We start from the raw sequence: 72,089 nt of genomic DNA, 5'->3' as shown, positions 1-72,089 counted from the left end.
AATCAGAACATATTTTAAAATATTTTAACTTAATGAAAAGGAAAATACCACATACCAAAATGTATAGTATTGATCTATAGCAGTGTTATAGGGAAATTTAGAGTCATAAATGCCTATATTAGAAAAGAAGAAAGATATAAAATCAATAACTGAATCTTCCACATTAAGAAACTGGGGCAGGGGGGAGGGGGGAGCAAGCTAAACCAAAAATAACCAGAAGAAAAAAATAGTGACGATTAGGATGAAACTGAAAATGGAAGAACAATGGAGAAAATCAATGAATCCAAAAGTGGATTCTTTGAGAAGAATAATATTGACACCTTTAGTTAGTTTGAAAAAAATAAAAAAGAGAGAAAACTCAAATTACTAAAATGAAGAATAAAAGAAGGATTACTACTGACCTTTGAGAAATAAAAAAGATTATAAAGGGGTACTATATATTTAGCCTAGACTAATTAGAAAAAATCCTAGAAAGATAGTAATTACAGGAACTGACTCAAGAAGAAATGGAACTTCTAAAAGAAAAATAACAAGAAATTGAATTACTAATTTAAAAGTTTCCAGAATAAAAAGCCCAGGCCTGGATGGTTTCCCTGTCATATACTATGACTCATTTATGGAAAAAATAATGGCAGTACTATAAGGTCGCCTTCAAATTTTATAAAGGCAGAGGACAATTCCCAGCTCATAATGACGCCAACATTATCTAATACCAAACCACCAGATGCAGATACAAGAATAGAAAACTACAATGAATATAGTCACAAAGTCCTCAATAAAATACTAGCAAAGCAATTCCAACAACACATAGAAACACCATAAGCAAGTATAAAGGACAAAACCATATCAATAGATACAAAAAAAAGCATTTGACAAATGTAAATCGATTAATGATTAAAAACAAAAAACTTGAAACAAACTAGAATAGAAAGGAGCTTAGCAACCTGATAGAAGAGTATCTATCTATGAAAAACCTACAGCAAATATTATATTAATGCCAAAAGCCTGAACGCACTCTCAATACTCACAAGTTAGAAGACAAACAACTCAATTAAAAACATTAAAAATATTCTCACCAAAGAAGCATATGGATATGTTCATCTGTTTGTGTGTATCTGTGTGTGTGTCTGTCTGAATGGCTAATAAATGCATAACAAGAGGCCCAACATCACTGGTCATTAGAAAAATGCAAATTAAAACCATATGAAACACTATTTCATATCCATTAGAATGTCTATAATCAAAAAGACAATAATAACTGTTGAAATGAATGAGCTTCTAAGTGAAAGAAGCTATACACAAAAGACCACATATCATGTGAATTAATTCATATAAAATATCCAGAAAGAGCAAATCCATATGAACAGAAAATAGATTAGGTTTGCCTGGAGAGAACAGGGATTGATTGCATGGAGGATATTTTAAGAGTTACGGAAATGTTCTAAAACTGGATTGTAATAGTGGTTGTCCAACTCTGTAAAATGTACTAAGTATTACTGAATTGTATATTAAAATAATTGAATATTATGATATGTTATACATTAGTAAAGCGGTTTTAAAAAAACAAACAAAAGCTCACTATTACAGTAAGAACTTTTCAACACTCAAAACCCATTTATTCATATACATATCACAGTAAAAATATTCAACCCTATATGAAATGTGTGAACAATTTTATAATCCCTCAGTACTCATGTAATGAGTATTTGTAGGGAGTATTCTTCTGTTCCATGGACGTATGTCCACTGTATTTTCTGTCTCTCTACCCAAGATTTAGAAGTGAATTACAAACATTAACCCTGTTGCTTAGGACGTTTCCCAGAATAGCAAGCATTAGAACACTGACAAAACACTTATAAGTGGGCGAAACCTTCAAGATTCTTAATGATTATTTTATAGGTGATAGAATGAGTCAGAAACAGAGGAGGAAGTGGCTTCCCCCACTTTCTACAGTACCTGATGGAACTGGACTCGTTTGCTTTGCCAGCTGCTCTTTCCTGCTTTTTTTCTATCTGGGTAAACTCTTGGATAAACAAAGTATTCCAGATATTTTGTGAAACGGCCCTCAGAGACCGGTGCACCGAGTTCCCAACAATGAGAGAGAGAAACTCAGCAGAGTCGTGGTCTCCATGCCAAGCCTGCTGGAAGCAGTTTCCACGTGTCAGGTCAAGGAATTGCCTTTCCAATTCTACAGAGAGGCAGCTATTCTAAGCCTCAGATTTCAGGATCAGATTCATAATTTTCAGCACCCACTGAAAAATAAAAATGCTAAGTTCCTTGATCAAAAATTACTAAGAATTTCAAAACAGCAAGAGCAGAGCATTAATCCAAATACTAGGCCCTTTTGAGGAAGGGGCCTCATGTGACGACACGGGGCACATGTCCATGGAGCCTGCCCTGGTTTCAATCACACTGCAACTCCTTCCTTGGTGGCAGATGTTCCTTTTGCACTCAGATGATAAGGCTTGGCACCCATTTCCCTGATACTGCAGTTTGCAAGCACTGGAAGTCCCGGCTGGAGATGGGTCAGCAATGCCCACCTAATTACTGCCAAGGAGAAAGCTGCCTGTCAAATAAATGGGAGATAAATGAGCCTCTGTCACAACAGTTAAAGGCAAAAAATAAGATCTGAAAGAATGCACGATATTTTCTATTTAAAAGAAACTTGTGCCCAGTACTTAAGGTTATTAAGAGCATAAGACACATTGTGGTGTCTGTTAAGCATTTCTCAGTGCCTTCATATCTTATGACATGGTTCTTGAAGTGACTTTCATATTTTAGACAAATTTTAATTGATAGCATTTCTTATTTTCAAATCCTTCAGCCATTCACACAGGATGAGAACAGGACCAGGATTTTGAAAGCATAGATAGGGACTGCTTTTTAAGTTCATTCACTTTGAGGGAGTGCTGAGGAGCAGTCAGAAGACATGCATATTTGGGTAAGGCAGCCTTAATTTCACAGAGGAGAGATTCCTATTTAGTTCTCTCTAGCCATTTAATTAGCACCAATTTCCCTTGTTTCAGTCCAGCCAAGGCATTCTCTATATTTGCTCTTATGAACACCTTAAATATTTTGAATTTCTTTCTGCTGTTGTTGGCTGTTCTGTGTGGAATATTGATAATGTCTGAAAATTTCCTCAGCATTTGTTAGGTCCTGGGAATTTTCTGATATCTGGGGAATCCCGTTCAGAGGAATAGATTTAGGTTTTGTAAGATTGTACTGGCAAAGTTACCAAGTGCCTACAAACTTTGTACCTGACTTGGTACTTACATGCTCTGATCTAATCCATGATGTCTAGGGCATCAGCTCTCAACTCAGCTTGTGTAATCTGTATTCTATCTGAAAACATTGTTCTTTTTCAAAACCTAACTTGAAGAAACACCTTTACCCTCTATTTTCTGCTTTAGAATTTAACTAGTTTCATATGAACAATTTCTAGAAATTGGACTGTTAGTATGTTTTAAGACCAAGATTTACCTTGTTATTTCATAATTTACTCAAACATATCTTCCTCCCTCAAACTGATGGTGTACCTGTACCTCAAGTCAATTTTTAAATTAAATTTTTTATTTGAATAATTGTAGATTCATGCGAAGTTGGGAGAAACAATAGAGAGAAACCCCACTTATCCTTTTACCCAGTTTCCCCCGGTAGTAACATAGTACATTACACAAGGATTGATATCGATACAATCCACTGAACTTATTCAAATATGCCATTTCATTGTACACATGTGTGTGTTTAACCCTACACAGTTTTGTCATGGTTTGTTTATCCACCACGACAGCCAAGATACAGAATAGTGTCATCACCATATGTATCCTCATGTTGGCCGTTTATAACCACACTGAGCTTCCCACGACACATGTCCACCCCCTCCCACCCTTAACTGCTGACAACCACTAAGCTGTTCTCCATTTCTACTACATTGTCATTTCAAAATGTTATAGAAATAGAATCATGCATTAGGTAACCTTGTGGGATTGGCATAATTCACGCAGCATAATTCCCTAGAGATTCATCCAGGTTGTTGAATGTAACAATAGTTTATTCCTATTCATTGCTGAGTAATATTCCATAGTGTAGGTGTCCCACAGCTCCCTTAACCATTCACTCATTGAGGGACATCTGGGCTATTTAAAGATTTTACGTTATGAATAAAGCTGCTATGAACATTTGGGTACAGGTTGTTGTGTGATCGTAAGTTTTTATTTCTCTGAGATAAATGCCAAAGAATACAATTGCTGGATCATACGATATTTGCATGCTGAGCGTTATAAGAAACTGCCAAATTATTTTCCAGAGTGACCGTACCGTTTTACATTCCCATCAGTAACATAGGAGCAATCCAGTTTCTCCACACCCCTGACAGCACTTGGTGTTGCCTTTATTGTCGATTTTATCCAGTCTGATAGGTGCGTGATGCTATTTCATTGAAAGGATGATTTGATTTCCCTAATCATTACATGACGTTGAACATTTTTCAACGCGCTTATTTGCTATCTGCATATCCTCTGCAATAAAAGTTCTCTTCATGTCTTTGTCCATTTTCTGATTGGATTTTTTGCTGTTGATTTTTGAGTGTATAAATATATATTCTAGACCCTAGTCCTTCGTTGGACATTTAATTTGCAAACATTTTTCTCCCAGTCTGCAGCGGGTATTTTTATTTTCTCTACAGGGTCTTTCACAGAGCAAAAGTTTTCAATCTCTGAAGGCAGTATGTTTCTTCTTTAACTGAGGTCTGTTTGATTTATTGACCAATATTTTACAATTGCCAGCATACTAATTCTGTTTATGGTTGGTTTTTTTAAGAGTATAAGTATTTCCTTTTCATTCGAGCTATGGTGAACGATATTGTGTTTTTACTTTTGGCACCAAGTATTTGTAGCTGTTTGTAGTTAACATATAAAAATGTGATTTATTTTTGTGCGTTCATCTTGTATCCTGCAACCTTGTCGAAGTCACTATTTAGTTCTAGGACCGTTTTGTAGATTCCTTGGAATTTTATATGTAGACAAGATTGCCATGTGCAAATAGGAACAGTCTTATTCCTTCTGCAAGCACTTTGTTTTTCTTGCTTATGTTATCCCCTCCTTCCTGATCTTCAGGGAAAAGCATTCAGTCTTTACACAGTAGGCGTGATAGCAGCCACTGTTTTTTTCTAGATGCTCTTTTACTATGTTTCGACTTGATAATTCTCTTCAATTTTTAACTTACTGAGAACCATGAAGAGGTAGTAAATCTGTCTAATGCTTTTTATATCCCAATTAATATATTCATGTGACTCTGTTTTTTAGTCTGTTGATATGGTAGGTTGCGTTTTTTCCAAAATGTTGAAGCAGCCTTGAATACATAGAACAAATTTCACTTGGTTATGGTATGTAATTATGTTTACACATTATGGATTCTATTTGATGATATTTTGTTGAGGACTTCTGTGTCTACGTTCATGATAACTACTGATTCATTCTGTACTGTTTTGTGTTATCTGTGTCTGCTTTGGATGTGCTAATACTGGCCACTTGAAATGAGCTGACAAGTGTTTTCTCCTGCTGTCTGAAAGGGATTTTTTCTTAATTTATGTTAATTCTATAAATATTTGGTATTATTCTCTGATGAAACCATTAAGGCCTTCAGATTTTTGGGGAGAGGTTTTTAATAACTTATTTAACTTATTTAATGATTATAGGATTATTCAAATAATCTCTTTAATCTTGGCTGAGTTTGGATAGTTTGCAGTTTTCAAGAAATTAGCCCATTTCTTTTAAGTTTTCAAAATTATAATAGTATTACCTTATGAGTATCATTTTAATGGCTACAGAATCTGTTGTGATGCCCTTTTATTCCTGCTATTGGTGATTTGTGTCTTTTGTATTTTTATTCTCATCAGTCTTGCTAGAAATTTATCGATTTTATTGAGTTTTTCAAAGTACCAGGTTTTTATTTAATGATTTTTCTCTGTGGTTTCCCTGTTTTCAATTTTATTGATTTCTGCCCTTAAATTTATTATTTCCTTCCTTCTGCTTGTTTTGCGTTTATTTTGCTTTTATTTTTCTAGGTTCTTGAAAGAGCAACTTAGATTGTTAATGAAACGTTTTCTCTTTTCTAATGTAAGTATTTGATGCTATAAATTGCCTTCTCAATACTGTTTCCCAAATATTTTGATATTTTGTATTTAATTTAGTGCCTGAGTCTTTATGTGCTTTGAGACTTTCTTGTTAAGCCATGGATTATTTGCAAGTGTGTTTTTAACTTCCAAGTATTTAAAGATTTTCCTTTATCTTTATACTATTGATTTCTAGTTTGATTCCAATATAGTTGGAGAAATAGTCTGTATTATTTTAACTCTTTTATATTGTTTTATTTTATAACTCAGAATATGGTCTATCTTGGTGAATGGTTCATAAGTGCTTGGAAAAAAATTATGTATTCTGCTATTTGTGTGTGTGTGTGGTGTTCTATTATATCAATTAGATCCTTTTGATTGTGTTGTTTACCTTTACAGCCTTGTTGATGTTCTTTCTAGTTGCTCCATCAATCATTAAATGAGCGATTGGAAATCTCAAACTATAACTGTGCATTAGTCTATTACTCCTGCATCAGTTTTTGCTTCCTGTATAGTTATTATGCTTTATTTCCCCTCATACCTGAAAGACAGGTTATTATATCTTCTCAGTGAGTTGACCCCATTATTATCCAATGTGCTTTTTGTCTCTAATAGTTTTCTTTATTCTGAAGTCTACTTAACTGATATTAATATAGACAATTCTGCTATTTTTTAATTAATGCTAGCCTTATCTATCTTTTTCAATTCTTATTTTTCAGCAAACCTGTATTATTTAATTTGAAGTGATTTTCTTGCAAACAGCATATAGTTGGGTCCTGTTTCTTTATCCACTGTGCCAATGTCATCCTTTAATTATTTATTTAAACCAATTACATTTCAATAATTATTGATATAGTGTAAATCTGCTATTCTATTACTTGTTTTCTGTTTGTTTCCCACATTTCTTATTCTTCTTTATCTCTTTCCTTGCTTTCCTGTGATGCTTGGACATTTTTTAGGATTTCATCTTGTTTAGTGTTTTTGAGTACATTCTTGTATTACTTTTCAGAGTGGTTGCTCTGAGTATTACACACATATGACATCAACATTTTACCATTTTTGTCTTACTTTTAAATGTCATTGTCTTGAGTATCGGATGGCATTATGATTTTTGTTTTAATCATAAAGACATATAATGTAAATGAGCAAAAGTTAGTCTATTGTATATATCCGTGTTTCTTCTTTTTCTGTTGTTTTTTGTTCCTTTCTGATGTTTCAAGATTTCTTATTTTATCATTTCCTTTCTGTTTGAAAAACTTCCTTTAGCCATTCTTTAAGGGTAAGTCTGCTAGCAACAAATTATTTTAGTTTTTTCTAATTTGTCAATGTCTTTAGTTCCCCTTATTTCTGAAGGATAGTTTCATTGGACATAGAATTTGCAGTTAACAGTTTTTTTCATTTCAGCTCTTGAAAAATACAACATCATATCTATCTGTTCTCCATGTTTTCGAATGAGAAATTTACTGTCAACTGAATTAATATTATCCTGTAGACAGGTAATTTTCCTCTTTTGATATTCTGATGAGACAAATGTTGGATCTTTACTATTGCTCCACAAGTCCTGAGGCTGTGGTACTTATTTTATTTTCTCACTGTTGGTCATATTGAATAAATTTTATTGTTTTTTCCTCAAAATTGATTATGTATTCTGTCATCTCCACTCTACTATCAAGCTCATCAGTAAGTGTTTTTTTCCCTATTATTTTATTTTTCAGTTCTATATTATCTGTTTGGTTTCTTTATTATAACTTCCATTTCTTTACTGGGATTTTTTATTTTCATTTTCTTCAAGATAATTTATAATTGATAGCTGAATCATATATTTATTGGCTGCTGTAAAATACCTGTCAAATAATTCCAACATCTGTTTCATCTTTGTATTACCATTAGTTGATTGTATTTTTTAATCAAGTTGTGAATTTCTTGGTTCTTGGTGTGATGGGGATTTTTTTATTTTATTTTACCCTGAACATTTTAATGTTATGTTAGGAAACTCTGGCTCTTATTTACATATTTAATTTCAGCAGGCAGTCTCCCTATTTAGTACATAGGTTCTGGCCCACATATGTATCTATGGGCAGTGGCTTTAAGAAAATTTCCAGAACCTTTGCTGTCTTCCTTTTCCACTTCATTTGTCTTGTGTCGGGGGGCCTTTCCCTGTCCTTCACCCATGCAACCTAAAGCCGTGGGAGGGATTCCTCAGGCTAGGCCCCCTGACGTTGCTAAGTGGAGAAAGGGGCTCTTTGGCTCTTGGGTTTATAGAGGTTTACGTGGTTGGGTACCTGTTAGAACAGTATTCCCTTTTTCTGTATCCCCCAGCCATTTTGGTGTGTTTTGGTTGGACATGGGAGTTGAAGGCCTGCCTACAGGGAAAGACAGCACTTCCCCTCTCTAGCAATTATTTGTGGGGCTCCAGGTTGATCCACCATAATAGCGATGCCACTTTGCCCAGTGTTGTCACCTGGTGGTGTCTTCAGGTTGCTCTGGAGAAGGAATGAGCTTACCTGGGATACCTTCTTTGGCCAAGTTTGGGATCAGGAAATGCCTGGCCAAGGTCGGCTTCTTCTGTTGGCTGTGGGATGTAATGTGCACCACCTATACGTTGTCCTTCTCTGCTCTGGGTCACCTTTCATCTTCTAGAGTTCAACTAACCTTTGTCTGACTTTGTAAGCATTTGTTTGATTTTTATCATCACAACAAATTTGAGGTAGATATTCTTATTGCCATAAAACACATGAGGAGACCAAATTTTCTCAAAGTTATTTGGCCGGTAAGTGGAAAAAATCCATAACCTAACACCAAAGGCCATAACTATCATCAAAATACTGAATTTGAAACATTAATGAAATGAAATAAACTCTTGATAAAAAGAGAGATAATGTGCATAAATAATTATTTCAAGGTTAAGAAGTGGTGCTAACCATTTCCAGATCCGAGTCAACTATTGCTTACATTTTAAATAAATAAGCAAATGTTTATATTTTTTGAGGAATAGCCAAGAAATTTCTTTTGCTTAAAGAATAGAGGAAAAAGTGGGAGAATGAAGGGAGGTGGGTTTTAAAAAATATATTTTATAATTGTTATTTTTTAACCTGCACTTGCATTTCACAAACATATTTTAATTCTCAAGCAAAAATATGTATTGCCTGAGAGTAAAATTAAATCGTTGTTATTTTGCAGAGGGTAAGATAAGAAGAATTTGATCCAAAGCAGAGTGAGATTTATGCTAATATTTAAGCTTTGATTTATGGAACAATTTCTAAATTTTTTCTCATCATATTGAGGCTGGATTTGTACTACAGAAAGCAAATTATTTTTGTAAGGAAATAAACCAGTGCAAGTAGTTTGTTGTATGCTGCTCTAAATTTTATTTATACGACACTAAAAAAGATATAAATGTAAATATTTAATCAACTGGATATTTTGGTTTAGTTTTAACATATTTATTTGTTTATATTTTGTAGTTAACTATATGTAAGAACTTTCTAGTAATTACATTGGCTGTCAGCTTAAAAATCCTGTTGGGTAGTTATTGTTCAATTTTTTTCAATATCAATGTGACTACATCATCTTCAAAATCATCTCCCATTATTTTCCCACATTTTTTTCTATTCTCTAAGTGAAAGGAACTTCTTGGCCATTCCTTAAAGAGACATTGAAGATGCCACTTCCCCACAACAAAACAGGTGTCTCCTTCTGAAGCTACACGTCTCCTGTCTATCATGCAGATATCTAAGTTTAAATCCTAGTACAATCAGGCTGGGGATATAGTGGACCTAAAAAGGGAGAGAAAAATATTATATATTAACGGGCCTACAGAAACTAGCTAGCATGTTCCGGTAGGAGGCGTAGAAATATTCCTAGAATTGGATTTTAAGAGTGCTTGATAAAGAGAGTTGGAATATAGCACTGAATAAACAAGAATTCATTGACTTGGAGCACTTTGCTGGGATTCAGGTTTAACACCCCAGCAAAGACCCCAGAGGATGAGGCAAACTCAGTGAGTGATAGGAGGCCCTGGGAAGTATAGAGAAATCAATGTCCTGTCCTGAGTCAAGGCGAAATGCCTGAGCTTTCCTGAAATATCGATCAAGAAATATAAAGATTAAGGAAGTGGGGATGCTGAAATGGATATATAACACTGTAAGACACCCTAAGAATATAAGCCAGGGGGAGCCCATAGGAAATACCATTTACCAAGGCTATCAGGAATGAACTGGAGAGAAGGGCATCAAGGTCACTAAGCAGTTTAGTGGTGACTCACCTCTGCAGACCAGAGCGATCAGGCCAGGGCTCATTAATATTCATGAAGTAAAGCAGCTTTGAACTATTAGAGGCCAGGTGGTGGCATTTTACAGCCAGAAACCAGGAGGAGGAAATAATCTTAATAACCATCAAGGTCAGAGCGACATCCAAGAAGTCTTGGCCTACAGAGTACTATGGAAATGGTTAAGAGTGCATGACATCCCCAGGGGGGAAATGGACAGAAAGCAAACAAGGCTACAGCTTAATATCTACAGCCAGGAAAAGACATGCACGGACAATCAGGAGACTGAGAGCTATTGCCCAAACCTGAGCCAATTTTCAGACTCAGAATTTGTCAACTAATGAAGTAGACAAGTCTCTAAGAGGACAACCCTGTAATACTGTGGCAAGTATGAGTGCCCAGTCCTTCCATTAAAGACCCTACAGCCATTTTCTCTATCTAAATATTCTAAAGAAAATAAAATGCAAAAATCTAAGTTTTTAGGCTAATTTCCCACCTACTGGAATACATCGTCTGCAGCATATAAGCTACCTTGTGCCCATTCTACATGATCAACATGATGTAATGATGTTGTATCCCCAAATTCTCCTGTCATCCCCCATAACTATACCAGTAAAGCTTCACCAGATGGCACCTATGGCCATATTGGGAGGGAGAAAGGAGAGAGTCCTGCATAACCAGCTGAATGTATAGGGAAAAGCTCCAAATTCAGTTTCCCATTGAGTTAGCTCAGCATGTGGGATGCAAGATTAAAGTAAATGTTGGCTATATTATAACCACATTCAGGGGTAATCTTGCAAGATAGTGTAAAAGGTAAAATATCTCCAAATAAGCAATACACCTAGCCATTCACCTTTTATGGAAGAAGTAGCCTAAGAGAAGAAGATAGGTCTATAGCAGATACGTACATACATACATACATACATTCATACATACATATTCCTGGGAAGTAACCAATAACCTGGCCTCTGATTAGGTGCCTGAAAGGGAAAAGACTAGATTATATTAAAAAGTCTGGAATAATGTCATGTAGATGCACATATGGGGGTGGGCACAAAATGTGACAATTTTTGTGTCACAATTTAACACCCACCAGAATGTATGCACTAAATGGAAAAATCAATTAGTTAAAAAGACTTGACGGGTTGACATTAGCCATTCTTTACTATTAGTCACCATGGAATTGGCACAATATACACATGAACAGAGTGGCCTTGGTGGAAAAGATGAGAGGTATGCATGGGCCCAGAAGTGTGAACTAGCTAACCAAGGCTGAACTAGCTCCTGCTCTCTCTCTGAATGTTGAAATAGTCAGCAACAGAAATGCTGAGCCCCTCATATGGTACCTTTCCTCATGAAGGCTAACCACAGGCCACTTGGAGAACAAGTCAGCTACACTGGACCTTATATGTTCTGAAAGAGCCAGTAGTTTATCCTCATAGGGATGTATACTATTCTGAGCATATATAGGGTGTCCCAAAAAATGTATGCACTCACTTTGAATAATTATAAAGTCAGTGTTTATTAAATTACATTTCATTTTCAAAACTGAGCTATTGGCTGTTAAAATGTATGTACATCTTTTGGGGACACCTTGTATTTGCCTTTCCTGCCCATAGAAATCAGTAGTACCAATATCTGGTCATTGTAAGGCCAGAATTGCAACAAAAGAACACTAAAATAGGAGATCCACTGGAGAGTAAAATGGGTGTTGGAGTGGTCCCATGACCATGGGACTCACTGATATTATTACATGCTGCACTACTCAGAATTCAGTGGCCTCATATGGTATTGCAACTGCATGAATTCATAGTTTCAAAGGCCACAACAGAAGCTCAAGCTCAGAGACAGTACTCTGAAAGGATGGTATTCCACCCTTGAGAATCCAAAATATGCATTAAATTGAAGACCTCTATATATGGTCTTGTGTTTCCAATAGAATAAATACATGAGTCTAAAAGGAGGAGCTGCCTCTGGTAACCATTTGGGTGCTGTTGGTGCTTCCTTGACATTATATTTGGGAACAGACTTATGCAGCAACTCCATCCTGAGCAAGCTAGAAATACGGCATCTCAGAAATGTCGTTAGGTTACCTGGCAGCCACTAGCACCAGGTGAAGTGACAGCAGGTCAGAGGAATTTAGATTGTAAAGTAGAGGCAGGTGATAAGTCCCAGTTATGACAGCAAGATCAACTATAGCAACAAGAATTGCAGTTCATCCCATTAATGCCTTCTTCTAGGTTTCCCCTTAGGAAGCAAGACTCATGAAGACCACATAGAAATTTCCACATGAAGGTGCATAAAAAAGATTTGTAGATTTGTATGGCACAAGAGGTGGACTGAAGTAGCCATGAAAGCTGCCACTCAAATTTCTTACTGGACAGAGAAACATAGATTGATAGTCCCAGCTGCTGTCTCTCTGAATCCTTCATAATGCTTGGCTGTGCCACACTTCTCTCATGATGCTTTCAGGCAATGACTGAGTACAACGGGGGTGCTAGTTCACGCCCATTCCTGCAAGACACAATCATGTCAACTTCTATTCTCAATCAACACTCCATAATATAGAAGCAATTTTTACCTCTCACTGCAATGAAATGTCATTTGACCAGAGATGATGGATGACACTCAGAGAACTGTTCCCTGAAATATACTTTGGAAATGTCATATGTTAAACTTTTTGTGAGAAATGCTGACCATAGATACAGATTCTTCCTAAATCTTTAAGGGTCAGGAAATAGTAGGGAATCCATATAAAAACATCTTTCATCATTGCTGATGCCTAAAATTTCACCTTAGGAAAATTTCAAGAAGGTATGTCTCAGGTAGCCCCTACGTGAAGAGGGAAAATGGTCTGGTTAAGTGTTTGTGTTAGGATGAAAATATCTTAAATATTTATAATGAAACATAGCCACTAACAATGGGAATTGCACATGGAAAGTGGAGAAAACCCATAAAAGACCCAAAGCCATGGACAAAAGGCAGAGATAAGAGGGGCCAGAGAGGCAGAGGGAAGGATAAGAGAGGGGCTCCTCTAACGTGCCTATTTCAGTGAAAGGTACTTCATGTTCTATCTTCACATCATCACTAGACACTCAGGTGTGACTTTTCCAACTTACAAATGAGGAAACAGACTCATCATGTTTACATAATTTGCCCACTGATGGTGGAATCAATATTAGAATCCATCTCTGACTCTACCGTTTTGCTCTTTCCTGTTAACCATGTTGCTCACAGTATATTTTACACTGGTACACGCTCTATTATTGTCACTGCTATTTTCAGAACAGTAGCTTTATTTTCTTCCAAATAAATACATTTTCCATCTAGAATAAGATATATTAGCCAATTGTTCTCTATTTGATGGTCTAACAAAAATGAACAGGAAAATGGAGGCTATACCTACCATAAGGATATAATGTAATTTAATGAAGAAAGTCCAGGACACTCTATATGTCCATTTCCTCACAGGAAATGAGATCTATTACTAAGACATCATTTGCTTCTTGGGGTGGGGTAGGGCTTTAGAACTTTAAATGACTGCTAGGCAATAAAGAACAATTTGAGTTTCTCATTTACTGAGTCTTCTGAGTTGTCCCAATTTTTTCAGAATTATTAATAAACTACTATTCTAAATGTTCAGTTTAATATCAGAAAAAAATGGTGTATAATAACAGTAGTAACTCTGAGTATGTTTAATATTTAATTGTGATTTTTTTTTTTTTATGTTAGTCTTTTGACTGACATTAACTTTTCTTTACAACACTGTGTCAGACCTAACAGTTTTGAAACACAGGGACTGGTGGCTTCAGAGGCTTACTATCTTAATCATAGCAATAAATTATCTACTTGCAAACAAGAGGATGAAACTTGTTTCCTTAAATTATCAAAATGCCCTTAGAAAATCCTGCCTCCATGGATAAAACATGTGACCAGTGGCTCTATTCCAGTTCTTTCTACAGGGAAATTAGAAGTTTTCAACAGGAGTATCCCTGGAGCTGGGCGCACATGGCCTGAGCCAATGCATGCCAGAAAGATTTCAATAAAGGAAGGGCACAAAGCTGAAATATATTGTCCAACGTTTTATATATTGTTCTCTGTCCTGAGAAATCATGCTTGTTTACTTCTTCTTATTATTTCTATTAGGAATGAAGATACTCATCTCGCAGGGTTCCAAGTGAAAACTGAACAGCTATAATGGAAGACATCATGCTTAATCACCCTTTTGTGAAAGAGGTACTCGAGCCCTCTCACCCCTCCATGAGCTCTGACTCCTGACCATGGAGCTATGCTTCTCTTTATCCAGCATTCTTAAGAACAGAAAAGTGGCCCGGCCGGGCGTGGCTCAGCGGTTGAGCATCGACTGAGGATCCAGGAGATTGTGGTTCGATTCCCAGTCAGAGCACATGCCCGGGTTGCGGGCTCGATCCCCAGTGGGGGGCGTGCAGGAGGCAGCCGATCAGGGACTCTCTCATCATTGATGTTTCTCTCTCTCTCTCCCTTCCTCTCTTTGAAATCAAGAAAGATATACTTAAAAAAAAAAAAATAGAAAAGTGTGGACTGCCTTAAAAGTAGAAACAAAGAGAGGAACTCCTAGCAGATTGCTGACCTTGAAATTTCAAAGCTTTCATTTTCTAGCCATATATATATATATTTATATATATATATTTATATATATATATATATATATATATATATATCTGAGTGAACATAAAGACTATGGAGAAAATAACTTCCCCAATATTAAGCCAAAAATTTATAAAGTACCACTTACTATGACACTTTGAGTTATACAGGCTTTAAATTTTTAGAGCCTGAAACAGCTCTAAAGCCAGGGTAGCAGGCAGTTCATCCAGCCAGTCTGAGAGGTTCTTTAAATGAATTGTACAGAAACTTCAAAAGCTGTTCAAAGTCTAGCACCGAGATGCAGCATGGACTCAACAGGACCAGAGCAGGATGGGAAACCGGTAGGCACACTCCCACCTCCTTCTGCGGCTTCTCTTTTGTCTGTCTTGTTCAATAGAATTTGCTTAAAGAGAACTTACATAAATGTCCAGAGCACTGTGTTTTCCTAACATTTGGGAAAATAAGCCAAGTGGATAGACTGAAATGTGACATTGAAATTTCCTTTTCAGAATTAATTGAGTTTCCAGTGGCCTGAGGATTGCCGCACCACCTAATGTATTTTATAGAGTTATTTTTACCTTCATGAGCTCAGTTATGCTGCAGATTAATCCAGTTTTCAAGTATTTTCTTCTTTGAAACCTCAGGAAAAAAATGTGCTTCTTCTTATTCCCGTGTTACTCCCTGGTTTCATTAATATGCACCGTATTTCACTATGTTTTAATTTATTGTAGTCTTCATTCATTTAATTAGTCATCCAATTATTCAACAAATATTTAAAGAGCTTACTAGGCACTGAGGTTGCCACAGTAGAAAGAAGAATAGAGTCTGGATCTTTGGTATTTTGATTAAGTCACTGTATCAATTCAAAAGCTGCTTGCTTTCAAATCTCCAGTGAGAAAATAAAGCCCCTTCTTCTTTAAGCCAGTTTTTTGCTATTTGCTGGCAAAAGCATTCTAATGTTCTTGCCACGATTTCCTTCACCTGGCACAGATCAGATGCTTAACATTTTCATAGATTGATTATAATTATATTGCTCTTCATGTTATATTTGTGTTAGCTGGTAAAGCAGCCAACATTCTTATTCATTTTGTGAGACAAAGAAATCAGCTCTTAGAACACTAAAGAAACATTCTCAAGGTTATAAAAAAAATATGTTTAACTGAATTTCACAGTTTCAAAACCTGAAGTAAACAAGATTCAAATTAGAAGAGATGCTTTAAGCAAGAAAAAAAGGCTGATATAAAAATTTTAAATATGCTCCAGAGCAGCGTTTTGCAAGCTTTGCACACCAACAAACTTTTTATAGCCTTATGCCTAACACTTCTGTGTTCCCTGATTGTGGTTAAAACTCACACTTTCTCTAATCTATATTTTTCCCAGCCTGACATCCTTTACCTGTAGTGTCAACACTATCGAATGTGCGGAAATTCTGGCCCAAAGTGAATTTAAATTCAGAAACACCGACTTAATATATGTTCAGGAATACTCAGGGAAATGCTTTTTTGGAGATAAGTCCTTAGACAATCTCAGTTTTATTATTATAATCTAAGTTACCTAAATCACTTTATCATGAGGGTTTCAGAACTTGTTTTTCAGGCTGTGATCATGATATAAATTGCATCAGATAAAATTTACCAGGTGAGCAATAAAAAATGCTGAAGTATTGCTTTCCAATCATATCCTAGCCAGTAATTTGGCTCTCAGCAAGAAGAAACAATGTTTCCTGAATGACTGATGAATTCTCTTTTCAAATGATTGCAAGATGTTGGATGCATTGCTGGCAGGAAAGCTGGCTGATCCTTTAGGGGGCTAAAATGGTTTTATGACTCATGGAATGGATTAGGAACATAACGGTGCCCACAGCAGCTGGCTAAGCTGAAGTCGGCCCATTTGCAGTCACAGCTGGAGATGCTGGATGCCATCTTCCAGATGTCAGGGCAGAGAAACCTGCTTTGAGTCACTCCAGCTGAAGTGACAAGTGGAATCGCAGGCACGCCAGGCACCTGCTGCATTGGCCTTGTCTCTTCTCTTACCACTACCAACTTCAGAGGTATCGTCACTTAGGCCGGAGGCTCCTAACGACCCACACTCTCCTTGAAATTGTATTTCAAAGGATCTGCTGCATCTCTTTAATATAATCAGTCTCAATTTGATTTGTGCATAAAAATTGTCGTTGGTGCTCTTTGAGATGCAGGTTGCTGGGATTGATTCAGTCTCAGAATTCCAACAGTCTGGGGTATAATTTTTAACAATCACTGCTCCACACAATTCCTGATAGGTGGTCTAGACCTCTCTGTGAAAGGCATACTTGAGTAAGGAAGGTAGGCTCTACAGAGAAGTCAGTGTGACTAGGGCTCTGGTTAACAACTTAGGGATACACTGTAGGTTTACACCTACATTTTAAAGGTGGAACAAATTATAAGGAAAGTTTTCAGTATAAGGCTGTAAGATTTAGCAAATAAAATTAAAGGACACCCAGTTAAATTTGAATTTCAGAAGAACAATGACTTTTTTAAGTATAAGTATGTCTCATGTAATATTTGGTTCATACTCATTAAAAACAGTATGCACTGTTTACCTAAAATTCCGATTCAACTGGGGGTCCTGTATTTTATCCAGAAACCCTCTCTAGGTAGGAAAACTAGCCATGGCATAAAATAAATTTGGACCATCAAGTAGCTTCTAAGAATAAAGTTATACAAGGCTATGGCTAATGATACAGGGATCTATGGTCCAGTAAAATCATCTAAATCAAGTTGAATCCCAGTTTTTCTAAACCTGTAGAAAGTTGCTAAGTCATAGAAATTTAGATATTTAGGACATATTTCTCAAATCTTGACAGTTATATCCCAAGAGGTGAGTAAGCAAATTTAATACCCCTCTGATGAGTTCCTTAATTCACATCTTTCTCCCCACCCTGCAAATGCAGTGGTAAAAATAAATTAATTAGAATTAAGGGAAGAAGGTTTATATGCGGTTAATTTCCAATAATTTACCTCTTGTCTCTTGAGTCTGTTTACTTCTCCCCATTTCCATCACCACTTCTAAATGCCAACTACCTTTCACCTGAACCACCCATACAGCACTGGGAAGGGAAGAAGTGAGTGGACAGCTGACCCTAACCTTTTTCTTCCCAGTGGCTTACATGACAGTCTTTGTTGCATGTCTTCCTTCACCTCTCTACCTTCTCCAAAACCATCTCTCCCTAGCAACTGGTCCACTTCAACAGCATTTAATTTCTCGTAGTCCTTATATAACTTTGTAGAAGAGTGTTTTGCACATGATATTCTACCTACCTGGAATACTCTCCTCCCCGCCTTCTTCACCTGGCTAACTCCTGCTCTTCCAAAAGATCTTAGTTAATATCACACTTCTGGGAACCTTCCCTGACCTCTGAAGCTCGGTTAAAATTCACTGTTAGCATTTCTCGTGGAACTAGATGCTCTACTTCCAGCTTTATCACAATAATTATTTTGTGTAGTCCTTTGATTTAATCTGTCTCTCTCACCTTATTGGCATCATGAGGACAAGGACTACGTCTATAATTTACCTGACACACAATATATGCTCAATAAGTATTTGTTGAAAGAATGAATAAAACCATGACCAACTACTAGCATTTAACCTTTCTTTGACACACTTTTATTTCACAACATTTCGATGTTAAGGTACATTAAAAATGTTTAGAATAATTAAAATTGTGATGGAGAGCTGCAAAGTAAATATTCTATAAAAGATGAAATACATAAAAATAATTAACCTTAGTCATCCACCTATCACGTTCAATGATTGTTAATATTTGTTGAATTGATATTATGTAGCACTTAATGGTGGTGATTTTACCTAGCATACTGATTTTATATGTAGCTAAAAAGTAAAATCCGTATTTACACAATGGAAGCTGATATATCTATAAATCTCACAAGTGCTAGGTTAACTTGCACAATAATCCAAGGAACCTGAAAATCACTTAGATATGATAAATGACTTTTTCCTTGCTTTTACTATGCCTTAGCACTTAAATAAATAGACATTTTAATAAAATTAAGTGATACAGCTTAGTTCAACATATAATGAATCGATCTATATAGATTATCTATTAAACTAATATAGATGGTAATAACTTATTCTGATATCCATATTTAATTCAAAATAGTAAAACATTACATCTCTCTTTTTATTGATTTTAGAGAGGGAGGGAAGGAGAAAGGGAGAGAGAGAGAAATATCGATGTGAGGGACATACATCAATTGGTTACCTCCCGTTTGCACCCTGACCAGGGACCGACCTAGGTATGTGCCCTGATCGGAAATTGAACCCGGGACCTTCAGATGCATGGGACAACATTCCAACCAACTGAGCCACACCAGCCAGTGTAAAACATTATTTTTTGTATCATCAGTGCTACAACATTTTTCAAGTTTCTGTTTGCTAGTGCCTACCCTATAAAGACATGTACGCAAACTACGTCAATTGTGACATTTGCTAAGTCAACTTACCTCTCCTTCTCTCCATTTCTTTTTTTTTAACATGTCCCAACTTCCTCTCTTCCATCTCCTCCCCCTGCCCCTCACAGATGGATATCTGATGCCACACAGCAAAACTACTGGGTGGACAGGTGCATATGACGTATGTGGCCTGGCTTCAAGTAATGCTCTAGATTTTTGGTTTGTCACCCTGACTGAACATTAAAATCACCAGGGACATTTTTTTAAAATTTACCAATGCCTAAGCACTTCCCATAAAGGGAATGAGATATGTGGGATGAGATACGTATTTTTAATGCCCTCCCTCTTCCCAGTCATCCTGCCCCCCCCCCCAGTTTTACTGAGATAGAATTGACATATAACACCGTATTACTTTAAAATGTAAAACATAATGATTTGATATGTGAATATATTATGAAATGATCACTACAATAAGTTTAGTTAACACCCATCACCTCACATGGTTACAATTCTTTTTCTTGTGATGAGAACTTCCAAGATCTATTTTCTTAGCAACTTTCAAATGCACAATACAGTATTGTTAACTATAGTCACCATGCTGTACATTACATCCTCAGAACTTGTTAATCTTATAACTTAAAGTTTTAAATTCCACATATAACTGAGATCATACAGTATTGGTCTTTATCTCTTATTTCACTTAACATAATACCCTCATCATTAATGTTGTCACAAATGGTAGAGTTCCCTTCCTTTTTATGGCTGAGTATATTCCATTGTATGTATACACTACATTTTATTTATCTATTCAACCATCAATGGTATACAAACTATCTCAATTGTGATGCTTAGTTAAGTCAACTTACCTCTCATTCCCTCCATTTCTTTATTTTCAAAATAAGAAATGTGGTGATTTAGATCAGTATAGATCTCACACTTAATTTTACAATTAATTGCTATTGAGGATTGATCTGATATAGAGGGGGAAATAGTTGTTCTTTTTGTTAATCTGAATCAGTGCTTTTTGAAATAATTATTTATGGTAGACCAGTTAAATGGATCAAAGGGTTCTGAGCATACTAATTGCTGAAAAAGATTATTGATATGTTTCCTCTTATGAGGCACAGAGCCAACTGTGATAACCAGTGTTCAGAAAAGTCCTACAATTAAACAACCTGGTTAAGTTTGTTTAAACCAGTGTTTTCTGCTTTGACCAGTGTGGCTCAGTAGGTTGGAGCATCCTCCCATACACCAAAAGGTCATGGATTTGATTCCCCATCAGGCAACAGACAATTGATGGATGTATTACTCTCACATTGATGTTTTGCTCTCTAAAAAATAAAAATAAAAATCAATAAACATATCCTTGGTTGAGGATTTAAAAAAAATTTAAACCACTGTTTTCTAAAAGTATTTGCTCTAATGGTCCACTTAGTGTACCATAGCACATATTATATAAACTGACATATTACATAACACATTTTATATAACACATACCACTAGGTGGGAAATGACAGCTTTGTTTTGGAACTGAAGCTCTTTGGTCTTCAAGCAGTTGAATTATATATAACTTTCCTCACACCTTCATAAGCTGGGTTGTTTCAACAAGTCTAACCTGTGTGTACAGGGCTGAGTATGAGCAGTTTCACAGCATGGCCATCTGTTCCACATTCTTAATATAAAATTTCCATTAATCTACCTCAGAAGCCTTTTTCTTACAGCACATTAACAGACTAGAAGTTCATGGTGAGTAAATTCAGGGTCACTGTGCTCCCAAATAGCTTTGTTTCCAGGGATCCAGAGAGGGATACACTCTATAGTCTCCAAGTCATCTCTACCTTAATTACGCACTGAGATGTCTAGAGGTCAAAGACTGATATCATTAGTGCTGTTTCTTGCAATTACAAACAGTACTAAGCATGATTTTGATCCCCAAAACCTGCTTCTGCACAGTTCAGGGACTAGCACTGAATTAAAAGCCTTCAGAAAAATAAAACTTTTTTTTAATGCTTCATAGAGTTAGTAGTAATTCCTCAACTTTTACCAGGTATTTTCTGCACTATAACTTTGATTTTAATGTATTTGAAAAGTTCGACTATAGTATAGCATTTTTATTTAAAATAAATTTAAATTTTTTTTGTATTCACAAGTACCCAATAGCACATTAAGTTACATAGAGTGTGATTTTAAATGTAGAGAATTTTAAATCAGTGCTACCAATCTATTCTAATATCTACAATAGTAAAGTTTATTGCCCAGAGCTATAATTGTATGGTTTGTTTCTCAAAGTATCAACCTTTTGAATTTTGTGGAAGCCACTATTAATTTTCTTTTCAGTGTATGACTGGCCCACAGTGTGTGGTGCCATCAGCATCATAAATATAGTCACCTTCCAATGGCTTCTAGATAATGGCTCTTCTTTATTCTTCATATTAGATAATTTTATTTGTGGTTTTATTTAATATGCATACACTAAGATGGCTAATAATTGCTGAAAACCTCTCAATAAGTCTTTTGGCTGCAACTTTGGCTAAGGTGATTTAAGAAAAGGGAGGCTAGTAGTTTCTTTCATGTAGGAGAAATGACAAAAGGGTGATGAAAATATCCCATTTTTTAATAATTAAGGAAGCCAGAATCTAAAAAGTTAGCATATTAGACTGCAAATTTCTCTGATAGGCTTTGAACTACTAAAGGGCCTCATTCCATCTCCATTTTCCATCACAATGCCTGACATTTTCTAGATGTTCAATAAATATGTGTTGAATGAATGAATGAATGAATGAATGAATGAATGAATGAATGAATGGCTGTATATTATGTGGGAAGATTCATCACCCTTAGGAATCCTATGAAACATCATCAAGGTAATTAAGCATAAAGAGGGAACTGAGGAAGGAACCCGTTACTGAAAATTAGGAACTAATATCAAAGCTCAAGTCCAAAGGGACTAAAATTAAAAGGCTAGAAAGACTTCTAAACACAAAGATGGTATAAAATCCTAAAACATCCTCTTTTCTCTGAAAGAAATCTGGCATTAAGTTAATATTTAGCATGTAATTTTTAAAAAGTTTCTTCCTAAATTCTGATAAGATCACAGTTCACTGGGGAGCTGTTGAGTATTCTATACTCAAGAGATGCAAGTGTCCACACTTGTCAGCCTTCTACTGGTGCTCAGGTTGTAGGCTCGATTGCCAGTAGGGGGCGTGCAGTCAATGACTCTCTCTCATCACTGATGTTTCTCTCTCTTTCCCTCTCCCTTCCTCTCTCTGAAATCCATAAAAATATATACATTTTTAAAAACCTGCCTATATTATGATTTTGCAAAGAATTCAACTGAATTTTAAGAGAAACGACTCTCTTTCTTCCGTAATACATATTAAAATCATAAGTACTTCTAGCCCTAAACAGGAAAGGTGGAATACAGCACTGAGGGGGCAGCTGATCAATGACTCTCTCATCACTGATGTTTCTCTCTCTCTCCCTCTCCCTTCCTCTCTCTGAAATCAATAAAGACATAGTTTTTAAAAAGAGGTTATTTATTGTATTTCCCTCTAGGGAGTGGACAAATAGAATACTCCGGTGTGTTGAAACCACAGCCTGACTTTTCACTTTTCTGAGTCATCCTATGTTTATTGCTGTGCTCTGTTCCGGGTTATTTAGTTGTAAGAGAAAAAAACTGGGAGTAATTTGGTTATTCCTACTTGGTAGAACTAGATGCCATTATCAATCTTTTCAATTTTATCAGAAAACTCAAGATGAGAAGCAGGTTTATGGAATAAAATATAGAATAAAACTAATAGGGTAAATTTGGAATATGTTAGAACCAAGGTATAAGACAATAAGGAGTGTAACAAACTGAAGAATGCATAGCAAATCTCAGGGAATTTAAATATGTTTTTATTGATTTCAGAGACAAAAAAAGGAAAGGGAAACACAGATAGAAACATCAGTGATGAGAGAGAATCATCAATCGGCTGCCTCCTGCATGCCCCCTAGTGAGGATAGAGCCCAAAACCCAGGCATGTGCCCTGACTGGGGATCAAACCATGACCTCCAGGTTCGTGGGTCAACACTCAACGACTGAGCAACATCAGCCGGGCAAATCTCAGGGAACTTAGACTCAAACTTTGTAAAACCACCAGGCTGGTCAAATATGATTCAATCTGGCATGAGAATCTTAAGTTGTAATTCTAAAGGAATATGAAGTTCTTGGGCCCAGTTTCTGTTGTGGTGTTCCACCACCACCCCTCTCAATTTTACCTTGATTCTATCCTCAAAGATGAACTTCCTTGTTCTAAACTAAAAAGGTAAATTATTTCATCCTAATCTTGGAAACCAAGAACAAAGTTGGAATAATATAAAATAAAACATTGGATAAAATGTATAATATGGTTTCTACAGGGTGGGACAAAAGTACGTTTACAGTTGTTTCTATGGAATATAATACAATAATTAGTAAGTAATAATATAACAATAAACTCTGTTTCCCATGCTCACAACTGTAAATGTACTTTTGCCCCACCCTGTATTTTCAAGCATAATATATGCTTGTTTCAGTATCTTAGCTAGGAAAAGACATTTTTATACTTCACATAAACTGGATTCCTAGCCCCTTCCCACATCTCAACTAAGTTTTAGTTATTTTCCTAAGAAAAGAAAAATAAACAAATTTTAAACTTTTCAGATAAGTAACATTAGCCTTATGAGTTGAATGAGTTTATAAATTTTAATTTTGTTCTAAAATTATAGCTCATTTAAAAAGAAAACCTTCTTTCTAAAGAAATATCTTCCTGGCCTGAACACTTTCTCCTCAGTCCTTTCTAAATCTAATTAGGTTGGTGAATCGTGATAGATCTCATAGCTATGAGCCTGATGAAAAAAGCTAATTACAAAATTAAAATTCTTTCTGGCTTATATCTATTGTTTACATTTTAATTGCACCAAATGTTTCCACTGTGGTGTCTACACAGGAAGCTGACAAGTATGGGCTGCATTAATAGTCTGCTCCTTTGCTTTCTGATTCCATTTAGATTCAGCCATTGAAGTGATGGCAGAAGGTCAGAAGTCAGGAGACTAGGATCAGAGCGTTAATTCGTTCCTCCAGCTCCTTCCCTACTAGGACGCAGTCCGAGAGTGGCTGCATTCCCGTATCAAAAGCCAGAGCTCCTGGTAGGCGATTCTCTTACCGTTGTCTCTCTCATCTCTGGGGTTTGGATAACGGCTCCTTCACCCACCTCCTATAGTCATGGAGGTGGTAACTCTTCTGCTACATCAGGGGTGCTTCTTTATCCCTTTAAATTATTTTGATCTTAACTCTACCAAAACCTTTATTAACATTTAGTTGCCCCATTTGAATGTGTCGTCTATTTCCTGAAAGGCCCATGCTTGATACAATACTTACCCTAAATAACTTCTAAGTCAGGACTAATCTACATCTCACAAAATGAAGATTGTCCAAATTTAGCTACTAACAAGCCTTTAGACTAATAAGTATTTTGTTACAATTCGAGCCAAGTAAACTCCAGGCAAAATTATAAAGTAAGCTGACTTGGATGGGAGTGCCATCTGGGATGTCAGCATGAGCTGTAATACTTTCAACAATAAAGATAAACTTAAAAAAAAAAAAAAGTGACAGTAGGAAGCAAAAAAAAAAGAGAGAGAGAGAGAGAGAGAAGAATGTTTTTACATTATCTTAACAGATAGCTAAATAATACAACTTCTCATTCTTACTATTTTTGGTTTTATGCATTGTGATTACACATACAATTTATTACTATCTCATTTTACCTTTCATGTCTCCCTATATCGATTTAATATTTTCCATCCTGTTTCTTTTATTCTGAATTTTGAAAGTTTCTTTGGCTCTATATTGCAGTTTACTTAAGTATCTTACAATTTCTGTTGTCTTATAATTGTTGGTAGCCAGGTGGCAGTCATGATGCAGTTTTCATCATCTGACCACTTAGTATGACCAAATGAGCAGCAGCAGAAAATTTGTAGGATGGATGTCAGTAGATTGGGAAGGAACCCCAATGACAATGGTAGAGCAGCCTTTTTAGAAATACCAGATTAAAAATTCTTAAGATGATACTCCAGAGATAATAGTGGAACACTCTGGATGATTCAGAATAGAAAGTATAAAAACCAATGGCTCTGAATTGAAAGTGGTTCAGAAGAACTGAATTCTAAATGGGAATACATTTTTGGAATTTGCAAACCAACTTATTTCATCTATATCTTACTTTTTATATATGCATAATATTGATGTATGATGAAAACTTACATCTAAATACATCTAAAATACTCTTTAGATGAGTAAAATTTTATTTCTTAATTGTACATAATATAATGGTGCATTTATGATGAAAGGCATTTCAAATATGAGGTCATATGGTATCTGATAGAGATATTGATATCAATAGGTATCTCGTAGGATCTGATAGGACTAATAGAATCCCTCCAGACCTGATACCTCTTCATTAGGAAGTGTTGTATACATTACAGTAGTTTTATTATCTGATATCCATGTTGAAGCACTGACTCTTTAAATATGTTAAATACACTGATCCTACCATGGTTGAGTTACTTTCCTTGTGAGTTTGAAAGACAGGGTTTGTCTTCCCATTTTGTGCTGATTCAATTGGTAATATTCTCAGAATATGAGCAGAACATATCATTTTACTTATTATTAGTCACTTTACCATGGCTGCAAACTGAAGTCTATAGAAAAGAAAGTTGAGGACACACCTTAATAGTCAATGTGTCAGAGAGAGAGAGTGTGTCTTACTGATAAAGTGAGATATGGATCCCAGACCCAGACCCATATATTAATTTCCCTAGACAAAGGAAGAAGTGATGAAGTTAAATTATTGAAATGTTAGCAATAAAGGAACAATAGGATTGTCTATTTCATCTTTCATGATAGCAAAAGTTGCTCCTGAATATGGGACGAGGGCTTCCCAATCCTCATTGTCATTCAGAGGATCTTAAAATATATTTATTGGGTTTACAGAGAATTGACCTAGATGAAGAAGAAATGGTCCTTATCGCTTAAATTCTTTAGTTGAGTGAAGGTAGGGCCTTTTGGACTCTAGATTTATTTTCCACAAGGGTAAACATACCCATGTATCAAGCGATTTCAGCTCCCAAGATATAAGAAAAATCTGATTATTCACTCAACAATCAATTATTTAATATTTATCTGTTTACAGTGACATGCAAGGTACTGAATGCTGAGCATCTGAGTATGAACAGTATATGGTTGTTGCCCTCAAAAATACAATGCAGAAATATTAACAGTTACAATATTCTGCTGTCAGTAGGTCCAGTTGCAGGTGATGGGAATGGATTTCAAGAACTTAAAATACAGTTACTTTTTCTCAGTAAACTAGAAGTAAATAGCTGGTACATTTATTCAGTGTTTTTAAGGACCAATGTCTACTTGGCAAGAGCTGGATGTCATGCCCCTGTGGTTGCATGGGCATCTGAGAGGAACAATTATTCAACTGAACATATTGCTACTAGAGACAAAACCTAGGGAATTCCTTAGAAGGATGTGGGTGGACTATAATATAAACAAGTGTCAATGGATGCTAAAATAAAAAAGTAATGTTATAAGAGAAGAATACACAAAGTGCTACTGCAGAGCCCCAGAGACTGAATGTCTCCCAAATATCCCGAGGGGTTAATAGTTTTCATGCACTACCTCCTACACATAAATGTAATTTGGAATTACTTGACCGTTTATACTATTATCCTACGTACACATGATGTTAGGTGACTCTATTCAGGTTTCAGAATTTGGGAAAAGTTGCTTCAATGGCTTAAATGCCTTTCTACAAATGTTTAGCTTTTAGTTATTTGCTGGAACACAGACTTTCTTGGCAAATTTCCCATCATTTAACAAAGACACATGTAAATGACACTAAGGAAAATTTTGCACATACCAAGCAGAACCTGTTTCTCTCCACCTGGTTGATCTATGGAGACTAAAAACGGTTCACTTGATTACCTGGTCTGCCTGGCATCCTGCCCTTAGCTGCCCCTGCCTACAACCAGCATCCATGACCATGGCTGCTCAAGCATTCAGGTCTTTAGGGACAGAACCGATTCTCAAGCCACTGAGGTCCAGATGCCAGCTCGGTGTGCACTGAGATGGACCAGAGGTTTAGCTGAAAATGCGATTTTTGAGAAAAAGAATAAAAAAGAAGCCAACCGCAAATCATTTAAAAAACCTTATCAAAATGCCCCTTTATCTCTTTGATTCTGTTGTAAATACATCGCAGGCGTCTACCAGGAAGCATTAACATTTTATATAACATTACACAACAATTTATTCACGGGGAAATTGATTCCATACCACTCCATGCATCCAAATATGAAAAGCACTGAGAAACCCCCTTATAGAGGCTGGGGCTTTGCTGAGAGGGAGTGTTTTGTCCACTATCTCGTAATAAACCTTCCCAAAACGTTGAATCTATGCTATCTGTAAAACAAAGAAACTCAGACAGATATGGTCATATTTGAGATCTCTTTAAAGAGTTATATTTACAGTGAACTTCATTCTATTTGTTATTATTGTGAACACAATATAATTGGAGCCACGTCAAAATGGAGTTGGAGCTGCCATCCCAGAGGAACTGCCTTGTACTTTTTTTTCTTAAATATGTCTTTATTGATTTCAGAGAGGAAGGGAGAGGGAGAGAGAGAGAGAAACATCAATGATTAGAGAGTCATTGATCAGCTGCCTCCTGCACGCCCCCGACTGGAAATCGAGCCCACAACCCGGGCATGTGCCCTGACCGGGAATCGAACCCCGATCTCCTAGATCCTAGGTCTACGCTCAACCGCTGGGCCACACCCGGCCAGGCTGCCTTGTGCTTCTTACTCCTGAAACCTTTGGAATGCTTGAGCCTGGCAAAATAACCTTTGCACTGGGCCACAGCAACAATGTACTCCAAACAACTGTGTGCAAAGTTAGCAGGAAACACATGCTGGCTACAGGACTAAAACTTAAAGACATTCTTTAGAATTATTACCACATATATGCCTAAAAAATAACTTAGCTTATTTGTGCCTATAGAAATTTCTTTCTTGGCTTATTAAAACCAAGAGAAATTCCTGTCTTCTATTCTCCTTCCCTTTCTCATAAAAACTGCTTTCCTTTCCCCCATAATCAAAACACTGTTTGGGTTTAAGCCTCAATCAATGCTTCTCACAACCCCAATTCTTTTTTCATCTCAAACGCTCGCTGCCTCTCACTCTGGCCCCTTATTTTTAGTTTAACATAATATTTTTTCATTAATCTGACTCCACACATTAGCAAACATTTCTAGAACTTTTACCGTTGTGTTGTAGGAAGTGTTCTGTAAAGTAATGCACAGACATTTGTGTTTATATACAAATAAAATATTCAGAGTTATTCATAACCAATTAGTCTGCAAGGATGAAGTCAGGCTTGGCCAGGCGTGGCTCAGTGGTTGAGCGTCGACCTAGGATCCAGGCGATTGGGGTTCGATTCCCGGTCAGGGCACATGCCCAGGTTGTGGGCTTGATCAATGACTCTCTCATCATTGATGTTTCTATCTCTCTCTCCCTCTCCTTTCCTCTCTCTGAAATCAATAAAGATATATTTTTTTAAAAAAAGGATGTCATCAGGACCTATACTGTCTAAGAGATGAGTCATTGTCTACCATCAAAAACTTTGTTAGGATATACATTTCTTTGCATTTGATAAATTTATCAGATAGGACCGGTTATCGGATACATTAATTGAAATCTATTAACAATATCTTGACCAAATAAGGATTTCTTTTAATGTGATCCCATGAAAGCTAAAGATAGGCAGACCAGGACTGGGTGAGTGGCCCCATGGTACCTTCAATGTCCTCACTCCTTTTGTTTTTCTGTTTCACCATCCTCAGCATGGAGCTCTCATCCCCATGAGAGTCTCATGGCCACAAGACAACAGCCCCACCACTAGCTCCTGTCCGCAGTACTGGAGAAAGGTAGACATATAGGAAGGTCCTGATGGCCCCATTGTCAGGAAAGGAATCCCAGCACTTGAATCCTCACCTTGATTGGATAGGACAACTAATAAATGTAGTTTTGTTTTGTTTTAACCTGTTTTGTCACAAACCCTTAATACAATTGGTTCTTTTCATAAGTAAGATAGAAAGAATGAATATAGTGAAAGTTGACTAGCAGAGTCTACCACAACGATCCTATTTCCATTGCATTAAAGTTTCCCTGAATTCCTTCCCCAAAATATATACAGCATTTTGATGACCCACAAAACCTCCTATTAAAGACCTAACAGATAGTGACACATTTCTAAGGAGGCGATGGCTTTGCATTTAAAAAATGGGATTACTGAGCAAATATATTCTTTTAGAGACTCATTTTCAAGACAGCAGCCATTTTTCAGTAAAAGGTTTACCAAAATATTTATTAAATAATTCCTCCCAAAAAGTTAAACGTACTCACATAACCAACATAAGAATAATAACAGGTACAATGTAGTACTAAACATCCTCAAATACTTATTATTGCTCATTGCTCACATAGTTGACATTTTTTTCTTGGACCAGAGAAATTATCTTCTTCATGAATGGTGTATTAAATGAAAAAATTAGATGAAATATATTTTATTTTGTATTTCATAAAACTGTGATGGGAAAACCCCAGTTTTAATCCTTTCTGCAATTCATTACAAAAGTAATATCTGTGACTACATTAACACTGTGATTACCTTTTCTGATTTAATAACTTTCTACATTAGACTGCTAGGCTCTTCCAGAAGTAGAGAGCTATAAGAGGCAAATTTCCCAGACTGTTAAATACTCAGAAACCTAAGCATATATGTTCTTTTTTACAGGCAAAAGGAAAGAAACCATTATTTGTACAGTTGATCCTGGAAAATATATGGAGTTTGTGTGATGCTGTCTTTTAAATGCTTAACTTCTTTTTGTGAGTTAGCCACCCTAATTTCAGCGTTAGTTCATCCCTATTACTAACATCTCCTTTTCTAAGGAGGTATATGAGAAATGTGATTTTTTTAAAAAGACAGTCTCAGTTTAGCAGCCTCAATTTCAAAGATTAGATTTTTACCTCTTTCCATAAAAAGAGACAGATTTTATTAAGCCGAAGAAAGACAAATACCATATGATTTCACTGATATGTGGAATCTAATGAACAAAATAAACTAACAAACAAAATAGAAACAGACTCAGATAAAAAATAGACTGACAGCTGTTGGGGGTGTGGGTTGGGTTGGGGGGCCTGGGTGAAAAAAGTGAAGAGACTAAGCAAAAAAACAAACACAACTCATAGCCACAGACAACAGTGTGGTGATTGCCAGAGGGAAAGGGGTGAGGGGAGGTAGAAGAGGGTATAGGGAGATAAATGGTGACAGAAGGAGACTTAACTTTGGGTGGTAAACACGCATACAATATACAGATGATGTATTATAGATTGTACACCTAAAACCTATATAATTTTATTAACCAATGTCACCCCAATAAATTCAATACAATTTTTAAAAAGGGGGATTATTACACTTAATAGAAAAGTTATAATGTGTCACATAACCAAGATAGTATTTTCCTGGCTATCATGCTATTAAGGCAAATCCTTTTTATGATACCTTATCCTATATCATACCAAATATATTAAAATGCATCCCTATACCACATTGGGTATAATTTACATACATTTTTCCAGCTTTATGAGGTTAATGACAGAAATGATATATATTTCAGGTTAACAACCTGATCATTTGATAAGCCTAAATGCCCTGCGTTACTTGTATTTTTGGTTATTTGAACCATTTAAATCATTAGTAAAGTCTAATACTGGGTAAGATCTCTGAGTGTTATTTGACAATCTAATCCTTTGTGTTAATTCAGCTTTTCTCTGTATAAGAAAAAGCGAAAAACAGATCAAGGGACCCAATTCAGTAAGGAAATGAATGCTAAAGAAATGAATGACTACCTACATATACATATTCTCTTTATTTTATAACTTCCAGGTATTGCACGATTTAAAATGTAGACTTTGGCTCAGCTACTCTAATTTACTGTGTACATTTTTTAAAACACAAAATTGGATCCTAAAGGTGGTACTATTCATCTTAAAACCTCTCTGATTCATAGAAGACCTCAGCATCTTCCAGTCAGTTTCTTAACAATGGCCCTTTGCCAGTCTGTGTCATGTGGATACTTAATTCTTCTAAATGTTAGCTATGGGCCTATCAGAATTTTTAAAAGTTATGCAGGAGATAATAATAGTTATCACATATATGGCCAACATTGTGTAATTTATAGAGCTATTGCCCAAAATAATTTCATATAATTTAATAATCTAGAGGTAAAGAAAATGTTTTATTTTAGTAGAATGTGTCATCTCTCATTCGTTTACATTTCAAGAGCTACAGCACCTCTCCTCTTGATGAAGTTCAGGGACTGGCAGCAAATCAGACAGCGCTGCACAATGCCACCTAACAATTCTACATGGATGAGTGTCTATACAGGGCACTTCTGATTGAGCCGTTTGCATTACAGTGTGTATGTCCTACAAAATGCACTTAAGAGTAAAATATAGTAATAAGTCCAGAGGTCATATCTATACCATGGAAATGGTACCTTTATGCATCTGAAATCTTCCAACAGATGATTCATCCATTGTCTTATAATTTATGTAAGAAATGCTTCTATTCCTTCTGTCTACATCAGAACAGGGAGAGGAGAGTGAATCTAGAGCTCTGTGGTCTGAACATCCAGCTTGATATTCTCTAGTTATATATTCATAAAACTTATTTACGCAATAATCATGGCTTTCTATTTAATAACCCCTGGAAAAAGAGAAAAACACAAAATCAAGGGAGATGATGTGTCTGATCTAAAGATCAGATGAACTGTTACAATCATTGTAACAAAGAAAGACAGGAGGACATCTGGCAATGCCCATGACAGCCACTTTCCGGGGGTGTCCCAGCACTACACATTCCTAAAGCAGTGTGAGCTAAGTACATTATTAAGACCCTTTATGGACTAGCCATATATTTTAAGTCTAGAGTTAATAAGGAAAGCAAATTCCTGTTAAAATCCAATACGACTATAATAAAACCTCTATTTCTAATTACAGCTTAAGCAGCACTTACTTTGGAATAAAATATCATATATTTTAAACGTCCATCACAAAACTTGGCTAAAATGTCTTCATTTCTCCAGTGGAAACACGCACATACACACAAAAATAATCAACCTGCATTAGAGCTTTGCCATTTAGATTCACAATCATCCTCCAAGTCTGTCCTGGAATTGCTGGCAAAGCCAACATGGGCTGGAAGGAGACAACTGACGTAATAATTATTAGTGATTATGGATTTTAAAAATGTAGTAACAGCCCTAGCCAGTTTGGCTCAATGGTTAGAGCGTCGGCTTGTGAACTGAAGGGTCCCAGGTTCGATTCCAGCCAAGGGCACGTACCTTGGTTGCAGGCTCAGTCCCTGGCCCAGGTTGGGCACATGCGGGATGCAGCCAATCGATGTGCTTCTCTCTCTCTCTCCTTTCCACTCTCTCTGAAAAGCAATGGAAAAAATATCCTCAGGTGAAGATTAATTAATTAATTAATTATTAAAATAAAAATGTAGTAACAGAAAATACAAAATGTCTTACTTGAGTCAAAAGTTTACTGGTAAAATTCATAGTTCCAAAGATATCCCTAGCAAGGGAGACAATCAGTCATTTACACTCTTGTTCAATTACAGAATTCTAGCTCCATAAGAGAAATGTATGGCTATTCCTAATATGATGGGTTAGATTAATTATACTATATTTATAAAACCTTGGCATTTTTATCTTTTCAAGTCTACACATCCCATTAACTTATGAGAAAAATTCTTGTCAAGTTATTTCCCCCATTTCTCAAAGTTAATGTCTTCAGAGGACCTGCCAGGTATTTAAATGATTAGAAAACAGAGGTTACGTTAGGGTTAGAATGAGGGGGGTAAATAAGGAGGAATAGAAAAGCAGCTGTGAGTAACCACATCACTCTTGATCAACTAAGCAATTTTATGAGAGGACAGCAATAGTCACCAAAGTTTTGCAATGCAGTTAGAATAGTTTTTTATGGCATCAGGGGCCTCAGCTGGACTGAAACAGTTATTTTTTTCCTGGTATTTTGGCACTGGTACTGAGGCAGCAGGGAATTATGAAAGGATTTTTTAAATCTCTCTCTCTCTTAGAAATAGGTATCCCTTCTTGCTTTAAAAAATATTAGCTTTAACACATAACTCTAGGCAGAAAACTGCTGTGGATGTCATCTCCCTTCCAGAGTGCCAAGACTTCCTCTCCTTTAGCTGCAGCCTGGGCTTGTTATAGCTTCATGTTCAAGGTGGATACATTAGAAAAGAAGGCACCGAGTCAAGTGCTTTGCACATGGTAGTATTTAAATAGCCTCATACATTAAAAAATAATGGCTTTCCTTATTAAATATGTGCTTTATATAACTTATGAAATTGCATTTTTCGTATTTCAACACAGGGCCTTTGGTGCTGCAAACTGATAAAATTAAGTTTGGTCATTTATATCATTAAGCATCTTTCTTTGTATACATAGCCTCCGGTGATAAGGGGTGTGTATATGTTTCAATATGATATTCACCTATGACAATGAAAGCAAGTCACAAATTCAGGTGTGTAGACAGTATACACTGATACAAAAACAGCCTGACAACCTATTCTGCAAATTCAGTGCACTCTCCATAACCTGTCCTTCGAGGCACGAAACAGTCACCTTCCACAAAAGATGTGGCAAAATAAAGGCCAGCACAGCAATGCCTTCGCGTCAGGATTCAGGCGGATCCTAAGCCCAGGGCACCACTGCATACTTTATAAGCTACTACATAGAACCCCCTAGATCCTGACTGAGAATATGTGCACAGTATTTTCAGTTAACAAAACTATTTCTTATCCATTATTCTAATTAATAAACTTACTGGTATTGATTGCTGATAAGCATATGGTAATTGAAAATTTTGGTTAGGAACCAACACTCTACCCCAAGTTTTGTATTCTAAATGAAGGAACATTGAGGGTTAATTAACAATTCCCTGGTTATAAATTAAAATTTATATAATATTTTGAAATATTATATAGTATTTTGAAATATTTTAAAATAATTATAGGCAAGTTAGCAAGAACTTAGAATGCAAATATGTTCACATTATTATAAAAATTAATGTTTCATGTCAAGAATACTGATCAAACCCCATAAGGTTGGATAAATTGTTTTATTAAATAAATGCCTAGGCACATTTCATTACTAGTTGCAGTTTATATATGCATATGAATGCTTATTTTTTTCCTTACATTCTCAGAATTCTTGTAATCTTAGTTCATTAAAAAAGGAAAACTGAAGAGGTAGTGTTACAAGGTTCTTGTGAACAAGGCAAGAGGAAGAGATAAGAGACGGCTTTAAAAAACTTGGAAAAGGTATATTATCTGGCTGAAACAATGCATTCAAAATTACTCAGCAATCACGCTGTTTCAGTCTGAGTCACGATCTTCAAGTAGTTGGCATTATGAAAATCAAGGGCTTAAACGTTTAAGTGCCCTAAAGGTGTGTAAAATACATTGATAGAGTTAGGTGGAATACAAATGGTATATAGCGAATAGTACCTCAGCCTCCATAACTGAATTTAAAATCTTAAAATATTTATGGCTTTAAAGTTTTATTTTATTTTTAATGGAAGTCATAACTGTAACAACATTGGTGAGAGGGAAGGAGAAAAATACTTCATACACATAAACATTTAATGTCATTTCAACTAGTATGATAAGGGAAAATCGACAAGTTAAATAAAATATGTACACCAAAGCCTGATTTGGCTAGATCTAGATTTTTATTAATAGCTTGTTGTTCTATCATTATATTGTATTGTATGATTATGAGATCATATGTAGGTAGAAGAAATATCAATAATATGTACATTCTGGGAAAATAGGCTTTTTTTCCTTTTAGATGAAAAATTTCTGAAAGATTAGTGGGAGCATCATCTCAGAAATACAAAATTGACCAAGAATATCATGGCGTGTTATTTAGAAGTAAAACCAGTTTAGGTCTCTGTGGATTATTCATTCATTCAACATTCAGTTAACACCTAATAATGCAAATCATTTCTCTAAAATATCTCAGTGATCTGAGATGATTAATTATCACTTTCTCTTGGGTGCCAAATATTAAATAGAGGTGCCTCACGCTACAGGGAAGGTAAAGGAGGCTGTACCTTGTCTTTCATTCTTTGCTCCTGCTTAAATGCCTACAGTAAGCATGAATCTTTCAACTTTTATCTGTTTTATATGCTAAAAATTCCCTATAAATTTTATTCATTTATCAAAAAATTTTTGAGTCATTACTATGGTGGCAGATCCTGTCTTATCCCTTGATTTATCTGGTTATAGGCCAATTTAAAAGTTCTCTCACCATTCATTCATTTAACATTTATTGAGCTTCTATCATGACAGAAGTTATCTATTATTTTTCATGTTCAATGGAGCCTAATTGCGTTCTCTCTTCCCTACCAAAGGCTTTAAAACATTTTTTTCCTATTCTATAATCAGCACTTAGAGTGCTAGGGATTGGAATCTTTCACCACCTTCTCTGTGCATATGCATTGTCTTTTTGTTTTCTTCTTAAATAGTTTTAGGAATAGAAATAAAATTGCAGAAATAATACGGAGGACTCCCATATACCTTCAGTCCACACTAATGCTAACATCTTACATAACCATACTACAGGTATCAGAGGCAGGAAATTAACATGGACACGTGTTATTTGAATTTCACACAATGTCCTTTTTGTTTCAGGACGAATTCAGGAGCCTACATTGCGTTTAGTTGTCACACCTTCTTAGTCCCCTTAAAGCTGTGACAGGTCCTTAGCTTTTCCTTGTGTCTTATAACCTTGGCACCTTGGAAGATCACTGATTAGTTATTTTGTAGATTGTTTCTCCATTTGGGTTTTCCAGATGTTTTATCATGATTAGATTGAGGTAACATATATTTGTGCAAGAATAATAAAGAATCAATATGCCCCTCTCTACGGATAAGGTCAGGGGTACGTAACATATGATGTCAATGTCTTATTTCAGCTGGTGTTAACCTTGATCACCTGGTTAGGATGGTTCCTCCACTGAAAGTTACTACTTTTCCCGTTATAAGTAATAAATATCTTGGAGGACATACTTTGAGACTAAGCAAATATCCTGTTTCTTCTCAAATCTTTACCCACTAATTTAACATCCATATAGATGATGTCTGAAACAATTATTACTGTGTTGTTTGCCTAAGGAGATCTTTTCTTTTTATAAAATTTTCTTTTGCATTTATTAATTGAAATTATCCTGTAAAGAAGGGTTGTTTCTCTTCCCCATTTATTTAATTATTTATTCCATCAGTTTTGATTCATGGATCTTAAATTTATTCTGTGGCCTATAGTTCAACATTATCATTGCTTTGTGGCTCAAATTGCTCCCCACCTTTGGACAGTAGGAGCTCTGTCAGGTTGCATTTTTTTGATGAGACTTCATCCTTTATGTGCCCTTCTTACTTTCTGAAACCAAAGTAAATTCCAGGCTTATTTGTATTTTCCGTGTCTGACAGTAGAATCAACTACTTCTCCAAGGAGCCTTGATTCCTTTACTAGGGAAATAGTGTTTACTGGGTACCAGGTGTGCTCATTGTTGCTAGGGTATTATTGTTTCTAGACCCTCTTAGTGGACAAATCAAGAAAGTATAACTTTGTATAATAAATGTGTATATATATATATATATATATATGTGTATGTATATATATATGTATCTCTATTTCTTTGTCTGTGTGTGTGTGTGTGTGTGTGTGTGTGTGTGTACCCCATGAGTTCTTACTAATAGGCCTGATTCTAATTCAACATCGCCTAGATAGTTCAGCCTTTCTCTTTTCCTTACCTGCAACGTCTTTCTCTGACATCTCCGATTCATCATCATCAATCATCATCAATGAAACTCAGTTATCATTATCTACAATATATGTACTTATTTGCATAACCCTATTACATGCATAAAGTAGTTTCAGGATTGCTAACCCATACCCCTGTAAAAAAATAAATGTATTAACAAGATTACTTTCATACAGATCACTTTGTCTTTAGCCTTAAGGTAACCAGTTAAAATATCATTTTTAAATTTACTTAGATTAGGCTTTTCTTCTCCAACCCCTGCAGTTTTCTACACATTCGTATATTCCTACGTTTTCTTCCAGCTTAACTCTTAAGCTCTAAGAACATACGCTAAGTCTAAGGTAAATGCAAAGCCATGTCCTTCTACTTATTTAAGTCCTATCCAATTGTGTTTCCTTCAACTCTTCTCTCCCATAGTAGCTGAAGGAACCCTTGCCAGAGGCCCCTGGCACAGCTCTAAAACAAGTGCAGCCACCGGGTGGCCTTCAACACCTTGGCAGAAACATAACAGGTGGGCTTGATAAGAAGAATCTAAATTTTCTTTTCAGGATCCATATTGTTTTACCTAGAAAATATTCCTTCACTGCAATTATTAAATCCTGGACAGTCTCTCTCGGAAACAGTGCCCTTTCTGTATTGATTTATGTGAGCCTATCTTATCTCTATTGAGATGTCAGCTCCACCCAGAAGAGCTTTGCCCTGAAATCCCTGCTTAACATGAGGATGCTCAGTGAATACCGACCAACAGCAGTGCTGCCGAGCAAGCCTGGCCTCCTAACTAAATCTCCCCACTGTGCAAGCCCCCTGCAGCTCGAGTTCAGCTTTGTATATTTCTAAGAACCTGAATATGCTTGCTGCTTGCCAGGCCTGATTTCAGCTCCTGTTTTCCTTCTGTTTTGCTCGCATAGGTTTTTCTACTCCTAATTTCCAAACTAGTTCTATCTACTATGAAATGAGACCACCACTCTCCTGCTCACTGGTACCAACCATTTAAAATAACTGGGACAAACTTGATGTCTTACATTCCTTCTTCCCTTGACCAAGGTGACAGGAGAAAGTGACTTTAGCCTGGTAGGGCGTGGCTCAGCAGTTGAGCATCGACCTAGGATCCAGGAGATAGATGTTCAATTCCCAGCCGGGGTGCATGCCTGGGTTGCGGGCTCGACCCCAGGTCAGGGGCGTGCAGGAGGCAGCCGATCAATGACGACTCTCTTATCATTGATGTTTCTATCTCTCTCCCTCCCTCTCCCTTCCTCTCTCTGAAACCAATAACGATTTTTTTTTAAAAGGGACTTTAAAGCTGAATTAGCCCATCTGGTGTGGTTCAATTGGTTGAGCATTGTCCCATGCACTAAGAGGTCACTGGTTCGATTCCCAGTCAGGGTGCATGCCCAGGTTGTGGGCTCCATCCTCAGTAAGGGGTGTGCAGGAGGCAGCCAAATGGGTGTTTCTCTCTCATTACTGTTTCTATCTCTCTCTCTCTCTCCATTCTTCTCTCTCTAAAGACAATAAAAATATATTTAAAATAGAATAAAATAAAAACATATTTAAAAAACATTTTTTAAAAAGCTGAATTAGCTGCAACTTCAATGAGCAAACATAAAGGGTTGAAAGAAAATCTACAGTAACCACAGAGAATCATTGGAGCTGGGCATCCCTTGTAGGGAGAGCTGTGAGGCCCCTTTATGCACAGCTATTCTATTAACAGGAACATCAAGGGCAGCTGTGAAGGAGAAATCACAGTAGTGAGACAGGAGACCATCTGGTTGAATAAATAAGAGGCCATGACCCTATCTGCTCATTGATGAAGCTCCTTTCTTACTGAATGTAATGGATACCATCATCTCTTCTCCCCAAATTTCTTTCTTTCCTGAATTCCTGATTGAGCTCCTTGATTGTGGCAGGGAAGTAGAGACCCCCTCCCATCCCCTAGAATCTACTTAAAACATCTCAATTACAGTACCTTGTGGAAGGTACTGAGTAGATAGAATCCCCTCGAGATAGTGTGCAATTGACCTGAGCAATCACTCCACGCTAGTCTGACTTCCTAATCTGCTGAGCCATTAAATGAAGAGAGAAAGCATCTTCACGTTCCTGCCTGTGACATAATATGTAAATATATATATGTGTGGTCTTTGTTCCTGGTTTCTAACAGAGCTCCCAAAACCTATAACCTCCTGAGTGAAGGGGGTGGTAGAAGTGTCTTACACAGAGTTTCTGAATCCTTTGGAATTTTCTGGACAATTGGAGGATCTTTTGTTCCAATGAAGTGACTCTTGGTGGGCCCCTGGATGGGGGCTGGTCAACAGGAAGACTAGGTAAGCACGATCAGAAGTTCGGAACTTTTAGCCTCACCTCCCATACTCCCAGAAGGGGAGAGGGGCTGTAGATAGAGTTAATAAATAATCATGCCTATAAGATGAAGCCTCCATAAAAATTTTCTAAACTATGAGACTTGGAGAGCTTCCCAGGGAGTGAACACATACACGCCCAGAAGGGTGGTGCACCCCAGCTCCATGCGGACAGAAGCTCCTGAGCTAAGGACCCCTCTAGACCTTACCCCATGCCCCTCTTCATCTGGCTGCTCATCTCTATCCTTTATTATATTCTTTATAATAAGCCAGTAAACATAATAAGTGTTTCCCTGAAATCTACACGTCATCATTGCAAATTATCAAACCTGAAGAGGGGATTGTGAGAACCCCTGATTTATGGCTGGTTAGTCAGAAGTAAAGGACACACCTGGGACTTGCAACCAGTATCTGAAGTAAGGGGCAATCTTATGGCCCCGAGCCCTTAACCTGGAGAGTGTGCACTAACTCCAGGTAATTAGTTTCATAATTGAATTGTAGACACACACTGGTGTCCAGAGAGTAGGAGAAGTGGTTGGTCTGAGAGAAAAAGAAACCCACACATTTGGGGTCAGAAATGTTGTGAGTAGGGTAGAAAACAAAAGTGTAGGGGTTTTTTTCTTCTACTGCCCTAGGCTTTATTCTATTTCCACTCATTCGCCAAATATATACTGATGAATCTAAAGATTATTTTTTAATACCAGACCCTAATATCTACCTTATGTCATAAATATCATAAATTCTAAGACATAATTTTTTACACTTAACACCTCTAACATTTGGATGAATGAGCAAATTGATGCCATATTTCCTTTTAAGAGATACCTAAAATAATGATGCATGGCAAAAATCAAAGTCAATTGACTTTTGAAGATACACAGCAAAAGCCTATACAATATGTCCACTTGGATATAAAAAAGTAAATTCACACTTATTTGGTCCAAGATCAGTCTTATGATCCCCCTTCTAACCTGATCCCCCTTCAGTGGCCCCTGTCCCAGAGAATGGCGCCATCCATTCCTCCAGCCACACAAGCCCTAAGGCCAAAGTCACCCTTGACAGCCCCTCTCCCTCATTTTCTATTCCAGCCTATCTCCTGTCCCCAACCACGTTTCCTCTTCAATATTGAATGCCATCATCATTTTCCTAAGGGGTTCTCTTAATCCTTTGATTTCTAAATCATTGTCACTTTGTTTTCATCAACTTGATTAAGGGATAATTTCCATAAATGCATCTGTTTCAGGCATGCACTTCATTGAGTCTTGACAAATACATATTCTCATGTAACCACCACCACGATCATAATAGAGAACATTTTCTATCACCACCAAAAAAATTCCCTCTGCCCATTTGCATTCATTTTACAACTCCATTCCCCTGTGACCAGCAACTACTGATCTTCTTTAGGTCTGGAAGTTATTTTTATCTGTTGCAGAATTTCATATAAGTAGAATTCTATGGGATGGACTCCATGTCTGGCTTATTTTACACAATATAATATCTTTGAGATTCATCTGCATTATGACATATATCAGCAGCTTCTTCCATTTTATTGATGAGTAATATTCTATTATATGACTATATCACAATTTCTCTTTATCCTTTCACCTGGTAATGGACATTTGCTAGATTTTCAGTTTTGTCCTATTATGAATGAAACAAATAAAAACATTTATGAACAACTCCATGAATGGTTATATATCCTCACTCTTATGCATAAATACCTAGGAATTGAATTTCTGAGTAAAATTGTAGGTATATGTTTAACTTTATAAAAACTGCCAAAACGTTTCCTAAAGTGCTTGTACAAAATCATTCTCTTATGAAATATATTATATGTCATCATTTTTGTTACCTTTTGTTTGTTTTTGTTTGTTTCAACTCTTAAGTCATTTGGCTCTGTCAAATTCTTACCTATCAATGTCTTTTTCTATGGTTAAAGTACTCCAACATCATTTTATGCACTTCATCAGATCCTATATTTTTTAAAAGATGGAAAAATCTACCCTGAAATCAATTAAATTATGTTGTATTACCAGATGTTTAAAACACTTTTGAAAAAATTAGAGGCTGAGTGGCAAGGACTTCCACCCAGTAGGTCTGTGTAATAGAGTCTAACTTCACTTTCAATGTTTACCATTGATGATTCTCAAGATCAACCTCTACCTCTTGGCTTTTTGCCCTACAGCTGGGCAAGTCCTCTTCTGTCCACCACCCCCCCCCCCCCAAGAAGTTCAAATCACCTAAATCCTATTTCACATGTGGAAACCCTCACAAAGACACCAACCACCTCCCAGCCACAATTCAAACCAAAGCTGATGCACCACTCCCTTGTTGAAAGCCATTCTGGACCAGCCTGTGGGATCCTTCTCTCCCTAGAAGTCACTTGTGTGAATAACATACTTACTTCTTTTCCAGTGTTCTTGGTGTGTGTGCAGTATCATTAGCATCAACAGTCAAACCACTAACTGAAGAAGTCTCTGATCCTTTCACAGGGTAGCCAGGAGCCTAGGAGCTGGGAAAACTCAGAGGGGGTGCTTGAGTAGAGACTAAATGTATGTTCAGTTCACACCTTTGCATTATGGCACCATTTCCTTTCTTTGCATCCATACAATTGCATATAATTTCAATAATAACAAAGGGCCATCTCTACTTAATTTTCCATTTAACAAGAAGTTTTTCTATGTAAATAAGCTATAATGTGAGTTTCACAGAAATCGAAAGTAGACGTAATTAATACAAGAGGGTGTGTATTATATAATAGCAAGAAATTTGGAGACACATTTGCTAAGTATATGGAAATGTCAACATAATTAAGATCAAAAGTCTCCTGAACAAGGAAAAGTTACATAAGCCAGTGCAACTGAAAGTGTGGTCCTTTGGCCACCATCCACTGGGAATTTGTTATAAATGCAAATCCATGGGCCCAATCAGCTCACCGAATCAGAATGTGGGGAGTAGGGCCCAGAAACCTGTGTTTTAACAAGCTCTTCTGACAATTCCCTTGCATGCTGAAGATTAAGAACTGCTCTTCAAGTGACATTCAAAGCAAATGGTTGACCCAAATTGCAAGTAATAAAGCTTTTGCAGACAAGAGGTTTATGAGCAGTCTCCAAAGGCATTCTTTCAAAATAAGATCACTCCCATGAAAGCTGTCAAAGAAAATAAATTATGAAAATGAAACATTAAGAAGGTTGTCCTCAGTAAAAGAAATTTAATATCTGTATATTAAAGGTAAGAGGAAGTAAAGAAAGTGTAAGCTAAGGGTATTTATGTGCAATTACTCTTGGAATAAAAGATTTTAAGAGGGGATTTGTGAAAGTGAATTAAAATGATTATCAAAAGGAAGAAAGGGCCTGGGCAGTGTGGCTCAGTGGTTGAGCATTGGCCTACAAACCAGGAGGTCACAGTTGGATTCCCAGTCAGGGCACATGCCCGGTTGCAGGCCTGATCCCCAGCAGGGGGCATGCAGGAGGCAGCTGATTGATGATGTCTCTCTCATCAACGTTTCTATCTCTCCCTCTCCCTTTCTCTTTCTCTAAGAAGTCAATAAAAACATTTTTTTAAAAAAGGAAGAAAGGGATTTAATAAACTAATCAGCATGAAAGTAGAATTTTTAAAGTACTTCAAGTACTTAAAAACAAATCTTTTTCTCACTACAAATATTGAATCCTGAATTATACACATATTTTTCTATTCCCACTGCCACTATCCTAGTCCAAGTCAACATCTTTCCCACCTGATTCTGACCATAGCATCCTAACTGGTCTTATTGATTTCACTTTTGCTCTCCTCCAATCCATTTTCCACATAGCAGTCAGCGTGAATTACATCACATCAATCTCTAGCTTATAACTATCCTGAGTTTTACCATTATATATACATACTATAAAATCAAAACTTCTTACCATAAGCTAAAATGTCCTCGGTGACCCAGACCCTGCCAACTTTTCTGATCTTATCTCATTTATATCTCTGACTCACCTCTCTCTTTTGCTATTTTATGCCAGCGACAGTGGCCATCATTCTGTTCCTACAAACTGGATAACAGCTGCTACCCTGGATTGGCAAAGGGTGGGCCCAGCTCATGATTCTAATCTCAGTGTCAACACATTTGTAGAGAGACCTTTCCTGACCACTCAGTCCAATGTAACAGTCATCATTCTCTGTTATTTTATTTTCTTCATAATACCTATAATTAGCAAATGGTTTTATTCATTCTTTTGTTTATTTGTGTCTTACACCAATAGAATGTAAAATCTATGACAGCCAGGGCCTTGTGTGTCTGTAGAGCTTCATCCTTAGCACTTACAATAGAACCCAGAGCATAAAAGTTATTCAAAAAATATTTGTTGATATATATCTATATAGGTAGATGATATAGATAGAGATATAGATATAAAGTTTTACTTTAACAATATCCTTTTGTTATTCATATATTAACATTCCCCACTGGATTTATAATTCTTTGAGGATAGAGTTTATGATGTTTTTCTTTTGAGTGCCCCAAACCTAGAAAAATATCTGGCATGAAGGTAAAATTGTCAATAAATTAATCATCATAGAAAAAAAAATTTTCATTACCCGATGAATGTACTTACTGGTCAGTAAAGTAAGTTGAATACTATATATCACTATTTTTAGGACTTCAGATAAATCCATTTATTCAGCTATAAAAAGGGCCTAACAAAACTATATAATTTCCCTTCCAGAATATGTGTGTTAAGGAAATAAAATGTAGTTAAGGTTAAGTGAATGAATATTATCATCTATTTGCTCTTTTCTATTTACCAGACCTAAAAATTATTCCTTTCTTTTCTCCACTGTTCCTTAAGCCATGATTGGCAGAATACAGCCTGGAAGAGACGTCTCACCCACCACCTGTTTGTGTACAGACTGAGAGCTTAGAACATATTTTATTTTATTTTATTAATTTTTATTTTGTTAATCCTCACTGGAGAATATTTTTTCTATTGATTTTTAGAGATAGTAGAAGGGAGGGAGGGAGGGGGAGAGAGAGACAGAGACAGAGACAGAGAGACAGAGACAGAGACAGAGACAGAGACAGAGACAGAGACAGAGAGAACATCACCGTGAAAGACACATTAATTGGTTGCCTCCTGCATGTGCCCTGCCGTGGGCTGCAGATCGAGCCTGTCACCCAGGTACATGCCCTTAACTGGGAATTGAACCCAAGAGCCATTGGTACACTGGCTGACGCTCTAACCACTGAGCCAAACAGGCCAGGGCCACATTTTCTATTTTTAAATGATTGAAAACAATAATTATGTATGAAAATTGTGTAGAATTCAAAACTCGGTGTCTATAAACAGAGTTCATTACCATAGAGCCACACTCACTAGTTTACATATGGTCTACTCTACAGCTGCTTTCATGCCACAAGGGAGCGGGTTAGTAACTGTGGTAGAGAGCATACGGCCTGCGAAGCCTAAAATGTTTTCCATCTGGTCCTTCAGAGAAAAAGCTTGCAGATCCCTGGCTTAGACCACAGCTATCATATATATCAGACTGCCCTTGAGTTTAGGCTGAACATTTGCTCCGTGGCTGCAGATGGACTCTTGTTTACTCCTATGACACCCTGTATTTCCCTAACACAACCCACACTATGCTTTATTAAAAGATGTGTTCCATTTCACTTTCTGTCTTCTCTCTTAGACTGCAAACTCCACAAAAGAAAGGGTGGATGCTGAAAAGTCTAGCACATAACTGTTGCTACTTAATTAATATCCATGGAAAAATTAAATGAGGTCCATGTGAACAAGGGTTTAAAATATACAAACATGTGAAGACTTTTTCTTTGCCGTTTTGCCTAAGGGTAACTTTAGCAGGGTTTTCCACCCTTCTCAAGATGCAGAACCATCTCATTATTTAAGAAGTTAAACATTCTCCCTCAATTGTTAGACATGACTATTTCATCATAAAAAGGAATCCTGAGTTTCCTTACATCAATATAACTATTGCATATGAAACAGAGTCAAGTGCTGGGAGCCCATCAGCTTAATTCCCCCATTATGAACCCCATTCACGTATGTGGAACATTTAACGCCTCCCTGCCTTGAGCCACTTCCCATTACAAGGCACTTGAAGGCAAGAGCTCAGAGTGGGCTGATTTCATTGATTTTTCTGAAAGATGGTCAAAGGCTGAGAGTTAAATCTCTGCAATTGGAAAATCATCAGTGAGTCCTGCATCCTGCTGTTCTTTTACTAGGTTTATTATTCCCCATAGTTTTAGCTAGAAATACAATGATTTTAGTTTAAAATAGAGTTGAGGCTTAGTCTTTCTTTCCCTGTTCGGAGTGACAATGATTAGTGAGGCATCTTTCAGAAAGTTTCATAAAGGAAAAGGGAAAGTAGACAAGAAGATTAATGATCCAAAAAAGTCAGGGATTTAGATAAAGGAGTGCAAGAAAATTGAGATTTTTTTTGATACCAAGATAATGTGTAGTACTATTATTCAGATGTAAACCTGTTACCTCAGAAGCTCTTTTTTATTTCTATAGTACGTTAGGTCTTGGCCTTGACCTTGGGGTTTCCAGGGGATACTAAGTGAAAGCCTTAATTTTTCTGGATAAGATAGATACAGTCATATGGCCCATTCTGTGGATTGCTGGATATAATGCAAGAGCTATTTTTTTTCTTGTGCTCTTTGTAGTATGGGTATGCTCACATTCTTTCTTGTTGACCAGTAATGTCTCCATTCTCATTATTGATGGGAATTCTGAGCCCCGATGTATACTAAAGGTCAAATTGTAACTGCAAGAACTTAATTTACTTAATATGACCTTTCCTCCTTTCTTTTCCTTTCAATTCAGACTGGCCCCATCCAGCACCCTGAGCCACCTGCCTCCGTCTCCCCTGCATGTCCTCTCCCTTCATCATTAAGCCCTCAGGACAATGAGGCCCTGGTCAACATCAAATAACCTTAGGAACAACAGACTGTGGGTCTAGCAACCACAGACACAGAGTTTCGATCAAACTAAAGATAGCATCTAAGCCTCAGTTATGTTTCAGTTCCAGACTCAGAAAAGCAGTAAAACCAGACCAAGGGATACCATAGCTCACATCGGGACCAGATGCAATGGCCAACTACCACCTACCCCAGCACCGACCAATCAGTGGAGAACACGACCCTGACCCTAGGCATGGACCATTTCCTAAAAACAAACCCTTATTTTCTTTGCTGCAAACTCCTGTTCATATCTTATTGGACTTAGGCGCAGGCAAACGGACCCCTTCAGTCCAGTAACAAAACGATATGTAAGGCTCTTACAATAATAATTCTTACTTTTACAAGATTTAAAAAAATAGTTTCTGTTCTTCCTAGTGAGATGAATGCTCTTGAGCTCTATGTCTTGCTTCTCTGAATAGGTAAGCTAAGCACCATTGTTATGTCTTCAAGTGACACCAACTTTTTTTGTTGTGCCAAAAACCAAAAAATCCAAAAGTGAAACTTAAGTGACAGCCCCCCACCCCCGGCAAAGAAACCTTGTCTAGCCAGAGGTTAGCTCTAAGCATATGGATTTGGTCAGAGGTCTGGGGGGGGGGGGGGGGAGGACTCAGTTTATTAAAACCTCAGGAGGTGTGAAAATACCATATCTCAAAGAGGTCGTATTATTTCTAAAAACAAACAGTGTGAACCAGAATTTGCAGGGATTTACTGCTCCAAATGACTTCAGATCCCAGAGCTGTGAAACTGAAATGAAGGAGTTACTGATTTGTTTAATATCACACATCTAATAATTACATGGCTCTAGGCCTAGTGTCTGGTGTTAGGAGACCAAATGATCAGTCTGGCATCTGTCCTTTCAGTATTTATGGTTTTTTGAAATAGTTGAAATAAAGGACTATGCACTTAACCATGGGGGAGGGGGTCTGGCTAAGCTGAAGGTTCAGGAAGACTTTCAAAATCTCCTATTTTAACTTCACATCAATTTCAAAACATGTTGTGTTTATGTCTTTGGCTCATATTTTCTTTTTTTTTTTGATACCCAGACTCTGAATGGTAAACTTATAAAGAGGCTTGGGAATGTTGATGTAGACACAGACATTAAAAAGCATATATACTGAATGTAATATGAATGCAGACATCTTCCCCCATTCGCCAGACAAATATAAATATATAGACATTTCAGATAAAAGCAACTACCCAGAAAACTTAGCTTTTTAATGAAAGCACTGCATGAGTCCATAGAAATGGGAAAAGGAAAGATCAAAATAATGGTTATTGAGCTAAAAACATTTCTTTTGGTAGTTATTCAAAAAATCTTTTTAAAAATTTTACTGCATAGATGATGGTCTAATTATTTTTTCTTGGGAAATACATCTAGAATCTCAGAAACAGTCAGATCCCTGATTGTATTTAATCAACCCTAGAACTGCCGTTGGAAATAAATGTTGAAAGTCTGACCATGTTAGCAGCAATCTTACAGGAGCCTGATTTGTTTTAACTCCTCCACTTTAAAGCCTATGAAAAAAATTCTGCTGTTCTCTAGCCCTGGCCAAGTAGCTCAAGTTGGTTAGAGCGTCAATCCCATATGCCAAGGTTGTGGGTTCAGTCCCTGGTCAGGGCAGATATAGGAGTCAACCAATGAATGCATAAGTGGAACAACAAATCAGTCGATCTCTCTCTTTTTTCTCTCTCTTTCTCTCCACCCTCCCTCTCTCCCTTCCTCTCTCTCTAAAATTAATAAATAAAAATTTTTAAAAAGTTGCTTTTCTCAATAAGTTTGCTTCCTGTAGATATAAAACTCCTGAACATTCCTAATTAACTCTACCTTTGCATATATAAGAACTACGCAACCCTATTCTTTCTGTTTTCCTTTTGACCAAATTCTCTCTAAGGAATGGCATGAAAACTATAAACTTTGGGGGGCAGATTTACCAAAATCATAAAAAAGACTAGGATGTCCACCATCACCACTTCTATTCAACATAGTATTGGAAGTCCTAGTCTCAGCAATTGGAAAAGACAAAGAAATAAAAGGCATCCAAATTGGAAAGGAAGAAGCAAAAGTTTCATTATTTCCAGATGCTATGATACTGTATAATGCATGATAATATGGACATTGAAGAAGATGAAGATGTTTTCTTCAACGTATATATCCCTAAAGACTTGACCAAAAAGCTATTAGAACTAATAAATGACTTCAGTGAAGTTGCATGATACAGAAATCTATTGTTTCCATACAGCAATAACAAACAATCAGAAGAAGAAATTAAGAAAACAATCCTATTTACAAGTGTATCAAAAAGTATAAGCAACCTAGGAATCAATTTTAGCAAAAAGTTATAAGGACTGTACTCTGAAAACTGTAAGACGTTGAAGAAAGAAACTGAACAAGATATTAATAAATGAAAGGACATACCTTGCTTCTGGATTGGAAGGACTAGTATTGATAAAATGCCCTTCCTACCTACAGTAATATACAGATTCAATGCAATTCCTATTAAAATACCAATGGCATTCTTCTCAGAATTAGAACAGCTAATACTAAAATGTGTATGAACTGCCAAAGACCCTGAGCAGCCAAAGAAGTCTTGAGAAAGAACAAAGGGGGAGATATCACATTCCCTGACATTAAATTATACTACAAAGCTACAAAAACAAAAGAGTATATTACTGGTATAAAAACATATATATAGATCAATGACATAGAATAGAGAGCTCAGAAATAAATCCTGGCTTATGTGGTCAATTAATCTATGACAAAGATGGCAATAATATGCAATGGGATAAAGACATTCTCTTCAATAAGTAGTGTTGGCAAAACTGGACAGATACATGCAAAAAAAATGAAATTAGATTTACATCATTTTTTAAAAAGTAAATTCAAAATGGATTAAAGACTTAAATGTTAGACCTGGAGCTATAAAACTTCTAGAAGAAAACATAGACAGTAAAAAATTTGACATTGCTCTTAGCAATATCTTTTTGGATATATCTCCTCAAGCAAAGGTAACAAAAGGAAAAATAAACAAATGGAATTTCATCAAGCTAAAAAGGTTTTGCACCTCGAAGTAAACCATCAACAACAACAAAAGACAGCCTACTGAATGGGAGAAGATATTTACCAATGATACACCCAATAAGGAGTTAATACCTGAAATATATAAAGCACTCATTCAAAAAAATGAGCAGAGGATCTGAATAGACATTTCTCCAAAGAGGACACAGAGATGGCCAATAGACATGATCAGGGAAATGCAAATTAAAACCACATTGAGATAATCACCTCATGCCAGTCAGAATGGCTATCATCAATAAATCAATAAATAACAAGAGCTGGCAAGGATGTGGAGAAAAGAAACCCTTGTACACTGTTGGTAGGATGGTAAATTATTGTGATCACTATGGAAGACAGTATGGAGATTCCTCAAAAAATTAAAAATATTAAACTGCTATATGATCCAGCAATTCCAATTCTGGGTATGTATCCAAAGAAAACAAAAACACTAATTTGAAAAGACATATATGTGCTGTGGGGGAGAAACAAACTTTCCTCCACCCTTAAGGTCCTTCTTGCTGATCTAATAATCAAATGGATGTGAGACGTATTAGCAAGAGAAAATATGCAAATTTCATACATAGCTATGAAGCCCGCATACATGAGAGAGTCAGAGACCCCACCTGCAGGAGAGGTTCAGAGACAGAAAGGGGGACTGGGGCATATAAGACATTCCGAGCTAGGGTGAGGTCATGCATCTTGGGGGCTTCACTGCAGGATGATAAGAACAGACTTTTGCCTGCCCTATGGCCTCTTCAAAAGAAACTGCCTCTGATAATCGCTTACTGTAGGCAAGGACCATAATCCAAATTCTTGTAGGTAGTTCAGGGGCAGGGGAGGAGGTGGGGGAAGACAGAAGTTTCTCTTGAGCCTGTGGTAGAAACTGCCTTTAGGTCAAAGTAATCCGCATGCCCCTGAGGTACATCTTGGGGTAATTCATTCTGGACCACCACAGCACCCCTATGTTCACTGCAGCATTCCTAGTAATAGCCGATATATGGAAGCAACCTAGATGTCCATCAATAGGTGAATGGATAAAGAAGGTTTGGATATATAAATACAATGGAATATTATTCATCACTTAAAAGGATGAAATCTGGCCATTTGCGACTAGACCTAGAGGATATTATAATAAGTTAAATAAGTCAGGCAAAGACAAATACTGTATGATCTCACCTACATGTGGAATCTAAAAATAACAATTAAAAAAATGGATAAACGAAAAAAACAGAATCAGGGATATAGAGAATAACCGATGGTTGCCAAAGGGGAGGGGAGAGAAAGATGGGAAAAAAATATCTAAAAAAAAAAGAGTAAAGTTTAAAGGACATCAGAACTTTAGAAAGATATACTACACTAAGAACTTTTTTTTTTTAAATCCTAACCCAAAGACATGTGTTTTCTTTATTGATTTGAGAGAGAGAGAGGGAAGGAGAGAGAGAGAGCGAAACATCAATCAGCTACCTCCCATAAACGCCTCGACTGGGGATGGAATCCCAAACCTAAGCATGTTCCCTGCCTGGAAATCGAGCCCCCCACCTTTTGGTGCATCCAACCAACTGAGCCACACCTGCCAGGGCCAGAACTATATATTTTTAAGTCTCAATCTTCTAAATCTAGTCAGATTTAGATTGTTTAGCTCATTGAGCAGAAAAAGGAAAACTAGGATAGAAAATTTAGTTGGTTATACAAAATAGAACAATTAGCTACTGATAAAACAGGTCCTGACACCAAACTGGTAATTATTCCATATACCAGTACAACACTATGTATCACTACCAAGCAATACTAAATAATGCCTGATATTTGTATACAGCATTATAGTTTATAAAAGTAATTTAACATAGTTTATGTTTTTAAAATTTTGCATAAAAGCTGCAGAAGACAGTTCAAATATATCAATCACTGAATCTAATTTTACAACTGAAGAAAAAAATGGGCCAAAATAGGTCTAGTTACAAATGCCACATAGTAAGTGGACAAGCTAGAATTATTTCTTCCTGTTTCACTTCACTGATGTCGGTTTGACACCTAAAATACTTACTAGATGTACACCTGGTATGCACTTGTTATGCTGGAGGTGAATCTGCTTGTCCTAAAATTATAAAATTTATCTAGTTGTAGATTTCGCCCACGCCTTCCCCCTGCCCCCTAAAGCTGGGTTACAGAACAAAAGGCCCCACAGAGTCAAAAGAAAGAACTTGCCCGTTTGTTAAGTACAGCTCTTTCCCCTGATGAATTTTCATTTGAAGTAAGATTGAGATTTTTCTCTTAATATTTTAATGTTGCTTTTTATTTGTTTTTTGTTTGTTTGTTTTAGCTGTCCCTAAGAAAGGTCTCTTTTTTTTCCTAATATAATGTCATAAAGAAAGAGCTATAATTGGATATGAAGCCTGCTTCTCCCTCTTGCTAATTTTAGGATCTTGGACAGCTTACCTACCTTCTTTAAGGCTCATTTGCCTCATCTACAAAATATGCGTGTGGATATCTCCAAGGTTTTCAATAAGGAGCTATACGAGAAAATAAATGAGAAGATATATGTAAACACTAAATATGTATATTAATCATGTTGATGATAATGAGGAGGCAAAAAGAAGAATGGACAGCAGACAGATATTGAGAAAGTAGAGAGTATGCCTCTATTCTCTCTCTCTTTCTCTCTCTCTTTTGACATAACTACATTTGTCTGCTTCCAAGTGACCTCCAGCTAAAACTGGAATGCTCATTTCTCTCATTTAAATTTGGAAATCAGAATCTAATTTGGGAGTCAGTAGAAATCTTGTGTGGCATAAAAATTCTTGCATTGCAAAAATGCACAAATGAATACATATGACAGAAATCATATTAACTCTTCCTCTGACAATTTACAAAATGGCTGTGAAAGCAAACTCGTTTATAAATGACCACAATTTCTCAAAAGTTAACAGGATTGTTATTCTCCATTAATTTTTGGCCAATGGTTTTTAAATGTCCTTGAATAAAATATAATGAATTTAAATAGCAGCCAAATTGCTAAAGAAATCTGTTAACTGGAAATTTTTAAAAAGTTAATTATAGTCAATGGAGTATTTAAAAAACTCATTTGTTCTACTCAATTAGAGTAACAGAATTTTGCTCTGCTCTATAATTTAAATATGAGAGAAATATGTTTTCAAATGTTCAGAACAAAAGGAGGTATATTACATATTATAAAGGCTCCAAAAATTTTGGTAAATGAATGAAAAATGACTATGTGGTAAACAGTCCTAATAATCCCAATTTCTCACTAGTTATCTTCATCTATTAAATAGTGACTGCCTCTTTCATAGGGTCTGCATAAACATTTTAGAATGTTGTTTAAGGCATTTGTCATATAGTACTGTAAGGAAAGCTGACTTTGACATTTTATTTTGGGAAACAATATGTTATATTTGACTATAAAAAGTAATGAAGAGTTGCCCTGGCTGGAGTGGCTCAGTTTGGCACCGTCCCACGCACCAAAAAGTTGCATACTCAATTCCCAGTCAGGACGCAGGCCTGGGCTGCAGGCTTGATCCCAGTAGGATGCGTGCAGGAGGCAGCTGATTGATGTTCTACTCTCACATTGATGTTTCTCTCTCTCTCTCCCACTCCCTTCCCCCCTCTCTAAATAAGAAAAAAAAATTTAAAAAGTAATGAAGAGTTAAGTTAAAGGGCATCTCTCATTTGAATTGTTAATATGCAATAGACTGAATTAAGAGAGAAAATGCAAATTTATTTCTAATGGAGAGAAAGCAAATGATGAGTCCAGAGGTTCTCAGTACTAGTTTGGTAAATCCCATTATGTTTTCTTCCAAAGGCTATTTGACTTTTCCTTAATCCTTTATACCAAGTGAACTGTAATCATCTTCAATTAGCACCTGTTCATAAACCACAAAAAGTATTTAATGGAACTGAGGTCATGGTCACAGAATCGAAATGACAGAAATGGAAATTGCTTTTGTAAATGAATTTACAGAATAAATTCCGTGTTACACTCTTCTTACGAATATGCCATATTTTTTAAGAAATATTCAGCCCTGGCTAGTGCGGGTTAGTTGGTTGGTCATCCTCTTGTGCACGAAAGGTTACGGGTTCAAGTCCCAGTCAGGGCACATGCCTGGGATTCGGGCTCGGTCCCTGGTAGGGGTCGTGCAGGAGGCAGCCAATCAATGTTTCACTTTCACATCTATGTTTCTCTGTCTCTCCCTCTCCCTTCCTCTCTCTCTAAAAATTCAATAAAAATATATTAAAATTAAAAATAAATAAAATATTCAGAATTCAAAATACGAAGAACTCCTTTGTTGTACTTTTCCTAGGTTGTCATTAATGAATGAGTGCGTTGTCTGAATAATGAGATGCTTTCTAGTCACATTCTTAATTGAGATTGTGATAAAACTGTCATCTAAAAGAGATATAATATCAAAATTGCTGAATAACAGAGAAGGCAAAACCTGGTCCAGGAAAGCACAAGATGCAATGGATCTTCGCTATTAGTGACTTCATGACGTGCACTTAAGATCGAAGCCATTGAGACTGATCTAAGGGCACTCCCCTCATCGTTCTCAGCAACGCTGTTACATCAATTAAGCTTTAGTCCATAAAGAAAAAGGTCTTTATGAATAAAGTATATTTAAGGCTGTTTTATTTCATGCCTAGCTTTTTAAAAGATATGACAGATAGCAATCTTGAAAGTTTTCCAATAATGAAAAAATTTATTTACAAATGAGTTGGTACCCATTGATAAAAGCCAGGGCCTTGAGAGTCAGAAAAGCGGACTTCTTTTAGACTCTAGACAGTAATCAATAAGTCTGAGAAATGTTATGAATGATAAAAATCCATTAAGACTCAGTGCTGTGGCAAAACGCAAATTAGAAATATGCTCTTCTCAGCTATTAGTTACCATGGCTTATAATGAATAGCCTGTGGGAGAGAAAGGCCTGACAGAGAGGAAATAAAGGAGTAAATGAGATTTAAGAAATCTATACAGGGATGAACTTTGTTCATATTGGCACATGGGACCATCTGGAAGGAAATAAATCCAAAGTCAATAAAGTATTTGAGGAAATTTTATTGATAGAGAAACCATGAAAAAGAAAAGAAAAAAGACTAAAAATGAACTTTAAAAAAAGCTTTTACTTGTTGGAGCCTTTTAAAATATCTTTACACCCACTAACGTGTTCCAAATAGCATGAGTGGGACAGGCTGGGAAAGGTGTGCAGCCTGCAAGAAGGGCCTGTTCCCCTTCAGAGTTGACACTGTCTATCAGATATTGACATGAGGGGTAGACAGGCTATTTTCTTTATAATTTTCAGTGTACAGGACCCCAGAGAAACAGCTCCAGGTCCAAGAGAGAAAGCTGCATATTCATTAGGAGACACTGGCCCTAGACCCAGGTGCACTAGCTACATGGGCATTTGGAAGGGAATCCTTCGGAAGAAGGTAAGTGTGTTCGATGTCTGGGGAGAAGATAAATTAGACCAAAAAGGTGGGCTGAGGATGAGATTGGCCAGTTGATCACAAATAATTTCCATTCCCTCCTGGGCACAGCACTAGACCGTAGTTTTGTCTGCTTTACAGTGGGCTGTACCTGGAATAAACTCTGCTCACTGGAACATGAGCTGAAGTGACAGATGCCATTTCCACATCCAACCTGTACAAGCTTCTGCATGTTCCTCGTGTCACTCTTTTCCTCACCTACCAGTGCCTGCCAGTGACCAGGGTGCCCTTAAAAGCAAAGTGTGAAAGATGCCAGAGATTCCAAATCAGTTTGTGTTCCTAAGTGATTGCACAGAATAGAGCTTCCCCCACCCCTGCCTGACCACTACTTGGACTTTACGTGAATGAGAAATTTTATTTTCTGTACAAAACTGGGAGGGCGTGTATGTGGGGGGGAGGTTCTTAGTGACAGCTGTCTTCACCAGAATTCATACAAAACAAGTCATTTGTGGGACTATATGCCTCAAATATTTTATCTCCATGACTTCTATTTTTTCAGTATGTATTATATATATATGGTGTCTTTTGATTAGCAATAGTTCTTTTTTATTAAGCCTCACCTGAGGATATGTCTTTATTAATTTTTAGAGAGAGAGAGAAAAGAGGAGAAGGGGGGAGAGAGAGAGAAACATAGATGGGTTGCCTACCTGACTCGCCCCGACTGGGGATGGAACCGAACCTAGGCATGTGACCTGACAGGGAATCGAAGCCACAGCCTTTTTGGTGTGTGGGACAATGCTCCAACCACCTGAGTCACCTGGCCAGGGCAGCAATAGTTATTAATAGTTGAATTTGTGAATCTTTTCCTGAATAGTTCACTCTTTCTAAGGCCTATTTAAGAATTACTTTCTTAACAAAGTCAGGACAATATTCTTCTATATTGTTAGGTAAAAGAATTTCATATGTGATCTCATCCACTTGGAATTTATTTTTGTATATGGTGCTAGGTAAAGGGTAAAAAGTACATATTTTCCATATGGATAAGGAATTAAACCTGTTCCGTTTATTTTAAAGTCCATTCTTTTCCTACACTGATATTTGTTTTAATTGAGTAAACATTAATGGGTCCACTGAAATTAGCTATACTCACCTGGATCTCAGTAAAAGTTTAAGTTATCTTTTGTGATAAGTATGACCTTTTATTAAATCAATAAGTCCAATTAATTAATTTTGTCATTCCATATAAATATGATTTTACTTTGATAACATTAATTTTTATTCTATGAGCTTGTCTGACCAAAAAAGTTATCTTAGGAACATGAGAATTAGGAAGCGGATGCTAGCCCAGAACTCAAGATCTATTGCCGATAATTCATATAATGATAATAGTGTTTATAATTTTAACTATTTTCCTTTTTGAAAAAAGATTTTTTTAATTTCACCTACTGATTATATTGCCTCATCCCTTCAAAAGCTGTTTTTATGAGATGTCTCATTGTGTTTTTAAAACTATTAAACATATGTTTCATCAGAGCCTGTTTGCAATGAGATTACAGCAATTAAGTAATTGGAAAATCATGTCTGAACATGCTAAATAAACTCTGCTGAAAAAATGATTAACCATTTAAACAAATGGTTAAACCATTTGGTGTCTCTTACACCAAATGGTTTAATATTAACCTATTAAAATATGAACATATAGCTAATTTTTGTCAACCTCACTGTTTTCACTTATTCGGCAACGTAAAGATATCCAAATGCTGATATCCAAGATAAAGTTTGGTTCATCATTTTGATATATTCATCTCACTTCAAGTATTCTCTTTTGTTAGCTACTGAGGAAACAATATATAAAGAGAAATAGGTTACTGGTGCAAATTCCCACTGCTAGTATTTCACGTCCTTGTTTGCAGGTTTATTACTGCCAGTGCAATAGTCCATTCAGGATCCTGGCTCTGAGGGGGAAGTGAAGATGCCCAGCTTTCCACTCCCAGCCTGTGGCGAAGGGAAGAGAGGGGAGGGGAGGCGGAGCACTACCGCTGAACCGGAGACAGCAATATTACCCAGGAGAGTATGACGAGAACCTAAAGTCTCTAAAGTGCAAATGTGCTTTATTTTTTTTATTCTGCCTTTTCTGATATCCTGAAGTGACCCTTGAACCCAAGTCAGAGATTATCAAATCCTAAAAATAGCAGTCTGGTTCTTTAATGCTCTCACCTGAACCCACTAAAGCGTGTGATACATTAGAAAATATAATTCACGTTGAAAACATGAAGTTTTTATTTCCAGGAATGACTGAGGGCCATGCTAAGAAGGGATTATGCTATGGCAGCGATTTTCAACCTTTTTCATCTCATGGAACACATAAACTAATCACTAAAATTCTGCATCACACCAAAAAATATAGGTATAATTTAGATTCATTCACTCAGGATGGCTATTGTGTTGGCTGTTGTCATTTTCTTATTTGACAATCTAAGGGAAAAGAGGTCAGTGCCCTGACTAAACAGACAAGTATTGCATGTTTTAAAAATTCTTGCAACACGGAGGTGGAAAATGGCTATGCTATGGTAATGAAATGTGAGGCAAGAGCATTTTCATGTAAAACCACCTTCCTCCTAACAAAATGTTCCTGGAATTTCTACAAATAGAAACTTCTGTGGCTCATTTTTTACCATATACATCCCTTCTCCACATGGTTCTGCAGACCTTCAATACAGATCTAATGAATATATAAACACCTTCCTCTCATGCACGGTATTTCATTCCCGGTTCTGTTTACTAATCCTATAGTTAAGAATGTATATGGAAGTTATCTAAGGGAAGTCAATTCAAATTTCTAGATTTAACTTCCCTTATTATTGATACTAAAATGAAGGTGTGGGGGAGGACTGGCCATCAGGGTGGGAATAAAATTATTTTAAAATGTTGGCTATTTAGATCATGGTTGTAGATTTAAAAAGGACCATGAATCTAAGATTAAAATCCACTTCATAGCAAGAGACAATCATTTGTAAATTTGTATATCTTGTTTCTTATTGTTTCTTGCCTTTTGGCTATTCTGCCAATTCCCAGCAGGAAGAGAAAGATAGGTAAATGATATTTCTAATTTCATTGTGACTCTCAGAGGCTCATCCTGGTGTTGTTGTTTTATCATGCATAACAGTGTTTCTCAAACTTTAAACCACATAAAAATTCCTGAACAGCTTGTTAAGAATCAAATTTTGAGATCCTACCCACAGAAATTCTGATTTGGACAGTCTCAGATGGGGCCTGGGAATATGCATTTTAACGAGAACCCGAGGCTTCAGATACAGGGGGCTGACACTAGCTCAAAGGTTTTTATTCCTGAAATACTTCCTTAAATACCTAAATAATAGTATTTCACATAAAATTGAACTGGCTGTACCATGTACCTGGGTATGTCAGAATATACATACATATAGATGATAGATAGATGATAGATGATGATAGATAGATGATAGATAGATAGATGATAGATGATAGATAGATGATGATAGATAGATAGATGATAGATAGATAGATAGATAGATAGATAGATAGATAGATGATAGATAGATAGATAGATAGATAGATGATAGATAGATGATAGATGATAGATAGATAGATAGATAGATAGATGATAGATAGATAGATAGATAGATAGATAGATAGATAGATAGATAGATAGATAGATAGATAGATAGATAGATGATAGATAGATAGATGATAGATAGATGATAGATAGATAGATAGATAGATAGATAGATAGATAGATAGATAGATAGATAGATAGATAGATAGATAGATAGATGATAGATAGATTTTTCTCTGGTTATCTGTAAACCTCAGTGCACCCATGGGCTCTAGTTTCAGCAGAGCAACAATCCAGTGTTAACCTCTCCACTGACAGTCACCGTCTGGGTAGCCCCCTGCGAAGGCCTGAGCGTGAGCCCTGAGACTGGCGAGGCAGAGGAACAGGAGGCAGTGTATCGGAGCCACAGTGGGCTGTTTTTCTTTGTGAGGCTCAGGTGGCTGGCTGTCACTGTCAGTATGGGGGAAAATGAACCTAGAGCAAAAGTATGCTTTCTGGTCATTATTACAGTGTCATTTTGTACATATCATTGATAGTGCTTTTCCTTATTTAAAATGGGTAATAACTTCCCGGCCTTGGTTGCTGAGATTAAAAATGAGAGAATGTGTGCCAGTCATTTTAATAAGTGTAGTAAATCAAGTAGTAAATTTACAAAAGACAGTGAAGGTAAAAATATTTTTATCCATGGTCCTGCTCCTTTTGAAGGAAGGTAGCTCCTCTGATTGACAATTGTAAGTTTAAAGACTAAACCTTGTTTGAAAATCTAACAAAGCAGCAGGTGCCAAAAATGTTCAAGACTATTTTCTAATCAACCATTGAATATTTTATATACAGAAACAATTTCCTATTGCATTTTGTAATTTAAGAGAAGTTCTCAACTTAGGAAATAACTTTTTTTTCCTCTTTAGGAATTTTCATTAATCTATAATTTACTCATTGTTACTTTTTTCTACTTGGAAAAGTATAAAGAGTATATAAATGTCATCAACTGAGAGCAATATCAAAATATGTTAAAACAGAGCCATATGCAGAATTCACAGTGTCTTAATTCTTTAACCCAAACCATTGCTCTTAGAGTGTTTTTTGTTTGTTTATTTTTGTTTGTTTTGTTGTGTTTTGTTTTTTAATTTTGAGCAACTTTAAATAATTTTTGCAAGCACAGGACCAGGCCAGTCAATGCATAGCCCAGAGCATAGAGAAGCCTCTGTTACAGAAAATGCCAGACCATTGTATGGCATCTCCAGAGGAGCCTGGCAGGCTTCACTCGTCACAGCAGAGTATTTCTAAGAAGGGGCCGAGTCAGAGTGAGGCAATAAAGAAGGTGTCACCTGCCAGGCCATCGTGAATCGGCCACTTCACACTTTGAGTTTCCTAGAGATGTGGCTTTTGAACAGGCCTCCCTGACAAGTCATTTCCATCTTCACTTTTATTCCCCAAACCTCTACTATATGACCCAGGTAAGGTGTTTGGGGCATCATTAAAAAAAAAATTTTTTTTTTAAATATTCTAACAAGTGTTCAGAAGAAGACCTGTTTTCAGAGAGGTAGTCTGTGACTTCAGCCATAAAAACAAAAGCTTCAGCAAGATTCTACGAGGTGGTAAGTGATCACAGGGCATCCTTTCTGCTTATAGAAAAAATATATATCCAGACAGATTTTAAAAAGTCATCCAAAAATCAAAATCTGATTAATGATTGACATCTTCTGAACTTTCTGTTTGTTTCTTCTATAAAAATAACTAGATATTATCCAGGAATCATGTAGTTTAATATTAGCATTCTAAATTCTTAGGTAAAAATTGTTTTGAATTCTACTTCTAGCATAGCTTTTACACATTTTGTACTCAATTAAACATACTATGCTAGAAAGACCCAGTCTGTTCCGGTGTCAAGACTCCTGGAGAGAGGCTGTGTGGGTGCTCTGGCCAGTGTCTAGTCTTTGAGCCACCGAGCCCAGGGACCACAAAAGATTGAGTTCATTTTTTTATTTAAATGCAGTACTTAGTGTAAAGATACGTACTTTTTATTAACCATGATTATCTATATTAAGAAATAAAATATAATATATTTAATAATACTAAGGAGCTGGGGGAGAATGCTAACAATATCAATAGCAGCGACTCCTTTTCTTACCATGTGCCAGAAGCATCACCTTAGCTTCGTAATATAAACTAACTGTGGCGGACAGGGAGAAATCTAGCACAGCCTGCTTGCTGAACTTCCCTCTCTGTGTCCCACTGTTTCTGGGTCGCCCAGCAAGAAACTGCTCACCACATGCTTGCTCTTTCTTACCTGTGAATTGCCTGCTTTACCTTTGAAATTCTAGACTCCTGCCCCACTTCTCCTCAGTCCGGAATGGCATATAAACCTCAGCTGGCCCAGTGTGTCCCCAGGTCTCATATTTTCATGGCAACCCTGCATGTACATCCGTAATACATTTAGGACATCCCCTCCTGTTAATCTGTCTCATGTTAATTTGATTATCAGGCCAGCCAGAAGAACTTAGAAAGGGAGGAAACTTATTTTTTGTGTCCCCACAATTGATAGAAAATGGGTACCTTAATAACTTAGGTTACAATATTCTATTTTCCCTGAAATTCCCAAGAACACGCAGAACATAAATCCAATAAAAATGCGCTTTTACGTTTATAGTCTTGCTTTTGCATGTGCGATCCTCACGAAAAACATAGGGTGGTCAAATGTCATGAATAAATAAATGGCTATGAGCTAGAAATGGATTTTGGCTGTGCCCAAGAGAACATTTCTAGACAGAGTAGAAATACTGTTACCAATGACTTTGATGCATGTTTTTGTTTCAGTATTATTCTAAATATTGAGGGTTTTCTGGAGGAGGGAGAGAAATGTTTTCATGAAAACTAAAATGGTCTAGATGTCATTAGTAAATTTTCCATAGACGTAATAATAATTTCATTTTGCCATCACTGAACACTGGGGGGAGGGATTAAAGTTTAAATCAGGAAAAGAGAAAATTTCACAGAGACATATATTCGCAGAGCAACAGTTAAGAAGTTAATTAGAAAGTACTTAGCTCATACAAATCAAACATAATGGATTTTCCCAGATAATTAAGATTAATAACACCCCCCAAAATACAATATTTTTATAGATTTTGTGATCTTTAAAGCAATGCAGTAGATTTAAAAACAATAATTTCTGGGGTATGGAGGTAGGATGGTTGAGAGAGGTGAAGGGGGTCAAAAGATACAAACCTCCCGTTACAAAACAGTCATGGAGATGTAACATACAGCATGGGCACTATAGTGAACAATACTGTATTGCATTTTTGAAAGTTGCTAAGAGAATAGGCCTTAAAAGTTCTTATCACAAGGTAAGAAAAAACTTTGTAACTATCTCTGGTGACAGATGTTAACTAGACTTATTGTGGTGGTCATTTTGCACATATGTATATATTGAATCATGTCACACACCTGAAACTAATATAGTGTTATATTAGTGATTATTTACACCTAAATAAATTAGGTGTAGTGATCAATTACACCTAAATAAAAAATAAACAAATTAAAAAATAGAAACAATAATTTCTGTTCCCTCTGCATTCTAATGATTTTTGTTCAAATTTGTTCCTCCACAGAAGATACCTTTTTAAAAGGCCTGAGCCCATTACCAATACTAAGGTGGGAAGGCATCTTGCCAGATGTCTGTATTTGCCTGGCAATATTTCCAGTAAAGTTTAAGCATTTCTTGCAGGGGATGATGGATAGAAGGCTGGGAGAGGAGTGCAGTATTGCTGTAATAACCTCTGAAATGGGAGGACTTTATGGATTTATTATAGTTGTTGTAACTCAAAAAATACAGAATTAGTAATACATAAGAAACTCTCAGAATAATTGAAGAGTGAGTTTTTTGTTGAAATTCAACAAAAGGATATTTTTCTATCCTAATTTAAAGTGGTGGGAAGATGACAAGTTTTTCTTAAAATATAAGTGAACCTGCTTAGAATTGAGTAAGATAGCTTCTGGTTGAAGTAAATGTCCATATGAATTTTAATCACCTAAATTCTGAGGCCATTCACTTTTCAAATAATTTAAGAGTAAATGTTCACAGCTACAGTTACTTCTAGGAGCAAAACCTATACTCATGGAAGTCATTTTAATGCAGCTGTTTCCCCCTGAAGATTTTAGTGTACTTGAGTTTACCCTAGAGAAATCCCATTAAAATTCTGACCTGCCTTGATTCTTGATTAGTTTTAAATATTTTATAAGATCATTATTAGAAAATCAAGAAAAAAGACATTTGTCAAACTGTCACAAACTGATTTTCTCTCTAGATGATCAGATTCTGTGCTACTGGGAGTACTGGGTGCAAGCCCAGCAGCTATAAAATGCAGCATCTCCCATCCTTGTTAAGTCTTGGCTAGTCTCTGAAAAATAACTCTGAAACTATCTCAATAAGCTTTGATATTTTCATGGTCAAGCATTTATCGACTGCTAAAGATAGAATTATGTTCCCTCGCAAAATTTGTTGAAGTCCTAACCCCTTGGACCTGCGAATGTGACCTTATTTTTAAACAGGATCTTTGCAGATGACCAGGTTAATATGAGTTCCTTAGGGTGGGCCCTGATCCAATATGACTGTTTCCTTGTAAAAAGAGAGAAAATTTGGACACAGAAAAAATTACATAGAAGGAGAATAGCATGTGAAGAAAACAAAGATTGGGGTGATACACCCACAAGCTAAGGAATGTCAAAGATCAACAACAAACCACTAATTACCAATTTGTAGAGAATATAGTAAGCAGAGTGAGGGGGCGAACAGAGTATGCTACCCCAAAATATACTTTCTTGGCATAAGGATTATTTTAGGCTAATTATTTTTAAGAAATAGCAGACAAAGAAACTGTAAAAACTAAGCAGTAGTTGCACTCTACAAGAGACATTTACATTTATAAGGGAAAAATCCATTATGTAAAGGGTATCTCCCTTCTTGTTCTGGAGGAAGGAATGAATAAATCTCTAGAAACTCTTATTAATGGAGAAGGCAACACGTAAATCTGCATAACAACCATGTACTCCTTTGCTATGCTTTGCCTGAATACCTCTTACAACTGGCTCCCCAACCCCAAAAAATATTCTTTTGTTTTTAGCTGGAGATGCTATTTAAGGTGGTGGCTTGGGCCATTTGAGGGGAGTTACTTGGTTTTCTTGGGTACCTTCCATGTATACGCAATAAATACATGTTATTCAACTTCTGGATTTTTTTCCTCTTATTAATCTATCTTTTTATTATAGGCATGTCTTAGCCAAGGCACTTTAGAAGGTAGAGGAAAAATTATTTTTCTCCCCCACATGATAACCTGCACCATGAATGTGTGATCAAAAATATTTAGACCCTTGGAAACACCACAAGTTCAAAAGCCATGTGTTTCAACAGATACATTATTTTTAAAAGAAAAAGGTTGGAAGGGAAACCTGAACATTAACAGAGGCTTAAAAGACATGTCAAATACAAAAATGGGTAAAACTAAACTATAGTATCCAGGAGTAAACATTGTGAGGCAGGAAAGATAAATTTCCCTCTACCTTTCTAAGTTCTTCTGGCTGGTGTAATAATCAAAATAACATGAGACAGATTATCAGGAGAAAATGAACGAATGTATTACATATGTACATACTGGGGTTCCATAAGGCGTTTAGGCCTTCCTGAGCTAAGGAGAGGAGGGAGGGTAGTGGTTTGGAACTTCAAAGGGCAGGAAGGCCATCCACATGAAGGTAGAAAAGCAAATGTTGGGTAAATAAATGTTTGCTGGGCCATCCTTTAAAAGGGACACAGAGGACTTGGATCAAAGAGGCCTTGCCAGGTTCCTCCCTTTCTACCACACACAGGCCTAGTTTCCACTTCTCATTTCAGTGCTTTCCCTCCTCCCCTACCCTTCTCCCCATCACTGCTGTACCTGGATGCGCAAGGAACGTCTTTTCTGCTGGCTCAAATGTGAAAATGCCTCCAAGGTGAGAAAAGCATGCTAGGCAGCCAAACGCTGAGGCCTGTCATCCGCCACTGATCACACTGCCATACTCGGAAACCTAAGGGGTATTCTGATAGTTCCCCGGCCCAGCTCAGCTTCTCAGACTCAGAAAGCGAGCAGCTGTTTTAATCTATGGGATCTCTGAAGCAAGACCACGCTATTTGTATAAAACGGCAACTTTGCTGAGAAAGCCATTTCCACATGTCAGAAGGGGAAAGGAAACATTTAAGCAGTTATCAGGGTTAAACAACATTAGCAAATGCTAGATAGTGTCAGTATAGCAGCAGTCAAATGTTTGTTTTTATTTTTCCTTAAGATTTCGGTACAAGAATAATACCAACACCCTAAGGTATTATTTGAATTAGAATTCATAATTTCCGTATGTGGACAAAAAGGGGCCACACAGTAAACCTGACAAGCTCAGGGGAGGCCTTGGTGGGGGCCTTGGAAACTCAGAGACCTAAAGTAAACACAAAGGATGGTCTGAAATGAAAATTTTTTTTTTAACTAAAAGCAGTCTATGGGGGGTAGTCATGTCCTGAGGCAGTATTTTTCCTTCACAAAGGTTGATCTTCACCTTAACTAAGCCTGTCCAGTTTGTCTTTTTTGCATCTAGGATAACGTACCTGATTAACAGGCCTTTGCAAAAACAAAGTAACTTTCCTTTTTCATCCAGGACCCCTCAAAGCAGAGGCACACTGCTCTGGGAGACCACAAAACCCCTCACCTTCATTGCTATCATGTTAATTATTGACTGTTAACTGTCCTGCACCTCCCTAAGTAACAGAAGTGTGTGTATATCATTTTACTTTTTATCCATCCCAGAGGTAATCTATCACCAATGAATTTCATGTAACTCACATCTCCTCTTTTGACTGTAATGTAAAAAACAGGGCCCAAAAGGACCATTCTCCAGAGCATTATCTCAATCCCTTGAGATTCTGCTTTCCCGCATTTGTCGACAGTTGGGCTCAAATAAACTCACAAAAATTCTTCACAGGTTTGAATGTTATTAAATTAACACATATTAATATGCAGATGCTCGATTTGCATCACCTTTTCTGAACACCTACCCACCTTGTGCATTGTTAGCAACCTTCCTATACCTCTCCGTCTGAGTACCAAGGACAGGACAAGTGGGACCGATACTGCTCACCCAAGATCCCATTCTCACCAGAGAACATGGAGCTTCCCCCAGCGATGCGTACGCACTTAGATTGACTGAACTGTGTCATATTTTTTCCATTGTTTGTGAAAATTTATATGTAGTGTCCTTTGAAATAAAAAAGTGCCCCATAAATTAGTATTGGTTTCATTTCAGCAAACAGGGCACGGTAAAAGTAAACCCAGGGAAAACTAAGACTAGAGCTATCGCCCTTCCTTCTTGAGCCAGCTCCCGGGGTTCTAGTAAGTTTCTGAGGATACATTCAAGACATGAGTTAAATGGCTTTATGGTTGCCACCAGAGGGTGCAGGAGGGCCCTGCTCCTGGCCATCAGTTATCCCCTCTACTTAAAATGTCTTAAGCAGATATACATCAATAAGTTTGGCCTGGATCCTGATTCTCAGCCACCTGAGCACCTTTATTTCTAAATAAACTTTGTCATTCCCACTCCACAAGGCTTCATTTATCTTATGGAATATTTTCTTTCATTTCTTTGGCATCATCTTTGATTCCCCACTTTCCTTCCAAATCTTCACACGTTAATTTATGTTTAATGTTGTATATTTAATGCCTTTCCCATTCTTTAAACATTCTCCTTGTAACTTTTTAAGTCCAAACTTTCAGTAATTCACAGAGACTTTTGTTTAGGCTTCCAATGCACCCCTGTCTCTAGTCTCCTACCAATACCGTGAGTGTTTCCAAGCCATTCTTTATAGAGCTTCCAGACTGATTGTCTTAACAACGTTACAATGTTGAAGAATTCTTAGAAGACGATGGAGTAGGAAGCAACAGGACTCTGTCTTCCCACCTAGACAGCAACTGCACTGACAGAATGGGTGTAAGTATTTTGCAGCTCTATGGGAAGGCTTGGATGGTCAATTGCTAATTAATTTTGGTCAATTTCAGCTCTCAGCACAGTAGCAGATACCCTGACTCAGCCCTGTGTAGGCATCTTGCACTTGTTTCTAGGGCAACCTTCCTGCAGCTTCTGGAAGCTAGGGTGGGCAAACAGGACCCCGTCTTTCCAATATCGGGGATGTGTGCTCTGCTGTGCCACCCATGCTTCTGATCACAGAGGTGCAGACAAGGTAGGTGGGCATTGCTGTTGCACCTCCTTCCCTTGTTGCAAACCCCTCTCCTGTCTGAATTGACTTCCAAGGGATTTAAATGGCTGACACCCTTTTTTTTTTTTTTTGCTCCCTTCCTTTTTCTCCTGTTCCCTCTGTTAATGCTTCTCTTTTTCCCTTTTGAGAACCTGAAATTAAAGACCAGGAGATTCAAAAACAACTGCATGTACGGGGACCATTAGAAAGCGGCCACGCGTGCCCAGGGAAAGGCTCAGAAACGATCCGGGAAGGCCTTAAGTTTACACCTCAGGCTGACCCGAGGCACAGATAGCCTGCAACAATCCAAAAAATAAAAAACGATACACATAAACAATAGCAAACGTGGCAAACCCTGGGAAGGGGGAGAGTCTGGTATCCGGCCCCTCCGTAGAGATGGACACCAACGGAGTGTGTGCATGGGGCCCAAGAGTCTTTTCCTATCAGGTTCATTTCATTCTGGGAAGCATGCAGGGCAGCCCCCACCCTCACCCTTCACCCCTACCCTCCTGTCCCCCACTCCCCACCCCGAGGGCTCCAGGGGCTGGCCCTGGCTGCCAAGTTTAGAGATCCTAAGCACAAATGGTCAGGTGTCTGTAGATTATATACTTCAGAGGAACCACAGGAGGTATAAAGGCCACTTTATTCTTCTCAGAGTAACTTTTTTTTTTTTTTAATTTATCTTTTTATTGATTTCAGAGAGAGGAAGGGAGAGGGAGGGAGAAAGAGATAGAAACATCAATGATGAGAGAGTCATTGATCGGCTGCCTCCTGCACACCCCCCACTGGGGATCGAGCCCGCAATCCGGGCATATGCCCTGATGGGGAATCGAACCCCAATCACCTGGATCCTAGGCCAATGCTCAACCACTGAGCCACGCTGGGCAGAGCTCAGAGTAACTATTTTAAAGAAACTAGAACATGAAGCAAACCCAGACATGTGAGAATCAAATTCAGTAACTACATTTAATGTGTTATTTTCTTACCCCTCCCAAAATGGCCCACGGAACTAGAATAGTTCTTTATTTGGGAGGCATCAAGAAGACCTTTAAGACTCTACTGGGAATGAGGGGTCCTTCTGCCTAGGAAACGGTACACCTTCACTCGGGCATCATTTAAATGTAACTTCAGGGGGTTACTGGAATTGTCTTAAAGTTGCCTTTCGTCTCTGACATTTTTTAATTCTTCTACCCCATGTTTAGTGGCGATATTTCCAGGTTATCCATGATGACAGGAGTTATATTCCCTAACAATGTAAATTAATTAGGATTTAGTGCCATTCAAATTGCAGTATTTATCTAGAAAAAGCAACTGTGGCCAGGAAAATTGGCCTGTATAATCTATTCCTCTCTTCCATGATATTAAATGACTTATCAACCATTCCAATGGTGACCTGAAGTAGCGGTACAAAGTATGTTAGGAACTTTGAAGACAATGCAAAATGAGAAAAACAGGATGTGATCTGAATACGAGCTAAGTATATTAAGGCCATGTTTTCTTTTCGAAGTAATGATATTGATGTATACACATTTAGAAAACACCACCACCAAACAAATACAAACCTACCAGGCGATATGAAAGCAAGTCACTACTAAAGGTCAGGGGGGAGAAATAGATTATATTACCTAGAGTTAAGTTTCTATTTTTTAAAATAAATAACAGCTGTTCTTGATGTTTTGGAAGATAAAATAAATATACAGGAAGATAGATCTGTCATTAATTCTAACAATAAAGAATGTGGAAAAGACATAAAAATGCAAATGCAAACAATCTGTCCAATGAAGATGGCTTATAGTAAAGACAAAACTACTGGTGCCAGTGGGTCATAATTTATAGAAAACATAATAAAATGGCAACAACCTAAATTAATGGTTCTTGTTACAAAAAGAGCTTTAAAGGAGGATTGGGGGAAAAGATTTGCTGGTGATTAAAACAAAAACAATTAAAATGGTAAATGAATCAGGATATAATACTAGAAGCTCTGAAGAAAGACAGTGATTGAAAATGATGTTAAGCCCTTCACTACTCATTATAAAAATTTTCTTGTTAATGAGTAAGCATCAGGAAATCTATTATAAAAGAGCCAAAAATTATGCAAACCAGGCAGAACTGTTACAAGCAGCCCAGAGACCCCAGAAAAGGTGTTATCATACAGCCCCCTGAGTCTGAGGAAGAAGGCTGTCCCCAACTGTGATCCTTGTCTTCTCATAAATGAATTTAAATGAGAGACCCTGATTGCATTGTGATAAAGCCAATTTATTAAGAAAATAATTTATTAAGAAAGTAAAACATGCAAATTTATTTTTGCAGATGGGCTCTCAGCTAATCTGAAAAGCAAGTTGGGTGGGGGTTTGAGGTGTTATGTACCCTCCTGTCTATAGGTTTCCAAATTCCTCTGTTGAATATTTTGGTACAGATTAATTTTCAAGATCCCTCTTTACTTTGTTGTGGCCTTCTCAGAATTCATGGGAAGCACCTGGCAATTTTATCTTGCCAGGCCTTGAGACTGCTGCCTTCTCCGCTTAGGAAGTAAAACTGCTCTTTTTCCCTTTCCCCTCCCCCCTTCCTTTCCTGCATTCTCTTATTGGGGACACTTTTAACCATTTTCTCTCAAGTGGCCTTGGTTTGGGGAAGATAATTGTCCACACTGTTTGGCTTTGTCTTAGCTTTCCTGTGTCAGTTTCCCTGTTCCTCTTGCCCTGGAATGTTCCTAGCTTATCACTGCCCTGTAACAGAACTACTTTTAATGTCTTTTAAATGTACATAGTGGATATACAATTACTGATAATTAAGCAGCACCAATGAATAAATTAATGTTTGCAGAATGAAGTGAAAAAGGGACAATGAAGGAAGGAGAGTTCAGCTTATTAAAAGGTTATTAAAATCTACCTTGTTTTCAGTGCCGCACTAAGCAGGACTATCACGTTGACTTGTTCACCACTCTTCCCTTGCCTAGCATAGTGCTGGATTTTAGTGTGTACTCAATGATTCAGTGGGTGAATGCATGACTAACAGGACCTGCGAAAGTGAAGACTAGTGGCCTGTGCTCTCAAGGAGGCCACAGTCTTGGCACTGGGGCACTTAAACATGCAGATGGAGTCATTTGCACAGTAAGAGTCATTCCTATTGGGGACATCTTTCAATACTGTGTGCTTATTTTTGTGAATCATAACTCTGAACAGTTCGCTTTTGGCTTCTCCTTTTTATGTTGATTATAATTTTTCTATCCAAATCTCTTAGAAGATTTATATCCATATACATTATGCAATCATTGGTGAAGAAATATTCATTGTTAAGATTCATTCAGCGTCTTGCTGCATGGATGCTGTCAGAGCCATATGGCCTTAGACAGCTGTCTACTCTTGCATTTGGAGATCTGCCCACATTCCGGGAAGAGTCAGCACCTATCTCAAGGAAACAGCGATCTGAAATTTTTTGATCAATTACTGCTTTTGCTTTGGGTGATCAACAAATTTACATGGACAGGGATGCCCCTGCTAGTTCATTGTTTCCTACCCAGAAAGAGGACTATTTGATCCCGATCCCACCTTCCCACACTGAAAATCACTGACTTACATAATATCTAAAGTTCCTTTCATGAAATCTGAGTTAAAAAGCAGATATCCTGGAACTCAGTTTAACGTGCTTTCCTTAACAAGATTCCGAAGGTTCACCAAGTATAGACCTCCCTAGATTAGCAAAATTCCAGAGAGAGAGAACAATATTAATCATTAAATTACATCTAAAATGTCTGCAAGAAGATTTAAGAGATATTCTTTTCTAGAAAACAAGCCCAGTCTTACTCATAGCTGATCATAGAGTCCATAGGATACTATAAACATTTCTAAAGGAATTGCTAGAATCAGGTTAGAACCAGAACAGGAATCAGAGGTCTGCCCCCGGTACCCATGTGCAGCCCCTATAACTACGCTGCCATCTCTCAGCTACAATGCCGCTCTGGCTTTTGACTTTACTATTATTATTATTTCTTTATGCTGATACAAGTCTTTTGGAACTAGGTATATAGGAAGGGGAAATAGAGCAATGAAAACACAATATATTCAACAAAATCTTTACTTGTGCACTTGAGTACGATCGTCAACATTTATAAGTTCTAAATCCTATTCTGTTCTTTCAGAAAATGACATTCATGTTGTTCAAATGAAACTAGTGTTAAAACACAGAAGTGTCCTAATAGCAATAAACAAGTGAGATTCTTCTGTTTCAGGGGCCAGTGTGGGGAATTTCTGCAGAGCTAGCTAGCATTCCTCTGAACTGGTTCCAGAGGCCTCCAGAAGCTGTCTCCCAGGGGATCACTAGCATTCTGGTTCCCCACGGCATCTATCATTTTCCTTTTCCTGATCCTGATGTTAGCTTTGCAGGAACCTGACCAAGATGTTGCCACACCTACATCATTCTCACAATTCCTTTTCTCTCAGTGATTCAAAACATGTCTTGCTACTCCTCAATTCTACATCTTAATTTATTTACCTCTTCAAGGCAGTCCAAATACCATCAACCTCTATTTATAAAAGTGGCTATGACAGCAATGTTGTCGAGATCACTCAGATCTTACAAAAATACTAAAGACGTGGCTCTTTTAGTCTTTTCTGAAGAACCCTCTCCTGAAGACTCAGAAATGTCAAGTAATCCAAGTCACACACAATACTTTAGAGTCAGCATCAGGAGCCTATTAGTCTAGAACAAGCTTATGGCCTAAAACATAGTGCATATGGCCTAAACAAAGCTAATGGTTTCCTTTCTGGTTCAGAAGAATTTCCTTCCAGAATTCCCTAAAAAGTGTAAATGACCACGGGATCTACCCTGAAAGCTTTCCAGACGTCCTTGGGCAGTGATCCCTTACTTCAATATATTTCAATATATTTGTATCAATATATTTACTCATTTTATATGCAGCAAAAATGGAAATAACACTTAAATGAGCACATCATCTAGCATTCCT

The sequence above is a fragment of the Miniopterus natalensis genome, chromosome 5 (genome assembly GCF_054644295.1).
Source record: "Miniopterus natalensis isolate mMinNat1 chromosome 5, mMinNat1.hap1, whole genome shotgun sequence".
Classification (NCBI taxonomy): domain Eukaryota; kingdom Metazoa; phylum Chordata; class Mammalia; order Chiroptera; family Miniopteridae; genus Miniopterus; species Miniopterus natalensis.
The sequence above is the reverse complement of the archived record's forward strand: the minus strand, read 5'-3'. Positions refer to the sequence as shown.